Source organism: Orcinus orca, chromosome 17, assembly GCF_937001465.1.
Source record: "Orcinus orca chromosome 17, mOrcOrc1.1, whole genome shotgun sequence".
Classification (NCBI taxonomy): Eukaryota; Metazoa; Chordata; class Mammalia; order Artiodactyla; family Delphinidae; genus Orcinus; species Orcinus orca.
The window spans coordinates 82,663,517-82,735,605 of record NC_064575.1 but is presented as its reverse complement, the minus strand read 5'-3'; the positions used below and the strand labels follow the sequence as shown (position 1 = coordinate 82,735,605).

At 40.6% G+C, this 72,089-nt stretch overlaps 1 long non-coding RNA gene across 1 annotated transcript; it reads right to left on the bottom strand.

The window, feature by feature from the left end:
• Positions 1–14,427: 14,427 nt before the first annotated feature.
• Positions 14,428–20,359, bottom strand: LOC117199613 (uncharacterized). The gene is made up of 4 exons (XR_004480877.2): positions 20,188–20,359; positions 16,095–16,186; positions 15,467–15,576; positions 14,428–14,694 (listed from the first exon to the last, which is right to left on the bottom strand). It is a non-coding gene; the product is annotated as an uncharacterized LOC117199613 (long non-coding RNA).
• Positions 20,360–72,089: the final 51,730 nt, after the last annotated feature.

Genomic DNA, 72,089 nt, shown 5'->3' with positions numbered 1-72,089 from the left:
AAGAAGGCACATCCAACAACCTTCTTCCAGATTTATTTTCATCACATTCTTAAGTAAATCCGTCAAAACCAAATTGGCTGAGACTGTTCTTAGCAAGATTCTGTGCTTCATTTGGTGACGACTTAGACCTAAAACATGTGGTATAAGTCAATGTAGGACAGGTAAAGCTGGACCGAGACAGTGGTCCCTCTAGAGAAAATAATAAATTGGCTTCCCTGCAAAGCACTCATCTTGTAATTTTATTTGAAGGAGAGGCTGAGTGCTTTGTGGGAGAAAAATTAAAAAGGATTTCTGGTGGCAGAGCTGTTCTGGGGTGGGGGAGGCATTACTTTCAAATTTGTTGAGAAAATGCTATGTTAAATAATGCATATTATCATATTCATTTATTTATTTGTCATCACTTATTTACTAAATGCCTACTATGTCTCTGGTGTACTTCTAGGTGATGGGATGTGGCTAACAATGTAAATAAAGTCCTTGCCCTTATGGAGCTTATATTCTAGTTGGGAACATACAGCAAACAAAAGTGGGCATGAATCTAAGAAATAACGATATAAGGTAGAGATAAACGCCAAGGAAAGGAAAAATAAACAGTGAAAGAGGATAAAGAGTGAGGAAAGATGCAATTCTAGACAGGCTGGGTGGGAAAATTGGTGAATAAGCCAGCACTGAATAATGAAGGGGTGTGAAACACAAAAATAGAAAGGCAAAGAACATCACAAGCACAGAATAAAGCAGATACAAAATCCCTGGTATAGGAGAGCAGTTGGCACGTTTGAAAAAGAGAAAGGAGGAACAGCTGAAGGAAAAAAATGAATCAAGTGAGAGAGGTAGCTAGGGTCCAAATGATACTGAAGTCTATGGTAACATTTTTGAATTTTATTCCAAATATGAAAAGTAGTCAGTGGAAGATTTTGACTGGAGGAGCAGGCATGGTCTGACTTACACTGTAAAAGGACTCCACTCTGAGTCCCATATAGAGCACATATAGAAGTGAATCACTTCTAGAAGTACAGGGACCATTTAGAAGTTGTTATACTAATGCAGGCTAGAAATGATGGTGATTTGGACGAGTTCAGGTGGCGTGGATTTGGGATTTATTTTCAACGTATGAAAGGGCAGGAATTGATGATTGCTTGAGTTTTACATCTCAGAAATAGGTCAGTCAAAGATAAAACTAAAGATTTTAACCTAAGAACCTGGAAAATGGTGTTGCCAGTTTGGAAGAGTTCAAGGAGAAGATCGAGTATTGGGGAAGGAAGACTCAAAGTGTATGTTTTGTCCATGTTAAAGTTGAGATGCTTATTATATATTCAGATAGAGATTTCAAGTTAGATATAGAATCAAGAATTTAGGGTAGATATATATATATTTATATTATATATGTATATATATAATAAAATACATAGAATAGACCATATAATATGTAGTTTATTAAAAGCTCTACATATGAAATAAATTATATATGTACTATATGTAGTATATACTATATAAACTATATATGTATATTAATAATAAATTACGTATAGTAAACTACATCTATATGTAGCTTATTAAAAGTTCTCTATATAAACTATATATATATGTAGTTTATTAAAAGCTTTAAGAAGTTCTGCAGTAAACAAGCTCCTTTATCATTATTTGGTCCAGAGTTTCCCAAAGCAATTTGGCTAAGCAACTTTTGTGTCTTATATGCACCAGGGATCTAGTGTCCCACAGAACACATTTTGAGATATGCTGGTAGAAAGCATAGACTGGAGACCGAACAGTTATACATCTTGAAAATTCACTGCTGAAATATGAAAGAAGAAGAAGAAGACAAGTGTCCTTGTTCATGCAGAGACATAACTCTGTAGAATCAGTGCTGAATGGATGGGTCTCCTCATGTGTTGATCATGTTGAAATTAGTGAAAAGTCATCGTTGGAGGGAAACTATGCTTAAATCCAATGGAGGCTAGATAACAGTATTTCTCCTGCCACCTCGTAAATATATCCAAACTCTCAAAGGCTGAAGCCACTGATTCTGAAAGTAGGGGTGGAGCTGGAAGGGAGCCCCTAGCAGTTGTTTTCAGTCTCCCATGCTGATGTAGGTTCGTAAAGCGTATGGGCATTGCATTCGGCGGGATATTTTTCAAACAATGAGTAGAAATTTATTACTATTTAGTATACAGTGGAATGTGTTTAGGTTTGAAACACTACTGTTAATTTAACACACTGGAATGCTCTGACATAGAAAGAAATGGAATGAAATGGAATGAAATAAGGATAAACAATATCTAAGTACATCCCAGTTAGGAAGGTTAAATACTGTTTCCTAAGTCTTTGTTTCAAATCTGTGTGTGCACATGCCTGCATAAACTCAGAGATTTTTGGACCAGATGGTACTGGTTTACAATATTCTTACAAAGAGCCGTGACTAATATATTTGAAAAATAAGAATACAGATGGATGCTTTCATCCATGACTTATAAGATGGAAGAGATAAAAAGATTAAAGCAATCCAAATTCAAGAGCCTGCCAGTAGTGTTTGCTTCAGGACCTCAGAATCAATTACTAAACAATTTCTGCCATTCTTCCCCGAGTCTTAGCCATCTCGTATTCTAAGCATCGTAATTGCTTAAAATGAAGTATCATGGTAGGTACCTCATTGGTCTTTGTTCTTCTATTCTTGCATCTTTCAATTCATTCTCCAATTAGCTTTAAAAATATAAGTATCATGTATAGCACAGGGAGATCAGCTCGGTGCTTTGTGACCGCCTGGAGGGGTGGGATAGGGAGGGTGGGAGGGAGGGAGACACAAGAGGGAAGAGATATGGGAACATATGTATATGTATAACTGATTCACTTTGTTATAAAGCAGAAACTAACACACCATTGTAAAGCAATTATACTCCAATAAAGATGTTAAAAAATATATATATAAGTATGATGAAATCTCTCTCTCTCTCTCTTTCACACACACCCACACACTAACACCTTGATGAGTTACTCATCACCTTTAGAATAAAGTTCAAAATCCATAAACTAACATAAAAACCCCTGGCTTCTGCCTCCTGTTTGGGTTCATTTATCCCTACAGATTCCCTGCTCTTTCAACTTTATCAGTACAGTACATCTTACAAGTCATCAAATATTCCATGATTTCCCTTGACTCCAAACTTTTGTGTTCCATTTAATTCTGTCACTCTCTGTCCTTCAACTTGTGTATTTAGATCTTTAATTTCATGGTACTTCCTGGAGGCAGGGGTTGGGTCTCTGCCATTTTATTTTCTGCCTCTGGTTTGCTGTCTTTCTCGTTCCTTTCTTGCCTTTCTGTGGGCCATTCATTTTTTTTTTTTTTTTAGAATTACATCTTGACTTTGTTGTAGCATTTTTAACGTATTAACTGGTATATTTTTCTTAATGTGTGTTCTGGTTATTGTACTGCACATACCCAGGTCCGCTGATGCATTAATGTTTTTCCACTTTGTGAAAAACTTACTCTCATTTAGGATCTTTTGTTCTCCGAACCTTAAAATATAACCATGTTAAGTATTTTCTCTAGATATATTGAACACCAAGTCCAATGGTGTTGTAGTTTTTGTTTCAACCAACAAATACGGTTTAAGAAGCTCACAGGAATGATGGTTACGTATATTTTTGTGTACTTTTACTCATTCTGATGTTTTTTCCTTTCTTTATTTTCAACCTTCTTCCTTGGAAATGATATACAGGGTAGAGAAGCAGTTTTAAGAATTTCTTTAATTTCCTGACAACACGGCTGTGTGTAGGATATGTGACCGAGACAGAAAGGCTTTTCATCATGTCGGTGGCAGTGACAACCTGCCGCTGTGCCTTCAAGCTGGCCACTGTCTGAGGCAGCATTGGAAGTATTCCGACACCAGGGAAACACCCGAGCTTAACTGGAAAGTCCACGTCAGGGGACTTCCTCACTCTTCTATGATACAGGTTTCATCCCTGCTTTTGTGCATTAGGTACCACCGGCAAAGGATGTTTTTTCTTCTATTTACAAATATTCATATCCTGCCCATTGTTCCAAACCTCCCTTCCTGAAGCATCCTCCTTCCTGAAGCATCCCAGATCACTCTGGATAGACGCATCTTCCTTATCCCTCTCAGAGCCCAGGATGTAAACATCATTTATGTCTCATGACTATTTCCACATTGTGGTCGCTTTTTTGTAAGAGCATCTTCTCTGCCCTCCTGGACGGTGAGGCCACTATAACCTGGTCCCAACAGTAAAGACACACGAAGCCCCTTGCCATGGCCTCCTAGGCAGTGGAATTGATAGAGCTGTGCACACCTACAGGGCTGGCACCTTGGACAGAGGTGACCGTTCTCCTTTGGGGCATTCCCAGGGGAGACTTCCTTGATCTGGAATCATGGTAGGGAGTGTGCCAGATTCCTAATAATGGCAAAGGCACTCTAGGGAGAAAAAGAATGGTGTATTGAGAAACTCTTAGTGTGGAGACTAGTGGGGCAAAGGACAGGTAGTGATAAATGAAGGTGGAAGATTTTGGCAGAAGCCACACCACATAGCACCTTCCTACAGCCCATGGCCAAGTGCATTTATTAAGCGGTATTAGGGGCTGTACACCATCCCAGGCTTTGTGGATACAGCAGGGAAGAGTAAAGTCCCTGCTCTCCTGGGCTTATATTCTTGTTGGTAAGATAGGCAATTAAACTAAACAATGCAACAGCATTTTCAGAAACGATGAGTGCTATAAAATATGTAAAACAGGGTAAGATGATAATGAATGAAGGGTAGTAAGTGGTTGCTTTAGATTAAACATTGAGGAGAAGTCTTGCAGAATTGAAACCTGAACACGAATCCAAAAACTAAGACAAAGATCTGGGGAGGGCATTCTGAAGAGAGAGAACGGCCAGGGCCGAGGCCAAGGAAAGCGTGGAGCTTGGCAAATCAGCCAACATCTCTAACGTGGTTGTCGCAGCATAGCTAGAGGAAAGGAGACGTGGGCGGGAAGCCACTGCAGGGCTTTAAGTAGGAGAGGGCCATTCTGCACTCAAACGTTCACCACAGCCGTAGAAGGAGAGCGGGGTACACGGGGGGGAGACATGAAGGTTGAAAGACACGTTAGAAGGAGAGAGATGATAGTGGCGTGGAAGAGGCGATGATGGAGATGGAGGTGGGGAGAATGACTTTGACAGCTACTTACCACCTGCAGCCAGAAAACCTAGTCCCAGCCCTCACCGTCTGTCCCCTAGATGGTTGAGTTAGCCTCCTAACCGGTCTCCTGTCTCATTTCTCTGCCATCTGTTACCCATACAAGACCCACAGGAATATTTCCTTTTAAACTTTGTCTTAATGTGTAATATGATACAGAAAAATGCACAGACAAGAAGCCCAGAGCCTGATGAATTTTTACACGTCGGGCGTCTCTTATAACCAGCATTCAGATGAAGATCGAGAACCTGCACCTTCATCCTCAAGCTGCCTCCCGCTTCCCTCCAGGTACCAGCTGCTCTCCACAGAGACCACCACCCTGACTTCTGTCGGCAGAGAAGGGATGCGCTCACCTTCCGACTCTGGATAAAGAAATCCAGCATGTATTCTTGGCGCCATGGTTTTCTTCCCTGTACAATGTATTTGTGAGATTTGCCCATATTGCTGTGGGGAGAATCTTTTAAAAACGTAAATCATACCATGCCTCCTTCCTGCCCCAAACCCTCTGATGCTTTTCTATCACATTCAGAATAAAACCCTTATGGTGGGGCACAGATGTCTACCTGCTCCAGCTCCCATTTCTTTCCCACCTTGCCCTGTTTCTTCATCTACCACCTCTTCCTTGCTGTTGCCCCTGGAACTCACTGAGATGTTCCCCGTATCAGAAGCCGTTGTGTGAGGTTGGGATTACGATGCCCAGTTGATGAGTGCTCGGTTTGTCTTAGGTCACAGAACTCAGTGCATGAAGAGCCGATATGCAACCTTGAATCTAGCCCTCGGTCTCCACGGTCCTTCCCCTCCCTGTATAGCCTGACCATCAAGACTGCAAAACATGCCGCCCACCCTCCCTGCTGCATCGTTCTCCACAGAACCTAGTGACACAATCACCCTTTCATCAGCAACCACCCTTTCCCTCAATCACTCTTTACTTCTACAGCCATTCTTTGCCGAGATCACTTCCTCCCCCTGGAATGTACAGTTGCCCCCATTCCAGCCTCACCACCTCACCACCTGCCGTTATAACTCGCTTGCTAAAGTTCTTGTCCATTGGCCGTGGCCGGGTTGAAGGAAGGTAGTTTCCTTCATATGGAATCATGGAATCTGGAGTCAAGGAACTTGGATGTTAACACATCTCAGTTTCTGTCTTTGATCTGAAAGGCAGACTACTATGCAGCTGGTCGGAACCGACATTTGTTGCCGAGTGGTTAGAACTTGAATTTGAGAGTCAGACCACCTGGATTTGAAGACCCGCTTTCCCTAGGTGCTCACGGTGTTTCTGTGGAGATGAGATGAGTCAGTACACACAAGGTGTTTAGAAGGCTGCCGGCCCTGAGCAGCGCTCAATGCATTCACCTGTTACTGTTGAGATCTGCCACCTCCCCAAGGAAGCCTCCAATCACTCCCAGTGCGCTGGAAACACTTTCGTGGAAGCTCGTCTGGCAGGCTACACGGGCTTCTCCTCTTTCAGCAAGTCGTGGACGTGTACATCTCTCCAGGAGGGATTTTACTTCTTGAGGTCAGGGAGGGTGTTTTTTGGTTTTTGTACTCTCTGTGTCTGGCAGAGATGAAGCCTTTTACCTTGTTGGATTTTCTAGTCTGGAAAAAGAAAAGGAAAGTCCTCAGATGCCCACGAGATGGAGCTGTGAGTCCACAATCGTGATGAACAGGAATTGCAGGAAAAGAAGACTCCATGCAAACCTGTACCAAGCCCATCTCCTGGGGGTTGGGGCAACTGATCCTTGGAATTTATGCAGCACATATATAAGCCGGTTCTCATCCAACATGTGTTTTATCAAGCGTTCTTTTCAGATGTTAGGGAAAAATTCAAAAAGAGCCGGGTGAGAAACTCTTCTTTATTGAACAACGATCCTATGACATTTGTGCATTGATGTAATTTCATTTCGTGGTCACTGAATGAATAAATCCTTACAATCACTTTGCAGAGCCTGCACTAGTATTCCTGTTTTCTAATGAGCACATTGAGTATTCCAGAGGTCGAGTTCCTGGCCCAGGCTCGCCTACAGCACTCCTTAGGCTGCCAAGTCAAGATATGAACGCTGCTCCTTTCAAATTTCCAGCCTGTGTTCTTTTCAGCTCCAGTGCCCTACAATTTCAGAGAATGATGGCATGAACTTGGATGGGTACCATTCATGGGTGTAGTTATCCTCTCAGTAGAAACGGATCTTGTTCCTATGGGGACCAGGGGATGGATTGGCCACCATGACCTTGTGTAAAGCTTCTGCAAATGGTCGTCACATACAACTTTTATTACATAGGTTGCTGTGTTGAAATTACTAGTTTATGCTCTAAGTGATCTCCTGTGCTATGGATAGTAGTGGGTCTGTCTCTTTAATGGATTTTCCAGTTTTTACTGCAGGCTGGTTAAATGCAGACAGTAAAGGGTCAAGGGTTCCTGGTCTCCTTTTCTCCTTAATTTACTACATTTCAATTTGTTGACTTCTGAGATAAGTTAGTCTGGTGAGAAAGCCTCTCTTTATGTGGATGTGACCATGCTTTGATTTTTCTTAAAAAAAACAGGACCAAATATCAGGACATCAGTTGACAGAGATCAGTCCAAGGGTTTTATGCCCCTCTTATTACAGGTCAACTGCTCAAATAGCTTTTATTCTTTGAAAAACACTTCTTTCTACCTACTGGCAATAAACCAGGCGGTAGAGATAGAAAGGTAAGTGAGTTCCTGCCCCATGCTGCTTAATCAGAAAGCCCCCCCTTGCATTCAGCCTTCTGCCTGAAGAAGTGCATCTGGACACAGTGAAATGGTTCTTAGCCCAGGCTTGGTGGTCAGAGGCAGTGGACAGCTGAGGGCTTGTCCAACTGCTTCCCTGAAGAATCAGTCTGCTCCCGTTTCACCTGTGCATCCGTTTACGATCATATTTATCAGGTTAAGTGCTCAGTAAATATTTAATGAGTTGAATAGTTTTGATAATCATGATTGAAACGACATAACTCAGAGATGTGCGCTGATTGCTTAAATATGGCATTTGTGTGGCAAAAGAAAACTGATAGCCGACCAATAACGTTTAATTGCTAGAAGAAAATGTAGGAGTTGGTAGATGAGAATAGTGTTGATACGGATATCTTTGAACAATCTGACGCTATGGTAAGAGCGTGTGTCCCAGCATCAAACAGATTTGGGTTTCATTTGCAACTCTCAGTGTTTTATGTGACGTTGAGTAAGTCCTGTCATCTCTAATATGCAAAATAGGAAATATAATGCCCACCTACCAATGTCAAATTTGTGTGTGTGTGTGTATAAACACATAAATCATGATACTCACCATCTTGTTGACCATGAGAATCTGATTTGCTTTTAAGCATTGGGATGTGAGTATGGAATGATGTAGTAGAATGGGATAGGAGTAGAAACAGATTCTAGTGAATATCCCCCAGGAGCGAGCTGACGTAGGGTAAAGAAGGAAGGGATGCTCTCTTGGGGGACAGATGATAGGTGTCACCTTGAACATACTGGAAAAGACATGACCAGAGCATATCCACATGGGGATGTCCAGATCTCAAACTGTATGCAAGCTTTGATGGAATAAAGTTAACGATGACAGTAAACTCAGAACCTGACTCACCCAGAGCTCAATGTTTGAACCACAGCCTCCTCTGATTCACATCCCTTCACTTGCACTGGATGAGTAAAGGTATTCAGGTGCTGAACTCACAGGGGATAAAATTCGCCATTCTCGTCCTGCCCTCAAGTCCCTGGAAGTATGCCCCCGAGTTCACCACATACACACTGTGTTTTTAATTCTGAAATCACACTTGGAGACAGGCTGTCCTTCAATTTAATTTGATTCAATCAATATTTACCAAAGGTCAGCCAGGTTAAAGCAGTTAGTATAGTAGATTCCACAAAGAAGAATACTGAAAATGAAAGGTTGAGCTTCCTGGCTTTTAATAGTTTACAATATAATTGGAGCCAAAAAATAGAGACAACAGAGAAAACAATATCTTTTAGTAGAATGCATTGTCTATCTATGAAACATATTTAAAAGAACACTATGCTTTCTTTTATGGATTTAAAAGGTCCTAGAAAATTTCTATAAAGTAGATCAGATTTTACTAGGGGTTTCCGTGATAAGATGACAGACATGCACCGTTCAGGGAGAGGTTCTCGCTGGACTGAGTTAAAAACCTTCAGGAAGATGGAAATTGGGAGGTGCTGATTTGTCATCCTGGAGGTAGCTGTCTCTTCTCTAGCAGTTCATCCCTACGCCTCCTCCAGGGAACGTCCCAGGCTCTGATGGATTTCACCATATGCAGTGCTCCTCTGCCGGCTGCAGAAGTTTGAGATGTAGTCACTGAGAGTCAGGCATGAGCAGGTTATTAATCGCATGTACTCACAGCCCAAAAGAGGAGAACACGTGCCACTCAGGGCACACCACGTGCCATGAAGATTACATCTGAGGACAGAACAAACATCCCGGGGCTGTAGGAGACAGACTTTGTAGTATCAGGGGGCGAGGTGTCCCCTTCTTCCCGTGGGAGGATGTGATTGGCTTGTTTGAATAATTCCAATGGCTGGCAGGAAACTGAAACCTACTCCTCAGGTGTAAGCAGGAGCTGTTTGGCTATGAGACTTTACCCACGGGAGCACAGTGGGGAGTGGAATTTGCAGTTAGGTCACGGAAGCTCTCCCTGTTTCACCAGATGTCAAGACATTACATAATATTGAGACTTGATTTTAGATCGTACACAACAGCAGTGGAGATTTTGGATATCCTTGTCCTCTCTGCTGTTGACATTTTTCTCCCATTGACAACGGGCAGCAACGTTTTCAAAACATGCAAAGCCAGGAACGTCCACTTTAGTAGCTTTTATTAAAGGCTTTTAAGGATCAGCCACCTTATCTTTTACAAAATCCACGAGCCTAGACCTATGGTCTCCTGTCTGGTTCTATGTAAGTACTTGCTGATTGAACGGCACGTAGATTGGCGAGCCCATCTACTTCCTTTAGAAAGCTCTCAGTCCTGCAAAACAGTGGCATTGATATTGACATCATTAACAATCGCTATTGTCTCTAATCCTATCAGGAAAGGGGAATAGCATATTAATTTATCAGGTGATGAAATGGAATCCCAAAGAGGTTAATTAACTTGCCCAAGACCATATTGCTGGTGAGAGTTGGATCCAGGACATTTCACATTATACTTGTAATTGCTAATAGAGACTGAAGTGTATTAATTGCTTCCAACCTGTCTCCTTCACTTGTAGCGTGTTTCCTGGTGGCAGAGACCATTTCATAATCCTCTCTGCATCTACTGCGGTAGCTTCACGGTCTGCGGTAGCTTCACGGTCAGGGCAAAAATAAATGTCTGATGGAAAGACATTGTATTTTGTTGTAGTAAGAATGGAAAGGGGAGGTTTTTAAGGAGGAGTGAAGGAAGGCTGACTTTCTTAATTATAGGAAGGTGAGTGGGTCCCTCTGGGCAGGTTAGTTGTCTTAGCTATCCCATCCTTCTTAGATATAAGTTGGAGGAGAGGTGCTGTTGAGTGATTCAGTCTCCCTGTAACCCATCAGTCTTAACCAATTGTGGGCTGACTCAGGGGTCAGATCCAAAGAGGAATCAAGTCAGTTAGGTCTGTGTTGGAGTCTGAAACGAAATCTCCTATGACCTCCAGCCAACCTAGACGTTGGAACACATTTGTGGAGAGACTTGGGTCCATCTTCAGAAACTTAGCCACCACAGGGCAGACTGTTACCTGCTTCACAGCTTGGCCACCAGAAGAATACAGAGCAATAGAACTGGAATTCAAGGCTGTACTTTCTTTCCAATTCAGGGGAACTGTGGAGCAGGAACCACCCCTAGCACCTGATGCAAATCGTCCCACTACATCATCACAAGGGCTCTCTGAGGAAAGGACTGTCCTTCTCTTCAGTTTGTAGTTCGCTGGCCAGTCATACATGAATTTCGTAGATAAACTAGAGGAGGACTGGAGCCCTTGCCTTACTGCAGTACCTTTAATAAAGAGCCTGCTGAGAACTGAATAGATATTCACTGGGCATCGGCTGATGTGAGATGAAGAAAACAGCATTTCGCTGATAAAGCCCCTCTTCAGACTACAGAATCTGATATCAAGGCTGAGGATGCTCTCCCACCTTCGCTTACATCTGCTTCCCAAGGCCAAGAGCAGGTGGAGATGCCAAATGCTGGGTTGTCAAGGGATCATCCACTAGAAGACATTTGTCATACATGTCTCTCATCTGACAATTTAATTGGGGCAAATTTTGAAAATTTCCGAAAGATTATTGAAGAGGCTTTTTTTTTAAATTAATTAATTAATTTATTTTTGGCTGTGTTAGGTGTTCGTTTCTGCGCGAGGGCTTTCTCTAGTTGCGGAGAGCGGGGGCCACTCTTCATCGCGGTGCGTGGGCCTCTCACTATCGCGGGCTCTCTAGTTGCGGAGCACAGGCTCCAGACGCGCAGGCTCAGCAGTTGTGGCGCACGGGCCCAGTTGCTCCGCGGCATGTGGGATCCTCCCAGACCAGGGCTCGAACCGGTGTCCCCTGCATTGGCAGGCGGATTCTCAACCACTGCGCCACCAGGGAAGCCCATATTAAAGAGGTTTTAAATGTCTCATAGAAGAGCCTATAATAGCTCTCCCAAATGACAGGGAAATGAGCAAGCAAGGTGGTCCTTCCACAGGTGACATATTCGGAACTTCTTCCTCCCCACCCTCACCCTTTGCTTTTTAACGTAAATGACAGATTTCAGCTTCAAAATGAGACTTTAAAACACAGCCTGCTCTAGAGACGGTAAGTCCCTAATTCTCTGGCTGGCAGAAACTTTCCATCCTAGTTCTTAGTCGCTTCCACAGTTTCATGTTTGAGGCTCACAGTTTATTCCATTGTTGAAAGTTACATTAATGCCCGCAGTAACAGTCTTTGCTTTGCTGTGTCAAGGAAGAAACGTGACAAATGGAATTTCCCTTTTAGACCAGAGAGCAGAGGAAAGACCTATGAGCTGGAGTTAGGAAATATCTTTCTGTGTCTGGCACCTTCCTGAGGAGAAGACCAATTAATTCCCCCTTTACCCATCCCCCAGGGGGAAAAAAAGCAAGACAGTTGTTTTAGGCTCTCCTCCAATTAAGAAAGTTACCTCTGATAAATCATTCTCTGATTCTTTTGATTAGGATGAGATGGAAAATTCGGAACTTGCAGGGACAGAAACTGATCAAAGAGCTTCATTCTCTGGAAAATGTAATGTCAGAGAGGATACCGACCTACTCCCCTTTCTCACCTTGCCAACACGCAGCCTGGGTGGCAGGCAGCTCTATGCCAAAGCTTGGACTCTTCGTCATACATACATCCCTGAGTTCCAGACACGGTCTGCTTCCTCAGAGACTGGGGGTGAAGGAGAAAGAGTGATACCCAAGTTTCATGTCCAAATTTCACAAGTTCCAACAGGTGCACCTTTCAGCAAGCAGAGGGTGATTCTGACTCCTTGAATTCTTTCATAGGACAGAAGGCATAACCTGTGCTGATTTCCACTTGAGCTCTCCGGTGTCATCCTTGTGATCTTTTTCTAATCTATCCATGGGACGTACATGTCCACAAATGCAAACAGGTAGAATTTCATCATTAAAAAAATAAATGGTGCATAGTTATTAGGAGGAGGGGATAAAAGCTTTAGCAGGACGTTTAGAGATGGTGTGCATTCCATCTTTACACAAGGGACATAGGGGCTGTGCCCACACGACTGAGGCATGATGGGTCCAGGATTAAGTCCCATCTATTCTTATGAAAAGTGGAAAATGTCATGCTTTGATTAAACCAGGTTGCACTGGGGGACGTTCCAAGGCTGCTCAAAATAGCAAGGGATTGTTTTTAAAATGGATATTGCTGTATGATGGCTCGTTTACCTCTCTTGTTGAATTGTTTCCCTCTCTTCGGAGAGATGGACGAATTATCTACACATTTCAGTAGATTCTTATTTCTAAAACAATGACTGGCCTCATCTGCTCCACAGCTGGCTGGGGGCCAGCACAAGGGCCAAGGGAAGTTCAATTCCTCCCATGAATCAGCAGTCTCTCCCTGTCGTTATCATCATTTATCAGTTTCTATCTTGAAATATACTTGGAACCTCCAGAGGACACCTATACATTAAAAAGCTATTTTTAAAAAGTCCTCAGTTCTTGTTTCCATTTTAAGCTCGAAATTGGGATGTTTTGTCCAGCCAGGAGGTAGGCAGGGTCAGAAAGCAAAACTGGTAGTGTTGGTGGCGATTACGAAGAAATCCAATGTGTTGATGGAGGATGGAAAATTGTCTGTCAAATGCAGCTCATGGTCATTTTGAGCACTGGGTTCTTAATTCTCATGTTTCCAGCACAGAACTTTAAGCTCTGTGAGTTGGTAGACTCTAGAGGGCAGCTGGAAAGAGAAAAGCTAGGTGAGTACCAGGCCCCTTGACCCTAGGCACAGTCTCTGTCCAGTATAGACCAGAGACACAATAGAGAAGCATTGGTTCCTTGAGAGTTTACCCTCAAGATCCTCAGTTGCGAGGACTGAATTCTTTCCTGGAAATTTACATTCTAGGTAGTAAAGCTGGGACTGCAGACGGAAGTGTAACTCAGTGTATTGAAAAGTTACCATGGCCACGAGCCATCTAGGAAGTTTCCACTTTCCATTACTGTGGAGTCACTGAGTTGTTGAATGAGCAGCCTCACTCTTTTTCTCCAGGAAGATGCACCTGTATTCTGAAGTGCTCAATACTAATTTGTCAAGCGGACATCATGTGCTCCATTTTATTGATGAAGAAACGGAGGCCCAGAAATGAGAGCATCTTGATCATAATTATGCAGCTGGTCATGGAGAGAGCCAGGCTAGGAGTCTTTTGATGCCTGCGTACAAAGCCTGTTGCTCTTTCCACTACATCACACACCATTCTGGTCCTTTTATTTTTGAACTTTTAATTAAAAATTTTGTTTTGGTTAATTTTTATTGGAGTATAATGTTGTGTTAGTTTCTGCTGTACAGCAAAATGAGTTGGCTATACGATGGAGAACAGTATGGAGGTTCCTCAAAAAACTAAAAATAGAACTACCATATGACCCAGCAGTCCCACTCCTGGACATATACCCAGAGAAAAGCATAATTCAAAGAGAGTCATACACCCCAATGTTCATTGTAGCACTATTTACAATAGCCAGGACATGGAAGCAACCATTCAGGTCCTTTTAAATTTATTCTGATCCACTTTTTTCTTTTAACATGGATTAAACAGTTGGACAAGCTGCGTGGATATGAGTGGGGACGATGAATACGTGACTATGTAGACGCACACAGGCAGGTGGAAGAAGCAACGGTCTCAGCAGTGTGGACTCTAGTTATTACCCTACTCAGTGCAGCAATGCTTGCGCTCCAATAGTGAGGGAGATTCTTTCAGACTTACATAGATGGCGCTCTGGGCCTTTCTTCACAGGGACACAATGGCTTTGAACTCTCAATAGTGTGGCTCTTCTTAATGTGACATGATACTGCGCCTGTTACAAGAGGAAAATAAGAGTAATAATGTACAAATGACTATGTTTCTCCTAGAGGCTGTGTTTCAGTGTGGGGTTTAGTGAGTTGGGAGCTTAGAGACCAACTTTTTGGGTGACATTGGTGAAAGTCACTTAGCCACTCGTGCCTCGGATGGTGGTTCTGTTAAGATGGACACACTGCAAGTGGTGACCAACATGGCAGGCTGGCTTCTGTAATTTTATATACGTATAGGTGTATTTGCAGAAGGATTCTTAGAGTAGAAGCTAATTGCTTTGCTAGCCCCTCTCTGGAACGATGCATAAGAAACTAGCCAATCGACTGTTTCAAAAAAAATGACACTTATATACAGGTGGGAGAGATTTACTTTTCACTGTATCTTTCTTATTACTATTGGATTCAGTTTCCTGGTATATGTACCATTATCTATTATAAATGAATAATATATGCAAACACTAAATTCATATAAGTTGTTTTGAGAGAAATCGGCAAACATACATGAAAGTGGCTACAAAGTTCTTGACGTGTAGTAAGTGCTCCAAGTTGGTTAGTAACCACTCTCTAAGGTGGCCCTGGGAATTCCATGTGTAAAGTCTGCCTACACACTTAGAGATCTAGACTTTATCGAGGAGCCTCACTTGCTGGGTTTTTGCTCATGTAGCGTTTTGAAGACGACTCTGGCCATGTTGATGCAATTCTCTGGTTGCCACCCACACGTTGCTATAACCTCCTGCACTCTAGTGGGCTGGGGTAGACTCCCTGGGTGTGTGTTACCTATTGCCATAGTAATGCTGTGTAACAAAGAACTTCAGATCCTCAGGGCATCCAGCGGCAGGCATTTTTTACTCAAGTGTCTGGAGTCAGCTGGTCTTGCCTAGGTGACTCTGTTGATTTTGACAGTGATTACTTACCTGGGCAGGGTTGGCTGGCTATCCTCTGATCTCAGCTGCCCTTCTCTGAGGCAGCTGGCCTGACTCGATCTGCCCCTTTTCTCACTCATCCTCCATCAGACTACGCCAGCATATCTTCAGGGCAATGACAATGACCCCAAATGGCCACACCCAGTTGTCAAGCACCCTTCTGGACTTTGCTCATATCACATCTATGAAAATCCCTTTGACCAAAGCTAATCACGTGGTCAAACCCAGGGGTCAGGAAATACACTCTGCAAAGATTTGCCCAGCTCTGATATCTGAAAGGATTGACCAGACTCCGCAGGGAATACTCATGTGAGACTTTTATTTAAAGGCAAATGATATGGTGCAGTGAGATAAAGAGAATGCAGGGAAGCTTTGGGAATACCCGTCTCCAAATCCTTTCCCCTCTGTCGCCACGAACACTTGTAAAAGAACCTTAATCCTGTGGTTCCTCAGGTAACCCATTTAGAAAATGGAAACGATACCTGACTCAGAAGGATAAATTCGGCAATCAGTAAATTAAAAATAATCAATCAATAGTAGCATCTGCTTGGGTTTCTCTTTGCTCCTTCTTTTTCTGGAAAATAATCATAGAGATGATTGTAAAGATATTTGTTGCTTACTTTACTAATTAAAGTTACTAATTACCAGGGTTTACTAATTACTTATTCAAAAAAGCTGGAAAATACTTTGTTCAAAGCTTACCTGAGTCGAGGCTCCTGGAAGCCATTTATCTCGGGGGTGGCGTGAGAATAAGGGAAATGACACAGCCTTGGGGCCAGTTACTGAGTTAGACAGACAGCAGGCTCCGGAATCAGAGCTGAGATATCCTGAGTATGATCCCTGGAAAACCACTCCACGTGTCCACCATCAAGCCTCAGACTGAGCAGGCTGCCTCACACAAATGATGGAAACGATGACAATACCAGATTACAGGGGATGAGAAACATAGAAGGATGAGTGGAGGAAAAGAAGAAGACAAGAAAACAAAACCAAAAAAACAAACCAACAAACAAAAACAAACCACAAAAAAACTTCCATTCACAGCAAGTTTCCAAAACAAGATTCCAAAACACAAGAAAATCCAGGGTTAAATCAGGCTGACATAATCAACCATCAGATTACAACTGTATTCTAGTCTGACAAAGTGTGTTTAAGATGTTACTCGAGAGATAAATAAGGCATGGTTTCATTAAAAAGAAGAAAAGAAACAAAATCGGGCAAAAAATGAAATATGAGAGCATAGATATAAAGCACATAATTCCAAAAATAAAAAAGGAAGATAAAATAGGCAATAAACAGATAAACTGTAGACTTCCAAGACAAAGTTGCAAAGTAATGAATTGCTAGATGGTGCTGATAAAATCATTTAGGACCCAGCAGAGAGAGATAAGATAGAAATTTGAAATAATAGTTAAATGCATGGAAAAATAGTTTTAGAGGCTGAAATAAGCATAAAATATTCTCGGAGGAGAATGTTAGAGAAGCAATAGTTGACGAGATAATAACTGAAAAGTTTCCAGAATCTAACACAGAAGGGAAGTTTTTGTACACGAGCAGTAGTGCCCACAGAAACTGACGAATGATCTGCAAAACAAATCCAGTAATGCATTAAACACACAGGTACACACAAGCATACACATCAGGACCAAAGAACATGATGCAGCAGTGTGAGCATGGTTTAACGTTATAAACATGCACTAATATGATTCACCATATAAAACTGAAAGTTATATATTTATCTCAACAGAGGTAGAGAAATAATGTGAGACAATTCAGTTCCCATCCATGACTTAGATAATAAATGTTTGAATAATAAGTTCTTAATAATGAATGATTAAATAATACATTATTTGAAAATAAATTTAAAAGAATTTTATTTGTAGTCCAAAAAAAAAAGAATGCTCACACTCACCATTTTTACTCAATGCTGTCAAGGAGAAGACCAAGTTGATGAAATAAAAACATATAAATTTTTAAGGAATTGAAAAGGAAAAGATAAATAAACTATCCTTACTTAATGATGATGCAATAATTCCTAGGAAAAACAAAATAATCTAGAAAAAATTAGAACTAATAACATAATTTGATAAGATTTCTGGATACACAATTTACATACCAAATATCTAATAGGCTAGTAAAAGCCAACTAGAAAATTCATAGGAATGAAATTGAAAAGACAAGAAAAGAAAGAAAGAAAAGCTCCTGTTTATAATAGCAATAGTAATTATAAGTTACAATGAAATAAACCTAAAAAAAGATACAAAAAGCATCTATGGAAAAACATTCAAAATTATTTGAAGGACATACATTTCCAAGAATAGGGAGGCAATTAAGTCGTCACAGTAACCGGAGGTGCTACTAATTGAATGCCAGGAATAGGATGCCAAAAATCTTAAAATTTGCAGGAAGGTTTCAAACAAAAACTAGCATCTCACTCAAATTGCAATTGCCTGATTCCATTGAGAAACACGGATCTAAATAAGTGGAAAAATAATCCACATTGATGATTGAAGATAAAAAAGAAGACTCAGTATCATAAAGGTGTGAATTTTCACCCAGTTAATCTATAAATTCTCTCAGTTGAAAGAAGGGGGAAAGTCATGATGCCATGTTTTATCATGGAAGTGGATTTACTAGATCTTTTTCTTATTTCATTACTATTTCCTTATTTCCTATTTCACAGTATTATAAAAAAAAAGACTTGTTCTTCCATTTTACATTTAATGACACAAAACAATAGAAAAGAGGTACATCTTTGTTCAAGATTTCTAAGATGGTGTCACAACCAGGAGTTAACCATGCAGAAGCCCATCATAATGGGAATGACTTGACACTATCAGTTGGATGTTGGTAGTTTACGTAGTCAGACGGCTTTCTTACTACCTGTATGATCAGTTATTCTCATATTGAAGATTTTGATTGATTTACTTACAAAGACGCTATACAAATTAGCTGCTCAGACACTTATGTAGTAAGAAAATTGTGTATCTTATTCATTTAAGCATGTACTAAAATACTAACAAAAATTATACTGAAAAGTCTTAATTGATTTTATACAATTTAAGTAGGAGGAAGAAACAGGCTTTTTTTTTTTAAAAAAAAAAAGGATCAATTACATCCTAATACCCTAAAGCAGTTTTTTATGCATATGGGTGCCAAGAACATTGACTCTTACAGTCTCTAGACCAAATAAATGTTTTCAAAGCTATTTAATATATGGCAAGAAATCACTGGAAAAATATTTTTGTAATAAAAATGATTGCTTGCCAAACGTGGTATTCTTTTTGGTACTTCCCATTGTTTTCGTATATTCTGGTCTCATTCCTTTGCTCTCCCCAGCTGGGAAAATGAAGAAGTTGGGTTTTACAGAAAAAAATGAGGTGTAGAGAATAATGTGAGAGAAGGGAAGTTTACTGAGGGTATAAGGTAAAGCACCATTCTCCACATATAGCATCTTATTTATTTTCTCAACTGCTGCAGGTGCTCCATTCCAAGAGCACCCAGCTAATGAGAGGCTGAGGAGGCACAATTCAAAACCAATATGGATGTTGAGAATTAAATCCACATGCATTCTTTCCCCCAGTCACCTAGTGGGACCCTTAAAAATTAAAAAAAATGGGGATCAAAGAGGGTGCCACGCCCAGCAATTCAGCTCCTTGGTCTATGTCCAAATGAATAGAAACTAAGTACTCCAACAAATACCTGTACACAAATGTTTACAGCAGAATGATTAACAAAAGGTAGAAATACCCCAAATGTTCATCAATAAATGAATAGGTTAAAAACATCTTATATCCATACAATGGAATATTATTCAACCATTAAAAAGATTGATGTACAGATACGGCAAAAATATGAATGAACCTTGAAAATATTATGCTAAGTGAAAGGAGCCAAACAAAAGTTTACAAGTGATTTGAGTATATTTATATGAAACACCCAGAATAGGTAAAGCCGTAGAGACAGGGAGCAGGTTAACAGCTGCTGAGGATGTGGGAGAGGAGAATGGTGAGTATCTGACGAGTAAGCATTTTTGTGGGGGGAGGGATGATGAAAACGTTTTGGAACTTGAAAAAGGTTGAGGTTATACAATATTGTAAATTTACTAAATGTCACTGAATTGTGCACTTTAAAATGGTTAATTGTATGTTATGTGAATTTCACCTAAATTATATTTATTCATATAATTTTATTGTATTCAGAGAGGAAGCTGTGATAGAGACCAAATAAGTGGCGACATGGGCCAGTCAAGGAAGACTTCTCTGAGGAGGCGGCAGTTAAGCTGAGGCGGGAATGATCAGAAGGGTCAAATTACTTGAAGGCCTGGGGAAATAGCATTCTCGGGAAAGAACTCTCTAAGCAGAGGAAGTGGCCAGCGCTTGGTCGTTAGGGAGGAATAGTGAAAAGCCCAGTGAGGCTGGAGCCAAGTCGGTGCAGGGGAAGGAAGGTGCGTGAGGAGGTCTGAGAAGGGAATCGTTGGGAGTGTGTTAAAATCTACCGGGGATTTGCTTTAATCGCGTATAGTTAAGACATGCAGACATGGAAATGATGGTCATGAAAGAAGTTCATACTCACAGATTCTCAGAAACAGGGGGCACAGCACACCACGCAGGCCACACGGGGAAGTGCCAAGGTCGGTCAGGAGGGAAGAGCGTGGCCCAGAGCCTTTATGGGGATTTAGTGGAAAGAAATGGGCAAAACAGAGTAGGTACTCTTACGTTTAGTATTGTTTAGCTTGAATAATTTTGGTGGGCTCTGAGCTATAAGAGTGGTCCTAGCTGTCTGGTATCTGGCCCTAGGGTGATTTAATGGAGGTGAAATACTGGATCAGTGTGGGACGGTTTGATAAGTAGGTGGTTAGGGTGTGGTCTCTGAATTGGGTGTGTTTTATATCAACGGCATGCTCTCAGAGACATCCTTCGCTATCTCTAGAAATTTGCTAGCCCTATGGGGAGCAGTCTCTCCAGGATCATGGTGACAAATGTCAGTGCATCAAGAATATGGAAAACAAGAAACTATAGTCAATACAGGAGTCCTTCTGGTCTCGGTACAAAGTTTGGCTTTTATTCTAGTTGAAATAGAATTTTAAGCAGATGAGTATGAAAACATAATCTAATTTACTGAATTTCATCTACTCCATGGTTACATTGGTTGATAATCTTCCATAATTTTATGTATTGTGAAGAAAGAGTAAAACTTTGCCAATTAAATTCTGTATGCCATTGATTGTAAGACACCTCTCATGTGAGAGATGTTACAACATGAAAAAAATGTGTTTCCTGGAAGTTTGAATGCAATATATTTTTTAAAGTATATTCTGTACTTTTTGGAGAAGAGGGTGGGAGAATTATGCAAAAATAAAATCAGGAAGTGGGAGTTTCCCTGGTGGCGCAGTGGTTGAGAGTCCACCTGCCGATGCAGGGGACACGGGTTCGTGCCCCAGTCCGGGAAGATCCCACATGCCATGGAGCGGCTGGGCCTGTGAGCCATGGCCGCTGAGCCTGCGTGTCCGGAGCCTGTGCTCCACAACGGGAGAGGCCACAACAGTTAGAGGACCGCGTACCACCAAAAAAAAAAAAAAAAAAAAATCAGGAAGTGTTAGCATAAACTACTGTATTGACCCAGGCAGACACACTAGTGTTCGTCTACAATGTGGGTAGATTTTGACCCTTCTTGTGGAGAGGAGATGTCTTTGTCCATCTACACTCATAATGGTCTTCAAACTGACTGGTAGACAGATGGGTTAATAGCACAGCTGTCAATTTTACTATGAAATATTTCAGTTGAGCAGAATAAACACAATAATAAAGTTGTCCTAGTAGACTCAGAGCAACCTATGATGAACTTGAAACAAGCTAGGGCAAGACTCACCTGCAAGAAAAACGTAAATGTTCTTCTCAATCGTCTAACAAACAGATGGTTCCCATTTGGGGCTTTCTCATTTCTCTGTATCTCATATATTTGTCTTTCATTTTTAACTGGACCTAAATCAGGGCCCCTTTTTACCAGCCCCTACCCTACACACATTTCCCTAAAATATTTATAGATTTGTCTTTAAAATCAGTGATCCAGGTTTAAGATTACATGTAGTGACTATTTTAACTGCTCCATTGTACTTAAAATTAGCAACAACTCAGTCCTGACTATGGAAATTTTAGCCAATTTCATGGGCATGGAAATGAGCAAAGAACAAGGCAACTAGAACACAGGACAGAAGTCTACACTTCTTCTAAATTAATGCATCTCGTTTTTGCTACCTGTTACTTCCAAAAATATTGGGGTGATGTGTTATGAATAACACAATTAATATCTCAGGTTGTAATGAACTTAATTGTCAACGCACATTTCCAAAGACTAAAAGTTTCCCCACTGTGCTTATAAAGCTTTTTTAAAAACAAGATCTTACCCCCAAAAAATGTGCTCAGGCTTCTTCATTGTGTCTAAGAACCTCTAACTCTTTTTTTTCTTTTTTCGGCACGCGCAGGCTCAGTGGCCACAGCTCACGGGCCCAGCCGCTCTGCAGCGTGTGGGATCTTCCCAGACCGGGGCACGAACCCGTGTCCCCTGCAACGGCAGGCGGACTCTCAACCACTGCACCACCAGGGAAGCCCTCTAACTCATCTTTATTCTAGTTTAAGAATAAAATCAAGTGAAGTAATATGAAACTGACGTGTAAAATCTACTGCATATCACATACAAAAGATGATTTTAGAAGGTGACTGTGTTCTTCAGAGGTGTGCGTCAGAAGAGAATTAGTGGTGATGGAGTACCACCTACTTGGAAAATGATTTATGTGTGCTATATCATTTAATTTTGACAACAAAATTATAAAACAGTTATCACAATGCCAGTTTCACAACTGTGGAAACAGGCTCAGAGGAGCTAAGTGATCTTCCAAGTCGCATTGAGAGTCAGTAATAGCAGTGGGATTAAGACCTTGGTCTGAGCAGATCCCAGGTCGCTGAGTTCCTTCTAAGATACCTTACCATTCTCCTTATGGGATATATATTGTATATTCAGTTATGGATTGAATTGTGTCCACCCCCAAATTCATACGCGTAAGCTCTAACCTCCAATGTGATTGTATTTGGAGATAGGGTCTTCACGGAGGTAATTAAGGTTAAATGAATTCATAAGAATGGGGGCCTATTCTAACAGGACTAGTGTCCTTGTAACACAACTGAAAAAAGTCCATGTGAGGACAGAGCAAGAAGGTAGCCATGTGCAGATCAGGAAAGAGGCTTCACCAGAAACCAACTCTGCTGGCACCTTGATTGTAGACTTCCAGCCTCCAGAACGGTGAGAAAATGTGTCTGTTGTTTAAGCCACCCAGTCTGGGGTATTTTGTCATGGAGGCTCTAGCAGACTAATACACACACGCAACCCTATTCCTACCCCAATATCAAAAGGCAAGAGTTGCTCAAATATTCCTTGAATTACCCGCTTCAAAGACTAGGGGATATGTGATTAATATTTGTTAAATCAGTAGATGTATTATCACTTAAGCTAAATAAATACGATTTTTTTCAGTGATCTTCTATTCTGTATCCAAAGCTAGAGGAAAACTGAATTTACGGCGCCACAGGCACTGTCCTCTCACATTTGTCATTTGATTCTGACATAGCTATAAAAATTAGCTAAAAGTTATCCCCATTTTGCAAATTTGCTGGCTGAGGTTTACAAAAGTTAAATTACTTGCCCAGTGGTCCCTGACTCCAAGTCCAGACATCATTCCACCCAACGGCTTCCTGTGCACAACCTCTCCTGGGACCTGGGATCACACTCATTGTTTCTCTTTCAGACCCATAATGAGGAGGAATAAAGGGGATCAATTTCCTAAATGGTTGGATGACTTCCTGCTACGATAGCTCTTAAATCTCTTGCTCGGATATGGGTATTTGATGGTAGCACCACTAATCTTTTTTCTACCGCTCCCTTTCCCACTTTTTTGTTCTCCAAAAATTAATGTTCTCCTCCTAGAAAAAATTCAGATAACATTAAATTCTTTTTTTTTCCGACCAAACCGCACGGCATGTGGGATCTTAGTTCCCCGACCAGGGATCGAAGTGCAGAGTCCTAACCACTGGACTGCCAGGGAATTCCCCAACATTAAATTCTCAACACTGGACTTCTGAATTTTTTTTTTTTTTTTTGCATTTCCTCCCTGTAAATCCAGTAATGCATAGATACAGCTTTATTAAGGATAGCTTCACTCTATTCTGAAATAAGAATAACAAACAATTTGGAAGCATATTGTATGGATCAAACCTTGTACGATGGCCCACTGATGCTTAATTATTAATATCTGAATAGGTATACACATTTATAGATATGCATAGGTTGCTAGTATGCTGCCTGTTAAAAAATGTAGTCAGTATATTCAGGTTTAGTCCTGACACTGCTACTAAATAATGGTATTTATATAAATTTATTGATTTATCTTTATATCCCTATGTCTAATATAATTCATGACATGGAGTTTACAATGAACAATGTCTTTTTGGAACTTGGTCTTTGATCTGTAAAATGGGAATGATGAGAGCTGCAAAATTGGGGGATTGAAGTAAGGCATATGCAAAGTGTAAACTACTTCATTCAACTCTCAGGGATGTTTATTATTGTTCTCCTTAAAATAGGTAATGTTATTAAAATTAAAGAGGAAGAAGTAAAAATCTCATTGAAAACAAAAAGGAAGATTTTTTTCCTACCTGGTGTTGGACTATAGGCCATCAGGGCTCAAAGTTATTACTACATAATGAACAAGATCTGTGTTAAAGGGAACGTCAATTAACATTGGATGATTGGCCCATAGGCATTAACACTAGGCATGATATTACGAACCATTCACATATAGGATACATGAACTTTTAAGAAAGAGCAGATTGGGAGAGCCGATTAATGAGGTCGGTTGCTGTCAGGCAGCTGAAGACTTTCACTGCCGGGCTAAAGAGTTTGGACAGATGTAGTTAAAGGAAAAATCAATGGAAGACTTCAAGCAGAGGCATGGTGCCTTGATTTGCTATCTAAAAGAATGAAGACAGTTTCTCTTGAGCACATAAAAACATCCACAGTTTTTTCCCCTATATCAGACTCCAATTCAAAAAAATGCAGATGGTCTAAGAAGAGTGAGCACAAAATAGATGGTGTTTTGATGAGACTCTGGAGCAGACTGAAAGCACTTAAGGACTAGAGCAGGCAAAGTGCACTTCAGAATGAGGAAAGTTCCAGAAGGAGATTGAACAGACACAAAAGATAATGTCTCTACTCTCTCCAGGACAGTAGAGTCCTAGAAGATATGTCAACACAATGAGTTCCCTCAATGGAACTCTTACCATGCGTCTTCTAAAGACATTAAATGTATCTAAGTCATCTTTGGATCAGCACTTCAGTGGGTTGTTTAGAATTAATTAAGGGATGCTTGTAGGATTGTGATAAGCTCTTCCAACACTGAGAATACAATTTCTTATGTCTGAGGTACTGTGGGTTATTGCACATAGTTTCTAAGGCACTGTGGGATGCTGCATATTGGTGACTTGGAAACATTTTACTTCAATGTCACTCTCCAAATCCATCTGTTTTGCAGGATCCCCGGTGGCCCTGGCAGTAGCATGGGTATGCCCAGCAGTACAGAGCTATGCAGGATGACAGGGTTGATGTGGTGTGATCATGTTGAGAGGAAACAGTGAGATGCATCCAGATGGATAGCAGGGACAGCTCCACCTTTGCTCCTGAGACTGATACACTGTTAAGCTACAAATGGACCAGGTGCTCCCAGCTCAGTGAGAACATCCCTTTCCATCATTAAAGGATACTGGATTAAAAGAATATCTCACAACGTGGCAAAATGCTCAAAGAGAGTGTGAAAAAGGTAGTATCCATACCTTTCTATTAGTATAGAACATTGTGATGTCCATCTCTTTGAAAATGAATCAGTGCTCTGTCCATCAAATTGTTCAGTTTTCTAAACACAAGACAGCATTACGCCTATACACCATGAGTTGTGATGAGTTACGTGCCATCTACCTAATTATATCGTGTGGTTTCTGAACATTTAGGATAACATTTTATTCACTTTTGTGTCTTAAAATATTCTCATCTCAGAAGGAATCAGTTTCCTTGAATGACTTGGATTCCACCAGTCGGCAAAGCATTTTCATGTTTTTAGGTCAATTAACTCTCCTGCTGTTTTAAACCTTCTTAGCTTACTTCAAACTTCTGAAGTACACTCCACCTTTTCCCCACACTTTGGGTGAATAATCTCATCTTCAATATTGTAAAAAGAAAATCTGTTAAGTACACATCACTAAACCTATGCTTCTCATCTCAATGTCTGCTCTCAAAGTATTTTTGTTGTTGTTGTCGTTAAATAGCTTTATTGAGGTAGAATTGGCACGTGACAAACCACATATATTTAAAGTAGAATTTCACGTGTTTGGGTTTGTGTATACACCTATAAAACCATCACCACAGACAAATCAACAATCTCCATCGTTCCCAGAAGCTTCTATGTGTTCCTTTGAAGTGCATAACGCCAATTCTTACCCTCAGCCTCTGGCACAAGGCATGATTGAGCTGCTTTCTGTGACTAAGTATCTGCTTACTTTTCTTAAAACTTTATATGAATGGAATCATACAGAATACACTCTTTTGGGGGAAGGGTCTGGCTTCTTTGACTCCGCGTAATTATTTTGACGTTCATACCTATTGTAGCATGTATCAATAATCACTTTATTTTTATTGATGAGTAGTATTTAATTATACTGATATACTGCAGTTTGTTTAACCATTCAGCTGGTGATGGACATTTGGGTTGTTTTCAGTTTTGACAATTCTAAATAAAGTTTCTTCAAAGATTCATATGTAAGTCTTTGTAGAGGTATATATTTTCATTTCTTCTGGGTAATATCTAGCCATTAAATGGTTGGATCATATTGTAAGCATATATTTACCTTAAAAAAAACCAAAACCTGCTCAATTGTTTTCCAAAGTGATTGTATAAAATTAAAATCCTACCAGAAGTGTATGGAAGTTCTAGTTTCTGCTTGCCAACACTTAAAATGTGGGTTTTTTTGTTTTTGTTTTCGATTTTAGCCGTTCTAGCAGTAAGGAAGCTGCATCTCATTCTGGTTTGTTTGCATTTCCCTAAGGATTAACGATGTTGAGCAGGTTTATTTTGATTTATCTCTTTTTTCGTGAACTGTTGGTTCAAATAATTTACCTGTTGTTGGGAGGGTTGTTTTCTTATTATTGAGTTTTAGAGATTGCTTCATATATTATGGATAAAAGTCTGTCATCAGATTTACGATTTATAAATATATTCTCTCAGTCTACGGCTTGTTTTTTACTCGCTTAACAGCAAGTTTCAAAGAGAATAGTTTAAAAAAGTGAAGTTGAATTGCTCTTTGTTTTCTTTTATAAACTACATTTTTGGTGTCATATTCAGGAAATCTTTGACTATTGTAAGAACAGAAAGATTGTCTCCTTATGTTTTCTTATAGACGTATTATAATATTAACTTTTAAATTGAGGTATACAGTCCGTTTTCAGTTAATTTTTATGTATGGTTTGAGATACATAATTTTTTTGAATATGGACATCCAGTTATTCTAGCACTGTGTGTTGGAAAGATTGTCTTTTTCCTACAAAACTGCTTTGAATCTTTCTTGAAAATTAATTGTGCATAAATGTGCTGCTCTTTATCTAGACTATTTATTTTCTGTTCCATTATTCTCTCTCTCTATCTTTACAAGAATACTATGTTGTCTTGAGTAATGTAATAAAGAAAGACTTTGTTTTTTATAAAAAAAAGATTTTTTAATAAGAGTCTCGATATCACACAATGGTAGCTCTTAAACATTGTTATTTTCATTAGTGTTGCTTTGATTATTCTGTAATGTTTTTTGTTCGTTTTTCCAAATGTATTTTAGAATCATATATTTTGATTGTGATTGTATTTATAGATCAGTTTAGGGAGAATGAAATCTTAATAATATTGAAATTTCAGATTCATTTACACAGTGTATCTCTTCATTTATTCAGGTTTTCTTTGCTTTCTCTCAGCAATGTTTTATTCTTGCTAGTGTACTAGTTTTTCACGTATTGATTTACCCCTACATATTTCATATTTTTTATGCAGTCATAAACATTTAAATATAAATTTCCAATTGTTGATTGGTAACATATAGAAATATACTGAATGTTCCTATACCATTCTTCTATGCTACAAAATTGATAATTTATAAGTTCTTAAGTTTTATTGTGCATTCAGAAAGATTTTATACACAAATGTTCATGTCTTCTATAAGATAAACGAGTTTTGCATTTCCCTTTCCTAGCTAGATGTCCTTTATTTCTTTCTATTGCCTTATAGTCATGCTAGAATCTCCAGTACAAATGTTGAATAGAAGTTGTGAGAATAAACATCCTTGTCTTGTTTCTAAACAGAGGGAAAACATTCCATCCTTCACCATTAACCATTATGTTAGCTGTCCTTTTTTTCGATGCCTTTATCAAAAAGAGTCCCCCATAGATTGTTGTGTTCTTATCACAGAAGGATGTTTGGATTTTGTCAAATGTGTTTTATCCATATGTTGAAATGGTATATTTAGTTTCCCTCTTCTAGTTTGTTAATATGGTAAATTACACTGTTAGGTTTTCAAATGTGAAATGAACCTTACATTCCTTGGATAAAGCCTACTTGGTTACGACCCGTTATCTATCATACAGAGGATTGAATTTGATTTGCTGAAATTTTGGTTGGAATTTCCTATCTGTGTTAATGAGCACTATTGGCCTGTGGATTACATTTCCTTTAGTACCTGTCTGGTTTGGTGTTAGAGAATATACTGCTCATAAATTACTTGAGAAATATTTCCTCCTCTTCCAATATCTGGAACAGTTTTTGTAGAATTAGTATTATTTCTTCCATAATTGTTTGGTAGATGTGAAACTGAGGGGACTAGAATGTTCTTTGTGGGACAGTTTTTAACTACAAATTCAATTTCTTTAATAGATATAAGACTGTTTAGGTCCTGCCTGTGTTTCTTCTTGCATAAGCTTTGATAGTTTGTGTGTTTCAAGGAATGTGTCCATTTTATCTAAAAGCTATCAACATTATTGGCATAAGTTTTAATATTATATTATTATTCTTTTAGTATTTGTAGAATCTATAGTTATGTTTCCTCTTTCATTCCTGATATGGGTTTTTTCTTTTTTCCTTATCAAGATGTCTAGAGGCTCACTGATTACATTGATACGTTCAAAGAACCAGCTTTTGATTCCAATATATATATATATATTTTTTGCGGTACGCGGGCCTCTCACTGTTGTGGCCTCTCCCGTTGCGGAGCACAGGCTCTGGACACACAGGCTCAGCGGCCATGGCTCACGGGCCCAGCCGCTCCGTGGCATGTGGGATTCTCCCGGACCAGGGCACGAACCCGTGTCCCCTGCATCGGCAGGCGGACTCTCAATCACTGCGCCACCAGGGAAGCCCCAAATATTTTATTTTGTATACTTTTGTTCATTTTCTATATACTTGCTCTAACAATTATTGAGAGAGGAATACTGAAATCCCTTAATATAGTTATGACTTTGTCTAATAAAATAGAAAGTAGCATAACCTAGAATTACAGTGACCAGTATAAATTTAGACATTGTCTTGTTAATAATAGACATATTGATACCGAAGAAGTATATAGTTTTGAATAATAAATATATTTATAAAAAGACCAAACCGCCCATCACTCTTAGGTTTTTGCAAAGAGAATGTTCCTAGAAGTACCATGAAGACAAAATGAAAACCAATCATCAAAACATTTGCAGAAATTTTCAACAGCTGTTAACACCATCCATTCAATAATATATACACATATATTCAATTATATATAGTTATATATGTGTGTGTATATATATGTACATATATATACATATATAATTGAGAAGTGATTCCTAAAAACAAACAAGCAAAGTGTTTCGCAAATCAGTAAATTCGACCAATTGAGCTACTTCCCTCTTCTAGTATTTCTCGTTTCAGTAAATCACAACATCGAAGTTGTCATTCTCCTGTACCCTCTACAGGTGATCCATCATCACGTCCTGTATGTTTTACCTTCTGAACACATTTCTTAAATTCATACACTTCTCTTACCCTGCCAATGCCCCAGTCTCAATTACCTCCTTCTTCTGCCCCTCCGGTGAGTCTAACAGACTTTTGTGTCCTTCTCTGCTGTCTCTCAATACATTCTCCTCTTTGCAGTGAGAGATTAGGTAGGGGGGACATAAGAAAGTAATACTAAATGAGACAATTTAGATCAGGTCATATCTCTTCCCCTTTAATGAACTTTCTCTAGTTTCTCTGTAAACTTAGGTTAACAGGAGACAGGCTATCAACCTATGGAGATTATCTGGTCAGGACCTGGTTTGATTCTCCTTTACCCCCCCCAATTCTTAGATTGGAATAGCCTTCTATTCTTTGTACTTGCGTGACTTCTACATACCCTTCAGCTGCCACCTGAAAAATCAAAGAAATCTTCCTTTTTAGCTTTACCAACAATTTAAAAAGAATAGATCACATGCTAAACTTCTTTTTCTTTTCACTAATGTGTCTGAGGATGACTTTCTTTCTAATACTGCCCTGGTCACATCTCCCAGGTTCTGTTATACATAGTACCCATTGGTCATTCATTTCTGATGGTTTATGACTTGTCTGAATTCCTTCTTCATTCCAAGTTATATGAGGGGATTTAAATTTTTCTATGAATAAATATATGTTCTTACTGTTAATTTTTGATTTTATTTCTTTGTGGCCATTGATATCTCTATCCTAATTACTTTCTAAATAGTTTTTTTTCCAATTTACGTTGCTATAGCCATACATGACAGAGAGGGCCCTTTTCTCCATTTGTGGGAAGGCAAATTGGGGAGTAGATAGAGCGATGGCTTTATTTATACAGTAGAAAACCTATTACATAGTTTTAAGTTTCCACTTTTAAGGTATGAAAACCATATTCTCATCCAATTTAGGTATATTAATTTGTGTTATTATTAAAGTTGAATATTTCAACATGTTTGATAAATGTGTATCGTTCTACTTTTGTAAACTCTCTACTCATGCCCTTGTACATGTGTCCACTGGAGACTTTGCATTATTTTGTGTATGAATACTTGAGCTTTTTGTACAATAAGGCTCACAACCCTTGGGAAATTATTTACTGAAAATACCAGGACATGTTTGTCTTTATAATTTAGGTTACTTTTTTTTTTTTCTAAAATGCATTTAAAGTTTTATATATTCAAGTCAGTCCTTTTTTCCCTTTTGGTTTTTCCTCTCTTCTAGAATTTAAAAATCCAAACCATTCCCCAGAGATCTGGTAAATTTTCAATGCTATTTTATTTGTTTTTCTATGAGTACTGTTTAAATTTTTACCTCTGATTGTTGAGGGCCTTATTTTCATGCAGGTGTGGAGGTGAGAACCCAGAGTAATTACACTTCCTCTAAATAGCTATTTATTTTCCCAATACCTTCCTTGGAAGACCTGTCATTTGCTTTGTCATATTAAATTCTTTTCTACGGAAGAGGTCTTACCTATTTTACTTCATAGCACTCTCTCTTACTTAAAGAAGGATCACCTTCTTTAAAATTTCATTTTTTAAAAAGATCTCAGGGGCTTCCCTGGTGGTGCGGTGGTTGAGAGTCCGCCTGCCGATGCAGGGGACACGGGGTCGTGCCCCGGTCCGGGAAGATCCCACATGTCGCGGAGCGACTGGGCCCGTGAGCCATGGCCGCTGAGCCTGCGCGTCCGGAGCCTGTGCTCCGCAACGGGAGAGGCCACAACAGTGAGAGGCCTGCGTACCGCAAAAAAAAAAAAAAAAAAAAAAAAAAAGATCTCAGGACTCACCAGAAAATGCCAAACTTTGATTAACCCTCCACAGGTACCTGTTTAAAAAACACTCTTATAAGATGTCTAATCAGGCTATAATTAGTAAGCTTTAAACATTGATTACTAGATCACCAATGCATGATCCTTCCCTCTATAAGCAAAGAAATTTTACAGTCAAGGCAGAACATCCTAGTGTTTCAAGGTACAGAAAGATAGGTCTGGATTAAACCAGACTTTGACTCCTGGTTTTGAATCTCAGATCTTTTTGCACTTATTACTGTGAGACTTTGGCAAATTAATCTCCCTGTGCTTTAGTTTTCCTCATCTATAAAATGGGTATAACAAAAGTAGCAACCTCACAGGATTGGGTTAGGGAATAAATAAATTAAATTAAAACACGTAAAGACTCAGACCTCTCTGAAAAAGCAACACTTAAGCTCAAACCTAATTCTCAAGTTTGAAAGTCAAACCAAATATCATAGCTGCAGGTGATCTCATGAAATCAGATTGGGTGAGTGTGAATGGACCTAAAGGAGATGGCTTGAGAGAACAATTTGGTAAAAATGGAAAACTATCAAGAATTCTTCAACACTGTTTAGAAATACAGGTGATTCTCATGTACCGTAGAGTAGGTTTGAAACTTTTGATAGATGTTTACATGCATGCTAATGATTTAGATACCTCAGCACCACCACCCCCCCAATGTTTGCAGGGTATGGCCACTGTTTTTTTCTTTTTATTTCCTATTTGTGCAAATTCACTACCGTGCTCTAAGCTGAGGAGAAACGTGACTAGTTTTGGCCCTGGCCTCACTGAAGGCAGTCAGGCCTGAAAGCTTTGGGAGGATCTCTAGCTTGTAAATATCCTTACAATCCCTGGTGAATTGGCTGCTGTAGTTACTGTAGGATGAAGCCAGCTTACTAGGTATCTATCATCTTTCTCTCTCTCTCTCTCTCATCTGTCTATTTATCTACCTATCATTTACCAATCTACCTACCTTTCTATTTAGTTGTGGGGAATTTTTGCCACATAAAGTATTGGTATTGTCAATACCAATCCCAGCCCATCAATGGGGAGGATGGTACATAGAAACCAGAAGTGGGTGGGCCCCAGGATTTGCATGTACTCTTGGTCTGTGCTTTAAATGCTATCAAGGCTTTTAGATACTTTTTGGAATTATTAATTGCTTGGGTTATACAGAGTAGGAAGTGGGCTGGGAGCTGCAAATGAATCAAAGGAAAGCTCCTGGGAAGTTTTACCATTTCTTTGAAATTGGAAGGTGGTTTCCTTAGGCTATGGAACACTCAAATACCCACCTTTCCATTAATGTGGCCAAGTTAGTTAATTTTGGTTAATTCACACCTATATTGAGTCAGTCCCTGTGCAAAATGTTGTCAGTAATGTCTACATAGTTATTCCTTATATTAGTGTTTCCTGACATTAGTCTAGTTGATGACTGAGGATTCTCAGTTATGAATATACTTGCCCAAGTTCATATACCAAGGATCTTGGGGTTGGGATTGGAACCAAGGCATTTCTTTTTTTTTTTTTTTTTTTGAGAACTTTCTATTTTTAATCTTCATTTGAAAGTTAAAAGATTATTCTGTATGTTTTTAAAAACTACCCGGAGATATCATGACATGAGTGATATTTCCATCTATTAGGGGACAACACCAACAGCAAAATGCTTTCGTATATTTGATCATCGGTATCAAATTTGCAGAGATGGATGGGTAAATGTATTCTGCCCGGATGACTTAACCAAGCAGACTTGTGCAAACTGACACACCCTAAATTAGATCCTTTGGCTACTGGCATGGGAAAAATTATGACATGCCCATGCAGGAACATGAACCCAGACATTTCTGGGTTCAAAGCACAACCTCCTGATACCTTCTCCTGACTCTGAACGGGGAGAATCTGGAACCTCTATTCCATACCAGAACTGGGGCTTTCTATGATTCCCACATATGTGTATCCCTCTGCTTAATTCCCTTTTGGTTTCCATATGATGTTTATTACTTTTTATTTTCTTTCTTTCTTTTTTTAATTCCAGTCTCTCTTAGTATTACCAAGGGGAACCAAGGAAGGGAATTTCTTTTCAGACAACGTGCGGAGGACATTCTGTAGTAAATGCAAAACCCCTGTAACTCTATTTGAGGTGTGAAGCAAAGACTAACTAATGTTATACAATATGGGCGGAAAAATCTGTCCTCCACCAGAGAGATGCAAATGGACTTCCATATCTTTTATGATAAAAGTGCCAGAGAGCTAGAGTTCTTTAAGGCCCACTTTAACTCTCAGATGCTGTGCAGGTTGAGAAAAGTCGTGCTGAGTAGACCACATAGTAGAAGGAATTGAATATTTTCTGGGGGCAGAGAAAGGGTACAAAATCAAGCAACTTTTGCGCTGGATCTTAAAGGATGACTAGGGATTTTAAGACAGGGATAGGGACAGATTTTTGAGTTAGAGAAAAGAATGAGTACAAAAGTATAAAGTGAGAATGGTGTGGAAGGTTTATAGAATATTAAGAAATTCATTGTGTTGCAGTTTATCATTCATGGGGCCCCAAACCAAGGAGCTCAAAGTTTATCCTCTAAGTTGCAAGAAAGTATTGCTTTTCTATTAGGCTTTTGAGTCAATCACATTTATTAAATTCTCACTTTGCACCAGGAACTATGTTAAGCAATTTACATACGTTGACCCATTTAATCGTCACAATAATACATGCTATTATTATCTCTACTTCCTTATAGTTAAAGAAATTGACGTACAGGATAATAAATAATCCACCTCATTCAAAGTGTCACCGTATTAAGTGGCAGAAACCGGATTTTGACCCTGAAAGTCTGGTCCCAGAGCCATATGACCATAATGCTGTGTCTTTCTTCCTTGCTGGTATCAACGTCCCTCTTGCTTTACCTGATTTGGGGAACAGGAGTGTGGGTGGCAGGGAAGATGAAGGGTGATGTTGCAGGAAGCTCTGTGGCTCTAAATTGCTTTGAACTGCAGTGATGGAGAATGCGGTCTTTGTACACTCAGATACCAAAGCACATCGATCAGGCAGCCCAGGAGGGGTGCAAATGGCCAAAAGCTAATTTCTTCCCGATAGTTCATTTTCCTTTCCTGTCTTTCCTATAAGTCCTTCTCGTGTTTTTTGGAAAATCATTTGTGCAGTGGTAAATGGTATTTTGTCTATGAGGGTCTGGGTATTTCCCTTCTGTCATCTCAGATTTCTGTCACGTCCAGTGTTACCTTGATCTATAAAGACAGGTCAGATTTGAAAATGTTAACTCTAGAAGAATGATGTTTTCCAACCTGCTGTTTTGGCCAATTTATGAAAAATAGACAGGCAGGGAGGCTGTGGAAGGGCAACGCACAGCTCTACTCAAATAAGAACAGCTGCTCTGCAGATCCCCTTCCTGCAGATTGGGTGCTGGTGGGGTCCTCTCTGCTTCCGCTCCATGTCTAAGTCAGCAGTTCCTAAGGCATTGTAGTTTCTTATATTCTACTCCTTCCAAAGACTCCCTGGGTTCCCAAACTGGCATAGAACTTTTTGCATGTCTTTCCAAAATCATACTCATATTTTCTACCTCTAACTAGACATTGGTGTGCACATGTCTTGTTATCTGCAGGTTTCTGTATTTTTTGCAGGCAGAGACTGAGTTGAAACCCAGAGCTGACAAACTAGGAAAACCCACAGGAAAATCCTACCAGCTGCTTGCTGTGCATGGCACGTGAGGTTTCACATTTAATGACTGGGAAAAAAAATCAAAGCTAGCATGCATTTTACGACATGGGAAAATTATGTAAAATTTACATTTCCGTGTCGATAAGGAAAATTTTGTGGAAGTGTGGCCACATACTTTCATTTCTATATTGTCTTTCAGGCTGCAATGGTGGAGTTGCGTAGTTGTGACAGAGACCACATAGCTCATAATGCCTGAAATATTTGCCATCTGATGCTTTATAGGGAAAAAAATATTCCCACCCTTGGTCCGAATCACAATTTCGCCTCTCAAGGTACACAGTTCCATAGTGTGCATGAAAGTGTGGTGCTCAGTAAATGTTGAATCTTCTGTGTTGCAGGCATAGATGTCTCTTCCCTACTCTCAGCTCCCAACGGGACCCTCCCTATTCCTTGTAGACTAACCCCTGGCTCACTATTTCTAATTATTAGTGGCTTTTGTATCCACATTGATGGCCCCTCGGCTGCTCGCTCAGGTGTTTGCCCATCTCTGGTCCTCCACCTTTACCCCAGCTACCCACTGCCGTCATCCAGCTTGACAGAGACCAGAAGGAAAGCTATGCAAGGGAAAACGAACACCCTCCTTCCTGTTTGCTTTCTGTCCCTGCTTTTGCTTCCCGTTCCAGCAGCATAACCCAGGCAATGCTTCTTCATTCAGGCAGTGGCAGTTCCTTCCTGTAGCAGCCTGTGATTCCAAAATGCACATACAGATCCAGCTGCCACCTGTATCATGTCTCCTAGAGACGCCGGCACCAGCTGACCACTTCGCTTCTTTGCAAGTCCAGGTCCCAGCTCCACAGAACCCCTCCTCTGAGTTTACAGATACCAGCGTCTGCTCAGCAGCGCCCCCTCCTGGAACACCTGGGTTTCAGCTCCCTGAGTCCCCTCTTCCAAGCCTCTAAATTGATTAATTCCAGTCTCTTCTTTCTGCCCTCAGTCTGGGGTTGGGAGCAGCTTCCTGAAGTTCTGAGCTCTGCGATACCTTAGTGCTTTCCCTTTTCTTTTTAATTTTTAGATGTCTAGCTAATGATTCTTTTATTTTTTTTGAAATGTCTACAAGATCTATTTTAATTTCTAAATACATAGAGAAAATAACGTTTGTATATTTAATCTCTTGGCTGTTTCTTTCTCTAGTTATATTTTTAAATAACATGTTTATATTACACTTTGCTTAACAAGTACATCTTCATTTTTCTGGTAGGCCAGTGGATACCAGGCCTTGACATTTTTTTAAAATTTATTTTTATTGGAGTATAGTTGAATGATTCTTTATATCATATTTTCTCTGTTTAAGTATTTGGTGGGCTTTCTATCTCCTCACTGGATCCTGAATGATATAAGCACTGGGTGACTTCCTCAGTCTCTCTGCATCAAAGTCTTTGTCACCTTGATGTCCACGGCATAGGTCTATTCCACTATCCATTTTATCTCAGGTTTTTTGTTGTTGTCGCTGATTGCTGGGTCCTTCGGTCCTCTCAACCACTAAGCCTCGTGTATCTCAGAACTCACATCTCAATTTCTCTTTTCCATCTACATTTACTCCATTGGTGATTTTATCTGATGCCATGGCTTTAAAAACCTACTAGACACTGCTAACTAAAAACTACTATCTCCAGTAAGGGCTTCACCCCTGAATTCCAGCCTCACGTAGGCAGCTGCTTAGTTAGAGATTCAGATGTCTAACAGAAAGCAAGCTTAATGTGCTCAACTAATCTTCTGAGACTGACTTGCAGTCCTGTCCCTCCTGGGCCCTCATATCAGGAACTAACTACTACATTCTCCTTCTGATGACCTGGTGTGGTATGGTCAGCTCATAGGGGATGTGCACATCCTGGAAAGACTTCCGCTTTGCAGGTCACCTGGGTTTTGCTGCTAACAATGGGGCAGCACCATCATTTCCTTGCCTTTTCTTTGCCCTTCTTATTGTGTCTGGAGGAGTCAGCACTAGAGGGCTGCTATGACAGTGAGGACTGTGGACTCAGATGTCAAGGAGACCCCGTACTGTAACCCAGAGACTAAAGGGCACTGCACGGTGTTTAGCTTAAAAGGCTCACACAAGTGTCCTGAGTGATTTCCATTTGTTTCCCAGTCCTAGACGGGGCAGCTAATCTTGGTACCTACTACTGTTGTGTTACCACAGTATTTCCCTTTGCTTATCTAGGCTTTTATAACTTATTAACAAATCACTTATATAAAATTATTTCTAGTAAAATTACTAATGTGTGGTACAGCCACTATGGAGAACAGTATGGAGGTTTCTTAAAAAACTCAAAAACAGAGTTATCATATGATTCTGCAATCCCGCTCCTGGGCATATATCCAGAGAAAACCATAATTCAAAAAGATGCATTCATCCCAATGTTCATTGCAGCACCATTTATTGTACAAAGCCAAGACATGGAAGCCACCATGTCCCTCGACAGATGAATGGATAAAGAAGATGTGGTACATATATACAATGGAATATTACTCAGCTATAGAATGAAATAATGCCATTTGCAGTGACATGGATGGACCTAGAGATTGTCATACTGAGTGAAGTAAGTCAGACAGAGAAAGACAAATATCATATGATATCACTTATATGTGGAATCTAAAAAAATTCTACAAACAATCTTATTTACAAAACAGAAACAGACTCACAGACATAGAAAACAAACTTATGGTTCCCAAAGGGGAAAGCTGGGGGGGAGGGTTAAATTAGGAATTTGGAAGTAACATGTATACACTACTATATGTAAAATAGATAAACAATAAGGACCTACTGTCTAGCACAGAGAATTCCACTCAATATTTTGCAATAAACTATATGGGAAAAGAATCTGAAAAAGGATATATATATATATATATATATATATATATATATATATATATATATATATATGAATCACTTCATTGTGTTCCTGAAACTAACACAACGTTGTAAGTCAACTATACTTCAATAAAAAAATTAAAAATTAAACATAATTACTAATGTGATTGCTCTTTGTCTGGCCCCTGGTGATCCAGCTGGATGTAGAAATCAAGGATCCTGAATTGCAGTTCTGTACTTTCTCACTGCTTGTTCAGAAATGTTCTCCGTGTGTATATTTTCTTCACCTGCTGCAATGCAATTTCCCTGAAGGCAGACAAATAATTTACATTTCTCTTCCTTGTCTCATAGCATCGTGCAAATATTATTTGATTGATTTGACAAAAAGAAAAAGTGACAGCATTCCAAAAATATGTTACATTAATTAACTGCTCTGAACAAGTGCCAGGCTCTCCTGGTGTGCATGCAGATGCATGCGTGTGTGTGTGTGTGTGTGTGTGGTGAGCATGTGTGGTGTATATGTGACGTGTGTGCACATATGTGTGATGTGCATGTGATGTGTGTGTGTTGTGTGTGTTGTGTATGACTGTACTTGCATTGAGGTATGCATCAAAGAGCATAGGACAGAAACCACTTTAATTTGGGTCCCTGAAATTTCTGCTTTCGTAATTCACTGTCACTCTTCCAGGTTCATGGTACAATCTTGGCCAAGATGGGCAGTAGGAATTGAGGATACTATTTCTAAATGTATAATTGAAGTGACGCATATTGCTTACGGAGACTCATGGGATACCGAGGTGACCCAGAACAGAGTATGATCGCGGTGTGTGCAGATGGAAGGTAAGCTTGCAAGTAGGAAATGAAGGCAGGCAGGCTGTGGCTGGTGCAGCCAATGTAGGGTGAATAATGGAACAACAGACCATGTAATTGGACGATGCACTGTCCTCGCTGCTGTGGAGTTTTGCTGCAGGCCCGACAGTGCACGGGGCTGAACCTGCCTGCCCTGTAGAGAGAACAGGCAGTGGGCAGCATGGTGGAATTTCAGGGATACTGAAAACTCCTTTCCTTCTCCCCAGGTGCCTGTGATAGTCTCTCACTTGAAAAGTTTTTCTTATAATCTTTGTATTTTGCATTAAAAAGATTATAAATGGGAGAGACTTTCTTGATTTGAAATAACTATAAAGGGTAAATGAGTATGTTTGTTAAGACATTTTTTAGCAGAGAACACAACATGAACCAACTTAAGCCCAAAGAAGACTCATTTGCAAAGTATTCAGGGTTTGCATAGGAACCAAGAATGGGCATGCAGGTGGGTTTCAGGAATCAACTGGAATCGGGGGCAACTGAGTCTATCCAGATGCTTTCTCTTTCTTCTTTTCTCCTCTTTTCCTCTCTTTGCAAATTCTTTGTTATCTTTTTCGAACAACTTCCTCCAAGTTTCAGGTCAATTTTGGATAATCATGACTGTCAAGAGGACCTGAGTTTTACACATTACAGCTTCCAGCACCCAGTTAATGGATCTGGCTCAGTTGTAGTTTCAAAATTATGGAGTAAAGAAAAATAGAGGACCTCACGGTATCACATATACACCCCTGGGGAAATCAAGAGTGCCTAGGGTTCTGTCATGACAGAATGACAGTAATTTCTGCAAGAACCATGTGGCTGGTGGTATGGGGACAGTTCCAAGAAAAAGGAAGGTCTTGGAAAAATAAAACATTCGTGGCCCACTGAAATAATATATGTACATAATATGCCGTAAATAACAATTTGGAAAATGTGTCAGTGGGTTATCGTGCATGCCCTGATCATTGGTAATCAATAATTCATTCAACAATCATTGTGGAGTACCTCCACCATGCTGAATATTGCTGGCTACAGAGGATATGAAGGCTTATAAGATGGACACTCTACCCTCAAGAAGCTTGTCATTTGGTGGGGAGACTCTTCTAAGCTGAACATTCTTAAATAAGACTCAGCTTTAGAAGTCTGAGTTTTCTCATCTGTCACATAGGAATGGAGATAATGTCACCCTCACCTGACTCACAGAGCTTTTTATTTCTTAATACTCCTGATTTTACAGTATACTTTATCTGATGTTCATATATCAATACTACTTCAGACTTATGCTTTCTCTCTGCTTGGTGTATATTTTCTGTCAAATTACTTGAAGCATATTGTGTCTTTCCATATAAAGTCTTCAAAGGAGGTGATGCTAGTTGAGAGGAGTCTCCAAATTTGGAGCTACCAGACCTGTGTGTGTTGTAACAGGCAGCACTTGAGAGCAGGGCAGTAGAGATGATACAGTCAGGCCTGGGCCAGGTAACTGCTCACGTACAGGCATTTCTGGGAGTGAAAACGAGTCAAAATTGACTGAGATTAGAGAGACCAGGTTTCAGGGCTATACAGGGTCAGGAAGCAGGTGGTCAAAGGGAATCGAGACAGGAAAGCATGGATCAGAGTTCTCAGAAAAATCCAGAAGTGTGCACCAGCCAGACAGAACAGAATCAAAACTGGAGTGTGGAGAGGGCATGGAAGCACGAGGGTGTGCAAATACAAGGACCCAGGAGAAAATCTGTAGGAAACTTGAGTGTGCCTTCAACTACCTTTTATTTCTGCCTATTTCATGTTTGAGTAACTCCAGACTTTCTGACTGGAGGCAAAAGTCTTCTATTTTGGAACTTGTCCATGCAGAGCTGCTTTAAAGAAGAGGTCTGAATAAATAAAGAAATTAGTTACTGGCATGAGATATAACTGTTGATTTTTATTAACTCCTTGCAGAACATGGAAGGGAACTATTCCATAAAGAAGGGTAAGGTACACAGATTGTGGCTCATAGCAAGGACTGAGCTCACTCACGTGCTCTCTACATGAATTAAATAAGTCATCCATTTGGGACATAACATTGGGTACCTAGCATATGTTAAGCCCTCGCTAGGTACTATGGATATCCTGTTAAACAGGACAGACACAAACTCTGCCCTGTAAGGACCTATGGCATACCAGGTGGTATTGAGCAAAGCACCTTAAATACTCAAAAGATGTGGCGTACAGCAACATCAAGTTGAATGATGCTATGACTGGGGAAAACAAAGTCGTTTGTGTGAGAGATTCCTTCAAACAAGTTGTGTGGTAGAGTGGTAGACAGACATTGAAGGGACCCCGATGATCCTACTTCCTGGTAGTCATACCTCTGTGTAATCCCAAGATGGGACTTGTGACTCGATTCTAATCGACAGAAAGCACAAAAGGGACAAGGCCCCACTCTCGTGATTCTGCTGTGCTAGGTAAGACTGATTTGTACTCGTCCCACTTCAACATAGTACTGGAAGTCCTAACCACGATGATCAGACAAGAAAAAGAAATAAAAAGTATCCAAACTGGAAGAGTGAGGTTTGTTAGCTGACTCTGGAGTCATCTTCTCCTTGCTAAATTTGAGAGGGGAAGAAAAGTGATCCTAAATCCTCCAGCTATAAGGAAATGATTCTGCCAACAACCCCAGGGAGACTGGAAGCAGGTCCTTCTCCAGTGGAGCCTCTGATGAGATACAGCCCTAGATAATAGCTTGGGAGGCTCAAAGCAGAGGAAATAGCTGTCCCTGCCTAGACCCATGAAACTGTGAGGTAATGTGTGTTATTTTAAGCTGCACAATTTGTGGTAACCTGTTATGGAGCAATAGAAAACAAACACACGGAAATATGTTAAATGTCTAACTCTGTTCTAGGCCCTGCACTTGGGACCAGAACCAGCGATAAAGAATTCAAGGATCCCAACCCACCACCTCAAGCCATGCTTCAGTATGGCTATATGCTCGTAAATATCAATGACAAACCATGTGAGAAGTATGCCTGGTTTTGTGATAATTCAGAGGAGTGAGCTTCCGACTCCACCTTGTGGGGTTCAGGTAGGCTCATGCTATAGAAAACAGGTGAGCTGAATCTTGGAGAGTGAGAAGATGGTCATTGGCCAGAAACTCCCGGACTGGGAGGGCATCAAGCATATGGCCGGGTATTTGCAAAGGCTCAGGGTTGTAGACTGCACATACCATCAGAACTTCCTGACCATTTTAGGGCAAGAGGAAGCCCTAGAGATCTCTGAGAAGAAAGAGAAAACACAGCCTCTGTTTATGGAATGACTGTGTGTATTAAAATCAAATAGAACTACTTGATTATTCTCCATTCCAGCCTCTCCCCCTTCCCTGAGCTACACACCTCTTGCCAATTTATGACAGTGTCGACAGAGTTATTATCTAGCTAAAATTACCACTACCCACAATGGGAATTTCTGCTGTTATAAAACAAAAGCAAACGCCAAATGGGGAGGAGAAAGGGTGCATATGAGAGAAGGCCTTTTGCATCTCTTTTCCGGCAATGTTCTTTTTATGCTAATATCTCATCGTTTCCTACCTTAATGACTCCATTAAATGCCATGAGAGTATTTGCAAGAGGAAAGCGCTACCTGGAGATGAAGATGTAAAGTTACTAAGTGTGTTTTGAGGAACGGAGAAGATTTCTCAGTAAAGGAGTTAATGTTCCAAAGAAAGCTTTGTTTATCCGACAGACTTTATGACTGTGCTCTTTTCTTCACTCAGCACCTTAATTCTCAACCACCATAAGGCTGTCCAGATGTTTAAAATAAAAAGCCCATTTGGGTATTATCAGAGATTACTGGGAAGAGATAGACAAACATGATGTTTAGCTATGCAACATAAATTCCCTGCGTATGTGCCAGCCAACACACTCTATATTCTCACCCCGCTGAAGGACTGAACTAATAAATAATAAAAACGAGACACAGAGCCTAGAACACAATTTACCTCTAGCCAGCTGCTGTCTCTGGGAGGGACGAGGGGGGTGGAGATGAAGAATGAGAGCAGTGCTTCTACACTGGGCCTTTCCCTCTGCCGAACTTTGAGAATCTGTTCCTGACCTTCCTCTACTGACTTAGCACCAACCTTGTTAGATGCATATTCGGTTGGAAGCAGCCTTGTCAATTTGTCAATGCCTTGCCAGCTCCTTTTTCTCATTCCTGAGCCTTGATTTATTTCATTCTTGCTGCTTGCTGTGCCTGTCCGTTTTATCTCTGCCAATTAACATTCTACTTCTCCTTCAAGGTCTTGAGACCTCAAGCTTCTTGACACCCTCTCGAATCATACTAACCAAAGCAAATCTCTCTTACGTTCTCGTGTTCGTTAGTCTGCGTTGTCTCGGAGGCGCCTATCACGCTACACCTTGAATACGTGGGCATCGCTATCCAACTTCTCTACAAGATGAAATGTCTTGAGAACAGGAAGCTTAAGTTTTATTTTATGTGGTTCTCATGATAGCAGCCATTCTGTATCCATCCGCCTAGCACAGTACTGCCCTGGAGTCCACGCAAATATTTACCAGATCCGTGCATTTACAGACTGTTTTGTGATATTGTAATCATTACTGTGATTCATAGAGGTAAGGGCCATTGGTTTTGCTTTCTAGATAAGGAGAACGAAACCTGTACATGGGAAGTGTTTTACCCAAGGTCACATAGCAGGGACTCGAGCTTAAGGCTCGACTCCATAAATACTGCACCATCGGACCTCCCCAGGCCAAGCACATGGTAGGTGATTAAAAAAAAAAACCACAGCTATGAAATGAATGCGAATGCAATTCAGGCATGATGAATACTCACATGGAAACATATTTCCTCTCCTCTGGGGCGATGTAGCTCACCACCAATTATTCTGTCTTTCCAGTGTTTTTATCACTGCTTACACACCTTGCCTTGTTTGCCTTGTTTTTATTGACAAGTGAGTGGCCCAGCCTACCATATCCCTCGGCTGGGTTCTGGCTCTCTTATTAGCTTGGGCAGGTCCCTTAATTCCTTTCTGCCAATCAGGAAGATAGGGGCATCACTCATATGCTTACCTGATGGTCAGTACACATTGACGCCGATTGTAATGGCATGCCAGTGACGTGAAAAATGCTAGAAAAGATCAAGAGAGGAAAAATAAGAAAAAGGGAGAGAAATGTCCTTGGCCTTCATTGAAGAGGAACGTTGTCTGTTCCCACAGCAGAACATAGGGGCTGATTGTCCGTTACAGTGATGCAGTTCTCCAGAAAGACCAGTTGACAAGTCTGCTCCCCTTGACCCTTGGTTCACCTGCTTCTCGTGAAGCTGACTGCTAACTCACCGGTCTGTCATTTACTGACCATGCCCAGTGGACAGAGATTTATTCTGACACTTTAGAAGGAATAGTTCTAGAAAGAAAAATATTTCATGTAGGGTGGCCGACAGATCAGTGTTCTAGTCCAGGTCTGCCACTAACTAGTTGGGTGACTTTTAAATTCCTGAGCCAACATTTATTTATCTAAGCAGGCGGGGGGGTTGTCCTTTCAACACTAATATTCTATGTGTGCGTGTACATTCACCACAAGCGTTCCTGGGAATTTTGGTCCTGCTACTTCTTTACAAACAGATGGTCAATAATGAGGATGCTCCTGTCCCTTACCTGGAATTCCTAATTACACAGCATAAATACAAACTTAGATGTAATTCTTAAGTGGTAATGAGGTGAGGACATAATAATTGAATGTATTACTGCGGTTTGGGTTGATAAGCAATGGACAATAATATTTGTGTTCCGTTAGATTCTATGCAATGTTTTCAAAATCTTTTAAAATGGCCTCAAAATACTGTGGTTGTAATAGCCTATTAGAGGCAGAAAAATAATGTATTTGGAGAAAAACAAATATACGCATCTTAGAGAGACCTAAATTTAAGTCATTTTAATAATTACTTTTCAAGCCCTTATTAAGAGCAAGACATCAGAGAATATTATATATTCTTCACATCTTCAAGTGGTGTCAGCAGGTACCACACAGACCACATCTTCACCTCTGTGTTCCTGACTTCCAACCCCAATGACTGGGACTTCCGTTTGTGTTTTGGTTACATTCTTCCCACTGGACCTTACATTCGGCTGTCGTCTAGCACTATTATTACCAAAATTTTAAACCACTGCCTCCCTCCCGAAACATAATCATCTGTCCTTGCAGCCATCTCCCTCCCTACCCACAGCACCTGCAATGAGACATCTACACCCATCACGTCCTGTATTCCTCTCTCCTTACACTGCCTTCTCCTAGACGCTGGTTCTTTCCTCCCTCACCTGAAGCCCAGGGCTGTTCATCTGAATGGTGTCTTTTCCCATTAGCTCTTTTCAGTTCCTTAGCAACAGTGTCTTTCTGGCTTAGCTGCCCACCAAAATTCCAAACACAGATCAATGGAACAGAACACCTTTCTTTTGTGTGTGTTTGCACCCAAGTGGCTGCCAGAGAAAAGAATGAAATTCTAGGTATCGAGGTCGATCAACTGCATATCTTAAACCTTAGCAGAATCCTCAATAATGCATTTTGAACAGGCTCCTGTTTTCCATGCGGATTCCTAACAAAGCTTTGCTACACTCCTTTTGAGATGAGCAGAGATCCTCTGATCACGCTGAATAAAGTGAATCATTCCTGGTTCTTTTTCTCCTTCTCTTGCATCTGATCTCTCGGCAAACTCTCAAATCCCTTTATTTATCTTTCGGTAACAATACTGTATTTTCTAAACCACCATCATCTCCTGCTGGAATATTGTAATATCCTGCTAACGAATTGCCCTATTATGATTCTTGGCCACATAAAACCCATTACAACCCAGCAGCTGTAAATTGACTCTAAAACAAAGTTGTACACGGCCACTCCTCTGCCTCTTGCACACTCCATTGGCTTCCTATTACACTTTTTTTTTCTGTAAAAGTGCTTTTTCTCTGGCCTAAGACACTATACATTTCTACATGATTGGTTCCCAGTCTATTCCTTAAACAACATTGTTTTTTCATTATCTCTTTGTTTATTTTGCTCCAAACTGCTTATTTTAATTTAATTCAATGTCTTTCTCATTTTAGGAAAATTATTATTGCCATCCCTCTATATAATCCTCATCTCCTTACTCTTTATATCACCTGTTCTATCCTATATTTTAGGTCTCGGCTCACACGTTACTTCCAGAGAGGTGTCTTCCCAGGCTACACAGTTTAAAGTGCCTCTCAGCTGATGTTCTCTGTCTGAACCTCCTTTTGTGCTTTTTCTTATACTCATTCTATGGGATGTATCTCTTTACCTGTTTTAGTTTCCTAACCTAGTAGAATGTAAACTTCTGAAATAATAGGAAGAAAGGTACTTCTTATTGCCTCTGTTTAGGGCGATGCCTGGCACATAGTAGAATTTTGATGCATGGGGGAGAGAAGAGGGAGGGAAGGATAGGGAGAGAGAAGAAGAAGGAGGAGGAGAGGAAGAGGAAGAAGAGAAAGAGGACGGGGAGTGTGGGAAGGAGACGGAAAGAGGGAGGAAAGGAGGAAGACGGCCTCTATCTTGTACATGAAGTCCCTTGGAAAAAGAGAGATGAAATGACTTATTTCCAGGACAGACGACAGATTAATGGTCTTTCTATTGGTGTTTCAGGTAGAGTGACTTGCATGTTTGAGACAGGAAATCTTCAGATAACTTATATTAGCCTCCTTAGCTCATGTAAGAGAATGGAAGCTTCTCTGATCGAAGTGGGGTTATTTTCACAGACTCTTCCCCTTGCCCATGATCACTCCAGGCCATAACATATAACAAGGTAGGAGGAGTCAAGCCTGATTCCAAAAGTGTACCTTTCTCATAGCATCCATCTTCTTCTCACCATTGATGTATGAAGACAATGCCAGAGTCTGGACGCCCTTTCTCTCAGAATCTCTGTTCTCCCTAAGACTGTGCTCATGAAACATCTTACTTCTGTTCTGCCTCCTACCTTTCCTCACATGAATTATCTAAGTGTCAACTTTGTTTTTCTACTTTTCGCCAACACGAGGCAACACTATGACAAAACCCAGGGCTTCAGATGTTCATGCATTTGGCACAAAATCCCAGCAGTGTTCTAGACGCTGGGATGTACAGAAGTCCAGGCAGCAGGACCTCTAGCCTCAAGCTGCCGCCACTTCCCAACTTCTTCCCCAGGTGCGGGGTCTTGGGATGTCCTCTTTTTATATGACATTGGACTTTCAAAAAAGAATCCAAGTAGACAGCTCACTGCCTTATGAAGTTAGCTTTATTAGCTCTTAGTCTCGCCATATGTCAAGACAGAAGGATTGTTTGTACAAGATTGCTATTGAGTTCGCTGTCACTAGAATAAATCACTATTGACCTTCCCACTTTTAAGAGTTTAATGAACTTAGGAATGGAAATTACCCACAGAAGTAACAACTGTAACCTTGGCTTCTATAATTAAAACCCATTGTCACTAATGTTCACTCTTTGACGTGCCAGCGCTCACTGCTATTAACACTAATGAATCAGACCAGGGTAGAAAAACTGACAGAAAATCTAAATGGCCCCAATTCAAAGTCAAACGAGAGATTCTAAATGAAAATTCTACGTAGATAGGAAATGCAGAAAGACAGAATGGCATGGAATCATAATGCATTTGCAGGCAGTGAACTAACATGTATTATACAAGGACTGTTTTTTAGGTACTATATATACTATATATACTCTAATCATTATTGTGTATCTGTGAGTTAGCAGTCATTATCTCTACTTCAGCTTATTGTCATGACTTCATGCTACAGATGACATAAAGATAAAGAGACTGAAGCTCAGAAGGAAAAAAATAATGTGTTAAAATAATTTATTCATTTAACAGTACTTTCTCCTTTACCAAAGGCCTACAGTATTCTAGAAGACAAGGATATAGAGATACCTAAGACAGACTTCCTAGCTTGTTATTCTAGACAAACACCTGCCTTTTCAGTAATATAGTGTGGACTTTTCCTAATTTGCAGTGAGCTAACAAAGGCATCCAGCTGTACTCCCACCTTCCAATCTTGGTTTCTGATCCAATCTCATTGTCACTGGTCTAATCCCCTGACACGCATTCTCTCATTTATAATAATAAGACCACAGGTTTATTTGGACACTTCTCCACCAAGATAAAGTTTCCCATTTAGACAAGTAAGGTCATCATGTAATTAAGTTCTGGACAATGAATTGAAAGTTCACTCTGACGTGCTCACGTGGTTATTGGGTAATTTGGGATTGGACTCCAGGTATGGCTGGTCCTGGAGATGGTATTCTTTCTATCACATTATTTCCCTTTCTCAGACACAAGGCGTTTAACGTGTGTTTCGGAGACAGATAACTCCCATTCAAATCCAAGTAACCAATGACTAGTTGTAGAACCATGAGTAAGTTATTCATCCTCTGTGAGTCTTCATTTTTTTAAATTTTAAAATAAAGATAATACACCTAACTTTCAGAGGTGAAGAAAGGATCAAATAAGATAATTCATTAAACATTTTTAGTTTTGTGACTATAAAATAAATAATCCATTAAAAAAACTTTCTGTTATAAACATTATTTTTTCATATGGAGGTTTATTACATAGTCCTTTCTTTTATTCACCATATTTTTATGCATAAATTCCTTCCCCACAATTCACTGTTGGAAAAGTGAGGGAGCCATGCTTACTTTTAGGTGGAAGGTGTCATTCAACACATTTATGTAAACATGGAATATCAGAGTTGCAAGTGAGCAGAAGCAAGTCACTGAACTTCCCTGGATGTCTGTTCAGTAACCTCTAGGGTGAAAAATTAAAACTGAATCATATTACTATTAACCATAGAGATGATAGTGAAAATAGAAGTGGCAATGGGCAGCACTGCTTACATGGCACTCATATTTGATTAGACATGCCTTCGTTGTGTCTCCAGAATCAATTCTGACCTCCCAATTCCAAAAGCCAATGGCTTCCGTTTAGGGTCCGTAGGGTTCTGGGTAAGTTGACTACCCCAGGCTCCAGGGGCAGAACGTGTGACATAGGCTCACCAGTCAGTGCCTTTATCCACCTTGGACACATTGATTGATTTTAGGGTGACCAATTGATCCACTAAGAGTCGGTCTTGGGGTTTGGGCTGGGAAAGCAGGTTTCAGCAGCTAGCTGGGACCACGAAGGAAGCCAGCTCTATGGTAGGAAATCTCAAGAACAGCTCAAACATTGGACACACACAGTTTCCACTTTTCACTTTGACGGTTTCAGCTTATTGCTGTGACTTGTTCAAACTTATGATGATGCCCTGGTCTGCCTACAACCAGTTAGGTGTCATTTGAGACCAGAAGAGCCCAGCATGATACACAGTAATATTTATTCCATCAGAACCTCCCAGTCAGGTGGTCCAGTGATTCACTAGAAGACACCAAAGAAATGACAAAATCCCACTTCTTCATACCGCAGATGACTTAAGGGGCTGAAAGCAAAGAAGAGCTCCTAAGGTCCTTTTCAAGTCACAGATACCAAGTGGCTGAATCTGGAAACTCCAGTTTTCCTATTTCAAGGATAAAGACTTCAGAAGCATGTAGGGCTTACTAGAAGTCTACCTATAAAGATCAGAGTGTTGCTTTTCTTTTATCCTTTCTCCTGATTCCAACCTGGAACATGAATATGATAGTTTGACCTACAGTCACCCTCTTAGATGACTAACTGGTGAGCTGGGAGGAGCCTGGGTTCTTGACCACCTAGGAGGAGCTGCTGTATCTGTCTTGGACTGCATACCTCCAGTTCTTCTATAGATGAGAAAGAAACAGATGTATCTCTTGTATTCTCTTTTGTATTTTTTCATATGTGGCATAACCTTATCCTGCATGATATACTTCTCAGTAGGCAGGTAGGCAGCTTTGTCCTCTTGACATAGAGAGAGCTTACTCCTTCTCTATCCATTAGGGATAATTTGGGATGTTGAGAGCACCTTTATTACACTTTATTGAACTCAGCTCTTCTATAACTACCTATTTCTTCTGGACTCTTGTGCTCTACAGCATCATGCCAAAATCTTGTTCATATGCAACCTTTCACCACTGTGAAAACAGGTATGGCAACAACACATAAAACAGACTCAAAATGACCCTAATTTCATCCTATAATTTTGCTTCTGAATTGAGTGAACACAGAAACATTCAATAGTGTAAAAATAAGATGTTATAGAAGTTTTGATATCCAAGTACATATTGATTTTATACCATGTCATATTTGAAATGAATCAGAAAAATCTGGAGAATTATATTAACTGTATTGGTATAAAAACCATATAAGAAATTACTTAAATTCCTATAAATAACAAACATCCTTAGTGTTTTTCAAATTATTCCACTTGCATAAAAATATATTTTAGTGTCTTTGTTATCTAATGTTATATAACAAAGTATCCTAAAATGTATCATCTTATAATAGCCACTTAATTTGTGCAAAATCAGTTTAGTGATTTGAGCTGGGTGCACCTGGGCAGATTGTTTACTGGCCTAGTGTGGCATCACTCATTTACCTGTAATCATCTGATGGCTAAACTAGGTCAGTGTGGTCCAAGATAGTCTCACATCCATGTCTGGTGGTTGGCTGTTGGTTGAGGCATCTCTGTCATTATCCACAGGGCCTCTCCAGCAAGTTAGCTCAGACTTGTTCATGTGATAGTCTCAGGGTACCAAAGAAGCAGGCAGAGAGGCTGTGAGGACTATTGAGGCCTAGGCTTGGAACTCCCACCATGGCCTTTCTGCTGCAATACTATTGACGTGAATCACAAGGTCAGATTCGAATAAATGAAGAAATAGAACCCATCTCTTGATGAAAGGAGCCACTATGTCACATTCCAAAGGGGATGGGAGGGCATATTGAAATAAGTGGAATTTCTGGTCATTTTTTTGCAGTCTACCAGAGACTGCCCTACGGTTACAAAATATTCACATTTTCCCACAATTTAAGCTTTCTCAGTCTCAGGACCTTCAAAATTGTCATCCCAATTAGATCATATCCAGGCTTAAAACCCGGTACCTCATGATCTGCATCAGATCTGGATGAGGATGGGGTTTCTCTTACTTGGAATAAGGTTTACTGACACCTTCCTCCTGGAAGTGAACTTGTCCCCCTCACTGTCTCCGAGACCTCCATTCTCTGGTGAGCCTCCTCGTGATCTAAGTTAAATAAAGGTGTGTACCCACCCCTAACATATGGTCATGCAGAGGGATAAAATACAAGCACACCTATTAAAACAGGGAGGAATAGGAGGTACACAGCAATTGCAAGTCCATAGCAATTCTGAAGTCCAGATGGGTCCATGTTGTCGTATTTCCAGACTCTGAGGCCAGGGAAATATTCCTGATGAGGGCCCAGTTCTGCTCCCATAGATTTGTTGAGTGGACTTTCAGTACATTGTTATTCTTGACTCTGGGCTCCATTCTCTGAGCTCTACCTTCTGGGCGCTCAGCTCCTCCCTCTGATTTCTCCCTTCTTTTCCATAAGAAATATCCCCTTTTGCAGCTTAGAAACTTAGAAGCTTTCCTGCCTGTAAACAGTTGACAACTCCAAAGCTTCTTTTCATTTTTAACTATATCAGCCCCTTGAATACAAGCTGCCAGTGTTTTTACCTATTAAACATTCTTTAAAAACTCTGTGAAATTCCTATATACAATATCAAATTATTCTTGCCCTGCTGGGTTGTAGATTTGTTTTAGTTCAGTGACTCCTTTATTCCTTCTATTATGTCCCTTTTGGAATTGGAATTCTATCTTATGCCTGTTTCACCATTATATTTTGGAAGCAGATAACTTGTTTTGTAATTTCACAGGTCTATAGCTGGAGAGGAATTTTGCCCATGGATGGGTTACTCTGTAGGATGTTATGTCTCTAGCCAACTTTGATGCAGACAGGGATTAACTTGATGGACTATTTAATGAGAACACCATGATAAGTGCCTTGCTAGAGGTAAATTAGGGTGCCAGAGTCTCATTTATATACCTTATTTAGATGATTTAGATGATGAGATTTGGAGCTTTCTGAGTTGATGATATTTAGATGAGATTTGGGGTTTAGCATTAATACTAGAATACGTTAAGAGTTTTGGTGACGTTGGAATGAGGTGAATGTATTTTGCATGTGGGATGGACATGAATTTTAGGGGCCAGGTGGTGAACTATAGTAGGTTGATTAGTGTCCTTGAAAAATTCATGTTCCGCCAGAACCTCAGAATATGACCTTACTTGGAAATAGGATCTTTGCAGATATGACCTTACTTGGACCTTAGACCTTACTTGGAATATGACCTTACTTGGAAATAGGATCTTTGCAGATGTGATTAGTTAAGATGAAGTCATACTATAGTGTACCCTAAACCCAATGACTGGTGTTCTTACAAGAAAAAGGAGGACACACAGAGACACACACAGAGGAAAGAAGTCCATTTGAAAATGGAAGCGGAGATGAGTGGTGTGTCCGTAAGCCAAGGAACACCAAGTATTGCCAAGAGCCACAGAAAGTAGGAAGCAGCATGGAAGGATTCTCTTCTAGGACTTCTGGAAGGAGGAAGGTTCTGCTAAAAACCTTGCTTTTGGACTTCTAGTCTCCAGATCTGTAAGAGAATGCATTTTTTACTGTTTTATGCCACAAAGTTTGTGGTCATTTCTTACGGCAAACCTAGGAGATTCATACAAGGTAACTGCCACCATGGCTCTAATGATCACGCAGGGCCTCTGACTACAATGACAGTGCCTGTCCCCTCATCATTTATCCATCCAGACTCTAGCTTTACTTGGCCTTAGTGGCCAGCCACACCTAGGAATGTGACTTCCATCTGGCTTTCTCACTTCTCTTCCCACAAGTCAACTCCGGCTTTGATAGAGCATTGTATGTAATGTGAGGAGAGCTGTACCTACACCAAATGTCAGCATTATTGAAGTGTGGAAGACAAAGCACAAAGAGGGGATGTTTTGCTCAACCCAAGGCAGCAAGGGGATGCCTTTGGATCAAGGTGAAAACCTTGTTAAACCTGAAAGGATGAGTAGGAGTTAATTAAGTCAAGGACAGGATATAGTGACGTATGGAAGATGAGAGCAAGTACAGAGTGTATGAAAAAAAAGAAAGGACTTTTATTGGGAAAGTTGAAAAGTCTATATGATTGAAGGGTGATGCTAGCCAGACCCCACACATATCTTCCTAAGGAGATATGTCCTGAAGGAAACGTGGTACCACTGCAAGAATTTGGAAATCACTGAAAGATTGTAAAATACAAAGTGGTATTGCTGGGATTATGTTTTAGGCAAATCACTCATACAATATTTTGAGGGTTAGAATCAAGGGGCTAGAAAGTGGGACCGATTAAGAGGCTTCAAATAGTCAGATGAGAAATAGTGAGGGCCTAAGACAGTGAGTTGGGGGGGAAGGAGACCAATATCTGATACACAGATAATTGTTTTTATTACTTTTTAAGCAACATGAAAAACACTTAAATTCTGAAATAAATTTCACCTGAATATTGCTCCTGCAATCAGAAAACAGTCAGTCCTCGTACAAGGTCACTGGTCTACCTATCTCACGTGAGCAGTTCAGGTAATAAGGACAGTGTCACAAAGATGACACCTAGAAGACAGGATTACACATTTTAGATTCCCAGAAGTATTTGTTGACTAGTATAGTGTTTAAAGAGGATAGGCTCTGGAGTCAGACATACTTTGTTCTATCTCCTAACACCCCAACCTCAGGAAATATCCTTAACTTTTTTTGGTAACATCACCATAGTGTGAAGGTAATAATAGTATCAACCCTATAGCACTCTTGTGAGGATTAAATAATTTAATTTACCATATTTATTTAGCACAATGTCTGGCAGATGGTAGATATTCCATAACTGTTAGCTCTTTTTATAATCAATGGATGGATTGATGAACTGATCATTCTGGCAAGGGCTAGGAGCATGTAGCAAAGTTGTAGAATGTTGTAGAATATTTTGGGACAAATTTGAAGAGTCGAGGTGAGTGAGATGAGGTCGGTCCCTATGCCCCTTGGGGTAATTGGACCAGAACGGATGCACGGTGTCTGAGCACTGATTAGTCAAGGGGTCTCAGTGATATTGCCAATGAACATCACCACACACCTGCACCTGGAAGGTAGCTCCATTCCAAATGGGAAGGTGCAAATCACTTGTTTTTGAAGCTGAAACACTGAAGGTAACAGGTCCGTACATTTTGTTGATTTCTGGGTCTTTCCCTCTGAAAAGGGGGAGATCTGTGTATAATATATGAAGAAGCAGGCTGCAGGTGTTCAATGAGCTGACGTAAGGTGACAACTCAGTTCAAGTACTGTTCTCCAGGGCAAGTTGGGCTTAAACTCCGGGGCTTGGAACTGGTACTCAGTTAACCTCAGCATTACATCATTGCGAACACATATACCCCACCTTAGTAAAAGGGGCGGAATTCTCCAGAGGTTATTTGCTGTTGACTCCCTTTCACTACTGGCAAAGCTTGGTTTTATTTAGCAAACATTTCTGAGCATCTGCTATGGAATGGGTAGTGCACTAGGTGTTAGGATTGCAAAATAAATGATTTATATGATTTCTTCCCTTAAAGAACTCATAAACTAGAAGTGGAGGCAAACATAAATCCAACTAGCTTTATGCTTTGGGAGAAATGCCTTAAAGAAGCATAAATACATGCTGGGGCAGAAAAATGGAAGAAGTCTGCTGTCAGTTTCACAGAAAGGGTTTACAAGTTTTCAAACTCAATTGCTGAGGGTCTGGGCTGTGATAAATCTCACACCCTGTTGGGGGCACTAGAAACGGGCAGACTTCAGAGAGCCATTCGGTAGCATGAATCATGAGATTCCAATGTACATACACTTGGCCCCTAGCCTTCTTCTGCCAAGCAGCTATACCTTACATGGACACACACACTGTACACAGAGATATGCACAACTATTTGTCTACAAAGAACTTGATTCCAGTGATTTTTTTTAAAAAAACTAGAAGACAATATATATCCTACAGTAGATATTTTTTATTGAATTACAGAACAGATTAAGGTGATATATTATGCAGCTATTAAAATGATGTAATAGAATAAATGAAGTCATCAGACAATGTTCATCTTATATTGCTAAGCAATAAAAGGAATATTATGAAGCTGTGAACATGGTGTGATTCAGCGTTGCAGAAGACATATTTTTTTTCTAGAAGCAAATATACCAAGATTTTTTTAGGACAGAAGGAAGGAAGTTGGGAAAGGAACTCAATGCTGGTCATGTTTCACTTGGGTTTTGAAGGGTATTTCGGTTTGGAAGGGTATTGGGGTTTTGAAGGGTATTTGGGTTTTGAAGTGTATTTCGGTTTTGAAGGGTATTTGGGTTTTGAAACTGAAGTATTGATAAAGCTCGATGTGTGGGACACAGGATCCTGATTTTCAATACCACATTCCAAGATGCTCAATGACATTAGGATGATGGCTGGGGAACCAGGCAAAAGTAAGTTGGAGTCCTGGCCATGACCTTTAATTGCTGTGTCACTTGAGCAAATCATTTAAACTCTCTGACCTTTAAAATTGGACATATGCTATTTATCTCTGACGTCTGGTGTGGCGATTAGATGTCCGCGTATATAGTACCCCATGCAGTTCCTGCACAGACTAGCTGGTGAATGCATTATAATTGTTAGCATAGCACAGTGGGTAGGAGAACAGACCCTGGGAGCTGAAGGCCTCATTGAGTCCCTGACTTCTCCATGTACTATCTGTGACCTTGGGGCAGTCACCTAACCTCAGTTTCTTTGTCTGTAAAATGGGGATAATAAATAATATCTAGCTCATTCAGTTGTTCAAGGATAAACTGAAATGATGCCTGCAAATACCCAGAACCTAGCACTAATGAAGGCTTCGACTATTGTTATCAGAAACTTCTTTTCACTGAGCCATGACAAATACATTGATGGTTTAATAGGAACTACGAGGTAGCAGAGTTGGGAAATTACAGAACCTCCGATATGGACACGCTCCAGAAGAATTTATAACTTCGTGCGTGGACCCTGTGTTCACCCCTCCTGCAAGGGTCCTGAATTCATTCACCAACATTCATTCAGCAAACATTTACAAAGACCTATTAATTACTGTTAGGCACAGTGCTAGGTGGCCTTGGGGGTTCTCCCTTATCCCAAGATGCTTACCGCCTTCCCGGAGACAAGCCCATAATAGTAAACCCATAGTTTGGGGGAAGCAGGAATACATACAAATTCTCTGGGAGCCTGAAGGCAGGAATTGTTTACCTGTAGGACCGGGGATGGCTAACCCAGGGAAGCCTGTACACAGCCATCATCAGGGGACCGCAGGGTCCATGATGCCGGAATGTGTTGAATGAGATCCCTGTCTAACTTCACTGGGTAGAGATCCTCTGTTCAACCTCCTCCCAATGAGCAATTCCCTTCTCCAGGACCCCCTACAAAGCCTTCTTCCAGAAGAGGTGCTGTCCCCAGTAGCCTGGAATCCAACACTCCTCGGTTAATTTATTGCTTTCACAGACAATGCTGACTTTGGGAAGATTTTCTTTATTTGGAGCCAAAGGCTGCATCCCAAGAACTAAATGACTCTGTCTTATTCCTCTGGAATTTATCAGAACAAGACTTATCCCTCTGCAGAGTCACTCCTCAAATGCAATCCACTAGCCCCATCCCCACCAGCAAAATATTTTTCTTTTACGCAAAATTATGCACCCAATTTTATTCACTGAGTTTCTTGGCTTGGGAGGAATCAGTGGTTGAGAGAGTAGACTCTGGAACCAGACTGCTTCGTCTCCTATCCTGGCTCTGGTCCTTCTGAGGGACACCTGTCCCGCCTATCTGTAAAGTGGGGACAGCAACAGCACCCACTTTACAGGGAGAGGAGGATGGTACATCAAACAACCCACTTATCGCCCCTGGAGTGGCTCATGGCATGCGGTGATGGATAAATGCAGCTATTACTTTTACTACGTGCATGCCTCTGTTGGATGTGGGGCATTTTTAGGCAAACTAGACCTGGTTCCCAATGTTCAAGCACTCATAGCCCTGCAGAGAAAAGGGTACATGAGGAGACTTGTGAAAAGTGAAATGCAAGACAGCCCCAAGATGCTGGGAGTTTTAGAGCAGGGACACCACACCCAGTATGGACAAGAGAAGGCTCAACTTTTTTTCCCCCAAAGAAAAGATGGCTGAACCCATTATCCAAGACAAAACTTTTTCTCCGTGACCTGGTCACTTTTTCATCCTCTACCTCCCATGTCATGACAAAACTGGTAATTTCTCCTACTAAACTTCCCTTCTAATGCCACACTTCAAATTAAGCAAGATACTAAGGGAAGAAAAGCGGGCTGGTGGAAGATAATGATGATAAATAATGATAAATAATGATACACATACGAGGTGAAATGTTCGGGAATGAAACATTGTTATCTAGCGTTTGCAAAAAGATCTTCCATTTCCAAGGAAATAGATGTAAGATCACGTGGGGGACTGGAAGGAGGGCAGAGGATGACATCAGTCAACATGTTTTTGTGCCACGGGTACCTGTGTTCATTTCAAACCAGGGTGCTGTTAGGCGGTGATGTGCTGGCATTGAGCTGACCCCCCCCTCCACGTCCCATTCATGGTGGGACGTGCAAAGACGCTAGACCCTTCAGATGGAGGTGGCTCATTACAGCTAGGGGCGTGCCAGCCAAGGTGGTGCTGGGGGCAGAGGAAGGACAGGGATACCAAGAAAAGACACAGGTCCTTTTATGAGGTCTGAGTACCATAAAACCTACCTGCTGCCAGCTCCAGTGGCTTCTTGTGGAGTTTTGGGTGAGGTCCAGCTGAAAGAGAACAATCTTGCCAGAAGGCTCTTGGGTTAGGTGTTTTCCAGGGGGTGTGCAGAGGTGGTTTTTACTCATGAGCTCTCTCTAAGATCTGGTACCACCCACTGGAGAATCCATACGGAATGTAGACCTTCCTGGATGGTGAATTATTTTACTCCAAGACACTTTCTGATTGGATGTAAGCAGAGTTTCTCAGTCACTCAATCATGCTGCATCCTGAGCCTGTGCACCATGGTCAAGTTTCTGAGCACTTTTGTCCCCCAGTTTCTTCACATACAGACAATGAAGGATAATTGTAGCAGAATAAAATCCGTCAGTCCCTGCCTGGTGTTTGGAACGGAGGCTGACATACAGCATCCCTCAGCTATCAGCATCACCTCCAGCTGGATTCATCTCCTCACCTCAGCTTCCAGGCGGGGCTCCTCCCATTGTCTGTGAAGGCACCGCCCACTTTCACATTTTCATGTTATTCTCTGTGCTATTGTGTCTTTTGGCCTACAAGTCCTTTTCCTGATTCTTTGCAAGTCATTCTGCATAATGTAACTCAAAGATGATTTTTCCAGAAGCCAAAGGAAAATTACACAGTAAGTTCAAAGCGAACTTCATATATACATCTCCATTAAGGCACTCATCGCACTGAATTGTACTTTTGGTCTTTCTCTAGCATTGTAATTTTAACTCATTGATGCCAGAGACTTATTTATTCTCTATCTCCAGCACTTTGCATTGTATGTAACACGTAGTACAGACTCACCACATTCCTTTCCTTTGACTTGATTTGACTGATAAAAAAATAGATGCTATGCTGCTTGTACATGAATGAGAAAAATAAACAAAATAAATGTTTTGCGTTGCTAATAATCATGGTTCTATTACAATCATGAGGTAGTGGATTTTTTTTTTTTTTTTTTTGCGGTACGCGGGCCTCTCACTGTTGTGGCCTCTCCCGTTGCGGAGCACAGGCTCCGGATGCGCAGGCTTAGCGGCCATGGCTCATGGGCTCAGCCGCTCCACGGCATGTGGGATCTTCCCGGACTGGGGCACGAACCCGTGCCTCCTGAATCGGCAGGCGGACTCTCAACCACTGCGTCACCAGGGAAGGCCGAGGTAGTGGATTTTTAATGTTTACCGTTTTTTGATAATGTAATTACTTTTATGCTAAAATGTAATTTAAAAATTCATAAAATTATCTTGGTTGTGCAAAATTATTTAGCTTTTTTCAAGAGTACTATTTCTATTTTAGTTTATTAATCTATTTACTCAGCAAAAATGTGTTGAATGCCTGTTATGTTCCCTGTTCTAGAAAACTGATAAGATGGGTAAGTAAGTGAGCACCATCTCAGAACACTGCCTGGCACACAGTAGGTGCCAATGAACACATGTTGAATGACCAGCTGAGTGCATTAATTAATGGTGGATGCTGCCTCTTTTAACACTCAGGTCCAGGGGAATAAAATGGCATGTCTAATGTCTTATTAATGTTAGAGCTCTTTTTCTTTCCACACCATTATGCTGCCTGCTTATGCAAACATAAGCGAGTAGAGACTCTATAAATATTATTTAGCAGAGCTATGAAACAATGGGAGGGCTTTTGTGGCAGATGGGCGTCTTGGTGGAGATATTTCAAGCAGACATCCGGTGGGATTGGAATCAGCGATGCTGAGAGAAGCACAGTAAAAATCAACACGTGACATCCATCAATGATGCAACCTTTCCTTAGTATCCAGGTACAAAATACAAGCCATCCTTGCAAAGAGAGGACATAGGTTTGCCAAAAGTTCCTGGTAGGAAGGTGTACTGGGCAGCATCTGGACAGAGCATGGACTTTGGTCCAGATTTCCTGGGTTCAAATCTCAGATCTGCTATTTCCTAATAATAAAACTGGGGCAATTTTGTTACCCTTTGGGAGACCCAGCCCATGGAAGTCACTGTGTACTAGTCACTGCAGCACTTTGTGCTTTGAAGAATGACTTCCCTGGTGCGGAACTGGCTTTCCTTTTCACCCCTGTCTTCATCCATCCTAAAAGGACTCGGGAAACTTGTAAATAAAACAGATCATTCCAAGTGTCAGGAACTCAGCTCTACTAATTTGTCTGAAACAGGAAATAAGGGGAATCTTTTTGAACCATTCAGAGGGACCCGTGTGGGGTCTCACATAGGGCTTCTTCCATGTGAGAAGCTAGACACATGACTTCTGCCTTGATTTTTTTTGGGGGGAGAGTTTTTATTGGAGTGTAGTTGATTTACAATATTGTGTTAGTTTCAGATATACAGCAAAGTGAATCAGAGATATATATATATATATATATATATATATATACACATATACATATACATATATATATCCATTTTTTTCAGAATGGATATATATATATCTCTCCAAGCTTTAACAGAATGGAATGTAAATTGGTACAACCATTATGGAGAACAGGATGGAGGTTCCTTTAAAAACGAAATATAGAACTACTGTATGATTCAGCAATCCCTCTCCTGGGCATATATCGAGAGAAAACCATGATCTGAAAGGATACATGCACTCCAATGTTCATTGCAGCACTATTTACAATAGCCAAGACATGGAAGCAACCTAAGCGTCCATCGACAAAGGAATGGTTAAAGAAGATGCAGTACATGCATACAATAGAAACATGACTGCCGGCAGTTCCTGCAATTCACAGCTCACAGTTTCACCACCAGGGGGAGACTGAGTGTACTGTCTCAGCTCCACTTGTAAAACTCCCAGGGAGGGACTCAGAGTGACCTACTTTGATTTACATGTGACACCTACACTGCATGCCCCATGCTCCCCTCCCCTGCTGGCTTCCTGGAACAAGCACTTGCATTATGGGTGGGGGGATTCTTGAAGGACCATCAAAGGAAGCCCTAACTATGTGGTTTAAATGAGAAGCAGCGTTACCTGCTGATAGGGGAAGAGTGTTCACAGAATAAGGGAGTAGAGCAGAGTTGACAAACCAATAAGTGTCTACAGCAGCGTTTATTTCTTAAATAAGTAAATACATCATAAATGAATAAATGATACTAATTATTAACATATTCTAATACCAGCAATCTGCCTTCTTTCAAACTTAGGTGGTGGTCATCACTCATATGTGACTTTTGACAAATAATATATCTTCTTTGGGCCCAACTTTTCTCGTCTCCACAATGACGAGGGAAATAACTTCTCAACTTTATTGTGCTGATTCCATTAGAGAGTCTGTGCTAATGATGAGCTTAGGGTCAGTTATAGGATAGATGCTCAATACATGTTAGTTTCCCTTCCTCTTTCTAGCTATTGTACCATCCTCCCCTCCCAAATGAATGATCATTTATTCCTTATAACCACCCTGTGAGGTAAGGAAAGCTTTATTATCACCATTTAACAGATTAGTGGCACTCAGACACGGAAGGGGGCTCACTGATTTCTTTTTTAGTCATTCATGTATTTCAGAAATATTAATTGAATGCTGCTGGAGGCACACAGGTCAATAAAGCAGGGTTCTTCCCACAGAGGAACTAGTAGAGGCAAAGTCTAAACTTGAAGATAACACAGCCGTTCTACGTCCTAAGCTCACACTCTTTCTGTGCTACCATGTTCCCTCCTAGACGCTCTGGTTGGTGATAAAACTACGAGATTTCTTCCCTCTTGTGGACTGCCCAAACAGTTCAAAGAAGTCAGCAAAAGTAGCCCTAAACATAAAAACAATAAATACAACATTTAAAAAAGTTATCAGAACTGCATAGAATTCTATCTCATTAATTAAGGGTACTCTAGGTTTTTAAAGCTTTTTAAAAATAACAAAAGAAGACCATTTAGAACTATGAGACATACTGATGCAGAATGAAAATTAGTATAATTAAAGAATGTCAAAGACCTGAAGTTTATGACACATACTTTCCAGTGATTTAATATCTGTGTACCTCAGAATTAGACATCGTGGTCTAATTCCGTGTTCACTTACAAGGAGCTATACCTTTAGCTCAAAGCTGGTTGAATCCCATTCATTTCCATAGAGTAAGTAAGAAGACTTTTATGCTCTGAATTCTTGAGAAAGAAGTGAAGTCTCTCTCTTTTAGCATCTGCTTCCTTCTCATAAATTATCCGCCCTGCTCTCAGACCGAGTGTTATCAGGTAACCAGCTGTGGGGCTCTGCAGTAATTCATTACTGTGAAAGCCTTTCTGGACATGGTGGGATTTACATGTTGATGAAGTTTCCTGTAAGATGGGGAAGAATGCGCTTGATTAATGGTGGTTTCCTTTCCGGTGCTGAGGGCCTGACGACACTGAGCGCATTTAGCATCCCATCCCAGCGTGTGGACTAGAAGCGCCACACCTGGGAGAGGAATGACACAAACAATTTTGGGTCCCTGGTACATGACAGCCACTGTGCAAAACACATTTTACCTGGGGGTCTCATTTAGTCCTCACTAGGGCCTTGGGAGTAGGTGAGACAGTGATCATCACTTCTTTCACCAATGATAATGGATAAATTATTGAAACTTTGCAAAAGTTAACACAGATAATGTTTTGTGACAAAAGCTGGGAACAAACAAGCACCTGGATCCCACAGTGAGCTGCTCTGGACACTTTTACATCAGTCCCATTCATTGCTGTTTAATCATTATCTTTGAAGAGAGGTCTGCAAAATTTATAAATTATATTCAAAATTCTTACCACAAAAACAAACCAAAAAACAAAGGAACACAAGGAAACTTTTAGAAGTAGAGGATCTGTCTGTTACCTTGATTGTGGTGATGTTTCACAGATGTATGCATATGTCCAAGCTCACCAAATTGTGTACGTTAAATATGTGAAGTTTTTTATGTAAGCTATACCTTGTCAAATGTAAATATGTGAAGTTTTTGTATTAAGCTATACCTTGTCAAATGACAAAGCTAAAACAATTTGGTAATCAGTTTGATGTCCTTTATTCAAGGGAAAACAATCTATGGGTTGGGGGAGTATAGTGCCTCACAAGCAGTAGAGCACCATTCTCAAAAGATTTGGGGCAAGAGCAAGTTTTATAGAGCTCTAGAAGAAAAGGATGATGGGAAAGTGTGGCAAACAGCTAATCCCTAAATTTAATGACTCCTTAACTCACTTTTAATAACTCTTGAAGAATGCAGAGCTTACTTATGAAGCTCAAAATACTATCCTTAGAGCATCAATCACCCATCATACCATCTATAGCAATAGTAGGTTGTAGGGATCCCAATAAATCAGTATGGTTTTGAGAAATTCTTCTTAGACACAAAATGTTTTTGACAGCCCTTGGCCTTCCTTTCTTAACAGTATTTCATGGTTTGTTTTGGGTTTTTTTAGATTCTTTATGGAGAAAAATCTCTGTTGGTTGCTAATATTTTTGAGACCCTTTGCTTGTTAATTCATTTTTTTCCTTACTCATTAATTCATTCAATGTTTATGGGATTCAGTATTGATGGGATATGTCTTAACTCTCTTGTCCTAAGTAGGTCAGGGTCTGACTCTGGACATCATCAGATTCTAGTAAAACACAAAGGACAGGACAAGAGCTGGGGCTGATGGACCTCAGAGGGCAAGAGCCATGTGGTGGCCAGGCCACGTGATACACATTCAAAATGAAAACTCATGATCGTTTGGGTTTTCTTAAAGTTTCCTCCATGTGGGGAAATGATGTAGCTGTTAGACGTTCATGGTGATTTTGATTTATAATGAATGAGGCATCACGTTTACAGTCATATCATTTTCCTTTCTTCAACTCAACCAGCTATCTTATCTTTAAATATCTGGGCCTTCTTTTGGGGAAAAGGAAGAAATCCAACACAATGCATAGAACGCATGAGTTCTTTTCTGTACCATTTCCACTTATTTTAGTCAGTTAAACCAAGAAGTGAGAAACCCTAAGAAATAACTTGTGGGCAGTCTGCATTTTCTGCATTTTTCCAGAAGCCCCCTACATGAAGATGCAGAGTGCATCTTTATCAGGCAAATAGGCTTTTTCTTTTCTCCTTTAGAAAGTATACTTATGTACTTTCATGTGGGCCCATGAAAACAAAGAGGGTGTAAGCTTGATGAGGGCAGGGGCTTCCTCTGTTTTGTTAACACTGAATTCCCAGGGCTGACAGCACTGCCTGGAACGTGGTAGGTGTTCAGTTCTTGTTCATGGAGAGACCAGGAGATGGAATCCTCTTCTTCCTCTGCTTTGCGTCCTCTGTGTTCCCCATTCTATCCCATTGATTATACAGCTTTGTCCTTTACCTCTAGCTCCTCCAGCCTCCTGAAACTTTAGGTAAGTTCCCCGCTAGTCCCAGCTCAACCAAACGTAGCTTACCCAGGCTCTGCTCTCCTTGCCAACTCTCAGGTCGAATGCTTAGATAACCGTGTAGCCTCTTCGGTGTTCAGGTTTCTCATCTATCAGGTGGATTGTTCTGAATATCTGGTGAATAATATGTCAGTATTTCACTTGAGAAATATGTGTTATGTGCCTAACAGTCAAAACCCCAGCTGGATACAGGAAACATAAGGCTAAGTAAGACACAAATCACCCCACCCCAGGGGGCTTAGAGTCTGGTCGACCACTGTCATTATGAGAAGACAAAATAGTTTCACAATGAGCCTATGTTTTTAGAAGACCCAGAACCATAACTTATTTGCATTTCCAGCCCTTCTGGTTAAGTTTCAGAAGACTGAATCATAACCAAGTTCCAAGAAACAGCAGGGCTGTTTGCCGTAAACAACCTTATGTGTGAAACTGGGAATGGATACTCCCTGATAATTTTCAAACGCCAAGGTGAGAAATGAAGACGGCAGCTATGAATGTGGGGGCCGATTCTGAGAAATAAAAGACTGAAATGAAAAGTAAAATCAAAATACCTTTTACCCAAGATAAAATTGACTGTGCAGCTGAGTTTTGCAGCAAAAAGGTGACAGTAATGAAGAAATGAGGGTCTTTCCCTTCTCAGATTTTCATGGTGCCATCCACAAATGTATACGGTAGAACGTTTCCAATTTTCTAGAGTTTAGACTTCATAATAATTGTGACTATTTTGAGTGCCTCCTCTACATATGTATGTATGTATATGTCTGTTATTTCTGGGCGTCATTCCTTGTTTAATAATAATCATTTAAAATAAGGAAACTGATGCTCAGAGACTAAAAATGGAGAGCAATTGCCTTGCCTTAATTTAACATATCTTATAATTTCTGAGCTGATTAGAAGAATATATTAGAAGAGATACCTAAGGGCCAAGTGTAGATAATAAGCCTGAACCATCTTTAGAGAGGAAATAGCTGTGCAATGAATGCCATTTTGTTAATTGCACAGGTCGTGGGCTCCATGGAGGTTGTGGAGAACAATGTGACCACACAGCTAGAAAAAAATTCTTGTCTATAATTAAGGTAAGTTCACATTTTATTTTGTCCACCGGATAGTTGATTTACTGGAGTAAATTGCAAGGGAAAACCGATGTCCTTTCCTCTTCCCCTCCTTCTTTCTCCATTAAGACTGTGAGCTCCTTGAGAGCAAGAGATCTAAGACATTGAAGGGGAACTTCAAGCAAAAGTCTGAAATTTGATACGGCATTCAAGGCTTCTTTCTGCCCGTGCACTCAGCCTCCTGCTTGGCACTCTTTGCGGCACACACAATTGCTTTTCAGCGTTGTGAGTCTGCTGTGGTTCTCATTCACCGTGCTGTTTCTACCTGCCCTGGCTTTGCTCATGCTGTGCCCTCCTCCTGGAATGTCTTTGGATCGTGTTCATCAGATCAAAACCTAATCATCCTTGCAGACTCAGACAGGGTCAGGTCACCCTCTTCACTCCTATTGGCAGGCTCTTCCAGACCCCAGAGAGCCACTGAGTTCCCCACATTGCCTTACAATTGTATGCTAATACCCTTTGTCTCCCCAACAAGACCAGGACTCCTTGAAGGCAGGGATTTTGCCTTATTCATCTTTTTCTCTCCAGAATCTGGCATGTAAAACACTTTCAGGAAAATGTCCAGAATGAACGAGTACTGCAGAATTTTTTTCCTTCAGAATCAGGTGCTTTGATTCTTTGAATAACAACTCTGTCAGTTGCTTTCCAGACTCTCATAGGTACTACAACACGGATGGAGGACTCACCATCAGCAGAGGCAGAGTGCACCTGCTTCCTCTTTGCTGTGGTTTACCTTCTCTCCTTGTCACTGGCAGGTCTTGGAAGGTAGGATGTGCTCATGAAGAGTACATAGGTCTTCAAATTGGAAAATCTAAGACCCCCTTCTGTGGACCTTCAGCATAACTATGTAGGCTTGGATAGGACTAATCTTAAATTCTGTGATATTAAAGTCCCTTCATCTTTTTGGCAGTGTTCTTGTGAGGACCAAGTAAGAAAATAGATCTGAAAGAGATACTTAAGTTATAAAGTTATTTTGTAGTTATTAATTATAATTTTCATGGTATAATTTTGTTCCCTGGAGTCAGGCAGGATGAAGTACCATTCTACGTTGATCCAATATATCTTTTTTTTAATCATGTTAAATATTGTGCCAGAAAAGGTGAGGTGCATCATTGATGCTCCCAATACCTTTTGCTTGATGAGTTTGAAAATTTAATGTTGTCTAATTGGCCAGTAGAATAAGACTTGTAAGACATAATTGTCTTGCTTGTACCTTGATAGTAACAATAATGAGAACTAACATTTATGAGGCGCTCGTCAGCAAAGTACTTCTGGATTCATTATGAAAACAGCTACCACATGTGAACACGTATGAGTGCCATGCACTGTGTTAGGCTGTTTATGTACAGAATCTCAGGTCCTCACGGTGACATTATGAAATGCTCACTACAAGTCTTCTTTTACTCATATAGAGACTGAGGGTCAAAAAGGTCTGATGCTTGGGCACAAATTTTGCAGGAAGTTGGTGACTCTCTTCACTAGAATTTGAAACCAGCGTCCAACGACACTGCCTTTCCGACCTGGAGCATTTGTACCCACAACTAACATGATCTCATCTGATCCTGACAATGACTGTGGAAATGAGGCTTTAACAAGCTTTCCATGGACACTGTCACCAAGATCCAGAAAGACTGAGAAGTTATTTAAGAGCCCAAATCTAGGCAGAGGAAATAACTTTAAATTGCCATTAATCAATTTGTAAGCATTCTTCAGCTGGAGCAGTTGGGTTGGTCAAAATTCACCCGGAGGGGTAACAGTAGGGACACACATATCCTCTGTAACAAGACCACTGACACGATACCATTGACACCGGATGATCTTATTGTCACTCTATACATGGTGACATCCTTTCATCTCTCATCATTTTAAACAACAGAATTCATTAGTTTCTTGCCGTGCAACCTAGGGCGAAAACAGCTGCAGGCTCTTCAAGTACCCCTTGCATCCTACTCCCCTCTCTGTAGTCCCAACCATGCTTAATTTTCAAAAGAGCATCACATCAGGAACCTGAGATTTTTGTTTGGCGAGAATCACTCTTTCCAAGTGCTTTTTACAAATGGTAGATGATGTCCTCTAAGGCAACGGTGCCAATCAGAGAACTGCATGACATTTTGCAAGGTATGGCGGGAGTCAGAAAAATCCTACTTACAGGTCCAATTTCTTCTTCTGACAGCCAAGCACATGAAGTGGTGGCGTGGAAATGTCAATATTACCTATCTCCCCGGGCTGCGGAGAGAGGCATATTAGAGTATATAAAATCCCTTGCCTGCAAACGTGAGCCCTCACTTTCTTCAGTTTTATTCAAAGTCACTTTGTAGAATGTTGTTGCTGTTGTTTGGTTTGTTTTTTGAGAGATCCTTGGAGGCTTTGGATTTAATTCACATATTTGTTGAAATTTCTTTCGGGTCAGGTTGACTGAAGGGTGAAGGTCAGTAATGTGTACACATTAAGAGAAAATTCAAATCCTTGAGTCGTGTCTACCTGCACTCCTGATCCGGCTTCCCCCTCCCAGCTCTCTGAGGCAGTCACCACCCTCAATGTGGTCACTCCCACCTCTGTGCTGTGCCCACACGTGGACTCTCCTGTATGACCAGATGAGCCAGATAAAGGGAAGGAAGGCGTCCAGGTTGACACCCAGGTTTCTGACTCAGCTCTGACAGCCGAGTGGAGGATGATGTAATTCTCTGAGTTGGGAAGGCGGAGGAGGAATGTGTTTGGGAAAAGAAGTTGTAGGAGCCTAGGACATGTGTCTCCTTGGTAAGCAGGACTGACTCCAAGACTTAGGTCTCCAGGAAGCCTCCTGTGATCCCTTATACCCCCTTCAACTCCAGGCTACATAACATACCCTGCACTCTGCTTCTGCACAATTCTGACCTTCCTAAATGGTCATAATTCTCATGATATACTCAAGCAGTATGTTTTAGAATATGCTTCCCAAGGGACTCTGAATCTTTTCCATCACAGACCTAGTTATTTTAATTTATGCTCAGCATGTGCTACCGTGCCCAATGCATAGGAAGCACTCAATAAAGTTTTGTTGAATGCATAAGCTAATTAATGAATCCATGGTTATGTCTTCAAGTCCATTGTGCTTATAAACATAACACCATCTTGCCCCTACTTTTTGCCAGGCTCCACCTACTATGGTAAAACTCCAGAGTCAAAAATCCTGTGCTCAGTCACAGAGGTGTGGGTGTGGCAATGTCTGTTTGGTGAATCGGAGAAAAGGGTCCCAGCACAGCTGTGGGGGTCTTGCCCCCCTTACTTTGGCAAAACCGCCACCTGCTCACCTCCTCCTCCATCCACCCCCATCCTCTCAGCCTGTGCGGACACCCAGCGTCCTTTCCCCACCTCATCTCTAAAGCCAAATTGACAGCCTGAGAATCCCTGAGCTCCTGGCTCTATTTCTCCAGTTGTGTTATTCTGTCTCTATCTCTATTTTATGATTTCTCACCTTGAGGGAAAAACAGAAAGAGCTATTTTTTTTTTCGCTTCTGCCCTGCAGGGGGTAGAGCAGATTCTGAACAGTATAAAATGATCTTGCCAGGGGCTGAAGTCATTCTCAGGTTCTAACCATTTCTCTGTGTATTCAGATGGACGGACAGGTGAAGTATTTCTTTTCCCGTCAGCAGAATACTGTCTTATTTAGGTTCCGTGGGAGAAGGAAAAAGAAAGAACAGAAAGTGTCAGAAATGAGGAAGGTTTATGTCCATGGATCATTTTTTTGCAGCCATTCTGCAACACTGACACATACTTTCTTGACCAGAGACATGCAAAGTTGAAGAAGAATTCCCTTGACCTCACTCCACGTTTTCTCTGATAATAGCCCCTTGCATTTGCCTAATCCTTTTCATTTTGCAAGTGGTGTTGCATCCATTAGCTCTTCTTATTCTTTAAGGATCCCAGTGAAGTTTGTAGGATAAAAGTTATTTCCAAGGTTAACCCATGAGGAAACTGAGGCTGGTAGGAGACAGTGTGCATCAAAGATTGGCCACGGGCTCGCTGTCAACGGACGTCCACCTGGACAGGGACCATCATTTTGCCCAAAGCCCGCCCCCCGTTCCTTCTCTCCATATCGTATGACCTTTTGAAGTGCACAGCTAACACAGACTTCATATATTTGAGTCATTTATTTGATTATAATTAAGAGAACAAATATAATTATCCGTCACATTTTTATTTCCTGATTTTAAAGTTTGCTTTTTTTCTAACATTTACGTTTTCTTTCCTAAAGGACCATGAAGTGGACCATTTCATTCTTGATGGGAATCATGAGGATTAATCTTCAGGATTAAGAACTTTCAATTGTTCTTCATTACCTCCAATGGGTCCTGCATACCACTGTCTCTGAAGCGTGACTTTTACTGAGAGCCTTCTCATTATTCAAGTCCAGACATACCTTGAATGTATTTTTATAGCATTCCTACCATATATTAAGTTTACATATAAAAGTCTACAGGAATAAGATGCACTGCTGTGCTAGGGATAATAATAGTGGCATCACTTAGCACTTCCTGTGTGTGTTGTACACATATAAACTAATAGTCTTACAATTACCCTATGAAATAGGTATTATTACTACTCCCATTTTACCGGTGGAAAGCATGAGGTATAGGGAAGTGAAATGACCTGCCCTAGTTCACACAGCAAAGAAGTGACAGAACAGGATTTCACACCCAGGTGGTCTTGGTCAGAGTCTGTGCTTGTGCTGTATAATATACTGCCTCTCCTAGATCGCTATGAAAGCCTTAAACCTAATGCAGACTTGGAGACTTAAGAAAAGTGGGTTTCTTGGAGATAAGGAATACCTAAGTCCTGAAGGATGAGTAGAAATAAAGGCAAATACTAGGTGGGGCACTGCAGGCAGAGGGGAAACTATGGTGCATGTAAAGGAGTGTGATCCACGCAGGGAACCTCAACTACATGGTTACAGTTACATATAGAGCCCTAGACAGGGATGGCGGTGGGAGATGAGCACAGAAAGTGTGTCAGGGCCATATGAAAAGCGACAATTGTCATGCTAAGGATTTGGGACTTTTTCTGAAGACATTAGACAGTCATGGAAAGATTTGAAATAAGGAAGAAAGAGGATAGGCTTTGGTTTGCCTCAGCTGGATTAGGGAGTCAACATCAAGGCAGAGACACTAGTTATAATTCTATACTCAACCTCCAGGTGGAGCGATCAGGATAGTGTTGTGTCACTGCCCCAAGAGCCTCATGGAGATTAGAGTCCAGGAAACAAAGGATGACTCAGGAGTCCCAGTATTATTGTGGGCACCGAGGGAAATGCAGTAAAGGGCACTTGAAGTTAACCTTCACCTCCTCGTGGTGAGGCTCCGGTCATTGATGGAAGGGAGGGAGGATAGGAGTCTTACCAGGTCCATGGAGCTCATGCAATTACACTTGACCTCTATTCAGAACAGTATTAAGAAGCTGTGTTAACTGGAACACAAAAAGCCTACAGGATCTCTGAACTCATTGGAAGCAATAAGAGTGGTCTTTTCTCATCATCATAATTATTAGCATCCTCATCAGTTTTATTAACACCATTAATTAAAAATGTGCACGGTACTTGGGCCAGACACCCCATATTTCAGAATCACTTCTTCAGCAGTAAAAGTATGGGTACCTTGGGACACGTATATTATACACGCATTGCTGTGCTTTTGGAAGAGCAAGACCCCCGACATCAAAGAATGTCGTTCAAAATGAGAATAAATATTCTATAGAAACCCCACACCATGAAGGTAGTCATAATCAAGAAAGCTGCTTAATTAATGGAATTTAACCAAAAAAGTATATATATACATATATGTATATATACACACATACATGTATGTATACATGTACATATATACATGTATGTGTATATACATATATACACACATATGTGTATATATACATATATATGTGTATATATGTGTGTATATATATACATATGTATATATATGAGAAGGGGAGAAAGAAATCACAGACTCTTGAAACATAGGGAAAGGACAAAAAAATAATAATAATTTGTCAGTGTGGATTCAGCACCATACTGGGGCTGTCTACTGTCTCCTGGCTCCATGCAGATAACTACTGCAATGATCCAACTCACTTCCATTGCCCTGAGCCCAGGATCCTCTCCAAGCAGCCTTCGGATGACAATGTGTTTTTACGCGTGGACAACCCTGCAGGAGAGCATGCTCTGACCAGCGCGCACAGCACTCCAGTGGGCCTGCTGCCAGTTTTAATTCTTCAGTTTAAGCATTAAATTGACATCTGATTTCTCCATCTGTCGCTGACAAGTTCAGTCGCTCTGAGTCAATCCTCCTGAGACTGATCACCTTTGCATATTTTTAAAAATGGAGATTCAATACCCAAAGAGCCCAGAGGAAAACTATAGAACCAGTAGGATTTAGCTGAAGTGGTTTTGAAAGAGAGGCTTCCCTAAAGACATGTTCAAGTCTGTGTACATTTTGGGTTGTCACGACTGGGAAGGTGCTACTGGCAGGAAGTGGACGGAGGCAAGAAATGACGCTAAGCCTCCTGCAATGCACAGGACCACACCATCCCTGCAGTGAAAGAATCATCTGGTCTGAAATGTCAATAATGTCAAGGTCTAGAAAGTCTGAGCTACAACAATGTCATCTTTGGGTTCTGGGATGAGCCACTCTGGGCCATTTTCTCTGAATTCACTTTGAAACTATAATAAAAACAAGAGCTCTTCTATATTCTGATTTGTCGATTTATTTTATCCTCACTGGCATCTCATGTATAGGAAACACTTGCCAGCCCCATTCCTCAGATGTTTCAACCATAGAAGAGACACCGTGATGCTTGTTAAAAAATTCTTGTACAAATTAATAATTGCATTGCGGACTAGAACCCAAGTTTTAGGCTCCCCTCGTCTGTTATTTTTCTCTGCAGCCTGGCACCTTCAGACAATAACCC